Here is a 67,272-nt window from a genome sequence, read left to right as displayed (position 1 = left end):
ACTACCTTATACACAAGTGTAAGGGGATAAAGAATATGTACAAAAAGATATATGAATGAGTGATGGTACAGAGCGGCATAGGCAAGATACAGTAGATGGTATCGAGTACAGTATATACATATGAGATAAGTATGCAAACAAAGTGGCATAGTTAAAGTGGCTAGTGATACATGTGTTACATAAAGATGCAGTAGATGATATAGAGTACAGTATATACGTATACATATGAGATGAATAATGTAGGGTATGTAAACATTATATTAGGTAGCATTGTTTCAAGTGGCTAGTGGTATATTTTACATCATTTCCCATCAATTCCCATTATTAAAGTGGCTGGAGTTGGGTCAGTGTCAATGACAGTGTGTTGGCAGCAGCCACTCAATGTTAGTGGTGGCTGTTTAACAGTCTGATGGCCTTGAGATAGAAGCTGTTTTTCAGTCTCTCGGTCCCAGCTTTGATGCACCTGTACTGACCTCGCCTTCTGGATGATAGCGGGGTGAACAGGCAGTGGCTCGGGTGGTTGTTGTCCTTGATGATCTTTATGGCCTTCCTGTGACATCGGGTGGTGTAGGTGTCCTGGAGGGCAGGTAGTTTGCCCCCGGTGATGCGTTGTGCAAACCTCACTACCCTCTGGAGAGCCTTACGGTTGTGGGCGGAGCAGTTGCCGTACCAGGCGATGATACAGCCCGCCAGGATGCTCTCGATTGTGCATCTGTAGAAGTTAGTGAGTGCTTTTGGTGACAAGCCGAATTTCTTAAGCCTCCTGAGGTTGAAGAGGCGCTGCTGCGCCTTCTTCACGATGCTGTCTGTGTGGGTGGACCAATTCAGTTTGTCTGTGATGTGTATGCCGAGGAACTTAAAACTTACTACCCTCTCCACTACTGTTCCATCGATGTGGATAGGGGGGTGTTCCCTCTGCTGTTTCCTGAAGTCCACAATCATCTCCTTAGTTTTGTTGACGTTGAGTGTGAGGTTATTTTCCTGACACCACACTCCGAGGGCCCTCACCTCCTCCCTGTAGGCCGTCTCGTCGTTGTTGGTAATCAAGCCTACCACTGTTGTGTCTTCTGCAAACTTGATGATTGAGTTGGAGGCGTGCATGGCCACGCAGTCGTGGGTGAACAGGGAGTACAGGAGAGGGCTCAGAACGCACCCTTGTGGGGCCCCAGTGTTGAGGATCAGCGGGGAGGAGATGTTGTTGCCTACCCTCACCACCTGGGGCTAGCCCGTCAGGAAGTCCAGTACCCAGTTGCACAGGGCAGGGTCGAGACCCAGGGTCAGAACACTGAGCTGTAGTCGATGAACAGCATTCTCACATAGGTATTCCTCTTGTCCAGATGGGTTAGGGCAGTGTGCTGTGTGGTTGAGATTGCATCGTCTGTGGACCTATTTGGGCGGTAAGCAAATTGGAGTGGGTCTAGGATGTCAGGTAGGGTGGAGGTGATATGGTCCTTGACTAGTCTCTTAAAGCACTTCATGATGACGGAAGTGAGTGCTACGGGGCGGTAGTCGTTTAGCTCAGTTACCTTAGCTTTCTTGGGAACAGGAACAATGGTGGCCCTCTTGAAGCATGTGGGAACAGCAGACTGGGATAGGGATTGATTGAATATGTCCGTAAACACACCAGCCAGCTGGTCTGCGCATGCTCTGAGGGCGCGGCTGTGGATGCCGTCTGGGCCTGCAGCCTTGCGAGGGTTAACACGTTTAAATGTTTTCCTCATGTCAGCTGCAGTGAAGGAGAGTCCGCATGTTTTGGTTGCAGGCCATGTCAGTGGCACTGTATTGTCCTCAAAGTGGGCAAAAAAGTTATTTAGTCTGCCTGGGAGCAAGACATCCTGGTCCATGACGGTACTGGTTTTCTTTTTGTAATCCGTGATTGACTGTAGACCCTGCCACATACCTCTTGTGTCTGAGCCGTTGAATTGCGATTCTACTTTGTCTCTATACTGACGCTTAGCTTGATTGATCACTGTTTGTATTCGGTCATGTTTCCGGTCACCTTGCCCTGATTAAAAGCAGTGGTTCGTGCTTTCAGTTTCACGCGAATGCTGCCATCAATCCACGGTTTCTGGTTTGGGAATGTTTAAATCGTTGCTATGGGAACGACATCTTCAACGCACGTTCTAATGAACTCGCTCACCGAATCAACGTATTCGTCAATATTGTTGTTTGACGCAATACGAAACATATCCTAGTCCACGTGATGGAAGCAGTCTTGGAGTGTGGAATCAGATTCGTCGGACCAGCGTTGAACAGACCTCAGCGCGGGAATAGTGGTGGTCGACCGAGAAGTCACGACAGAGTGAATAATTATAACAATTGGAATGCTAATCCTTTACACATGAACGCTCAGTCATTTGGGAACAATTGCAATCAATATGACATTTTCTGGATTTTTTTTTCTCATTTTGTCTGTCATAGTTGAAGTGTATATATGATGAAAATTACAGACCTCTCTCATCTTTTTAAGTGAGAGAACTTGCACAATTGGTGGCTGACTAAATACTTTTTTGCCCCACTGTATATCGAGGCCAATTAGGTCCGATTGCATTTGGTCTCTTATTAATACTTTTAAAAACTTTTGATGATAGCAAGAACAAGTCTAGGAAGTAATCAAGACGGCTAGCTTGATTAAATCTCCATGTATATCTATCTCACTAGGTCAGGGGTTTTCAACCTCCATATATCCACTAGTTCTAAATTATCCATGATCTTTGTAATCTCCTTAACGTCTTCGGGCTAGGGGGCAGTATTTAGAAGTTTGGATGAATGAGGTGCCCAAAGTAAACTATGTGTTACTCAGGCCCAGAAGCTAGGATATGCATATAATATTGGATAGAAAACACTAAAGTTTCCAAAACGGTTAAAATAATGTCTGTAAGAATAACAGAACTGAGTTGGCAGATTAAAACCCGAGGACAATTCATCCAGAAAAAAAAATTCAGCCCACCTCTGATTACAATGGCTGGGAATGAGAATATAAAAGGAAGTCCTCCCAGATTGCAGTTCCTGGGGCTTTGAATAGATGTCAACAGTTTAGAAAGAGTTTCAGGCTTGTTTTTTTTAAAATTAGCTAGAATTTTTGTTTTTCTAGTGGCTCCCATTTTGGCTGTAGTGTTTGTAGCGCGTTCCGGTGAGTGCACGTACTTCGTTATTTATCTCCGGTAATGGTCTCCAGTATTCTCTGTCTTAAATTGTATACTTTATTTACATAATAGGTTACCTGCGGATTGATTAGGAACGTTGTTTGACTTGTTTGGAAGAAGTTTATTGGTAATTGTGACGTGTAAATGAGTGAAGAGGTGTGGAGTCAGGCGCAGAGAGCAAAGGATGTGGGAAAAACAACACGCTTTAATGTCCTGGAAACATAACATGTACAAAAGTGGAAACACAAATGAACAGAAATATAAACGGACAGCGTGAAACCCAAATGCAAACAAAATACACTCAAACAAAGAAACAGGAGAACAAGCCCGCACGAAACAGAAGCGGGCTGAACAGACTATATATAACCCTATCCTAACAACCAAACAAGAAACAGGTGATACCAATTAGACAGAACTAAACGAACACAGAACAACGGATCAGCGATAGCTAGTAGACCGGCGACGACGACCGCCGAGCGCCAACCGAACAAGAAGGGGAGTCACCTTCGGTAATATTCGTGACAGTACCCCCCTCCTGACGCGCAGCTCCCGCAGCGCGCCGACGCCGGCCTCGGGGACGACCCGGGGGCCGAGGCGCTGGGCGATCCGGACGGAGGCGATGGAATTCACTCAACATAGATGGGTCTAGAATATCCCTCACCGGGACCCAGCACCTCTCCTCCGGACCGTACCCCTCCCAGTCAACGAGGTACTGCAAGCCCCTCACCCAGCGTCTCGAGTCCAGAATAGCTCGTATCTTGTACGCCGGGGACCCCTCGATGTCCAGAGGGGGCGGAGGAACCTCCGGAACCTCATCTTCCTGCATAGGACCAGCTACCACCGGCCTGAGAAGAGACACATGAAATGAGGGGTTAATACGATAATACGAAGGAAGTAATAATCGATAACAAACCTCATTTATTCTCCTCAGGACTTTAAATGGCCCTATACACTGCGGACCCAGCTTCCGCAGTCTGTAGGGCGGTAGGGAGACCGGGCAATGGGATAAGACGGCAGGACTTAGAGAACCGATCCACAACGACCAGGATTGTAGTGTTACCCTGAGAGGGGGGAGGTCAGTAAGAAAATCTACCGAAAGATGGGTCCACGGCCGTTGTGGAACGGGAAGAGGTTGTAATTTACCTCTTGGCAGGTGTCTAGGAGCCTTACTCTGGGCGCACACCGAACAGGAGGAAACATAGAATCGCACATCCCTCCTCAAAGTGGGCCACCAGTACTTCCTCTCAAGACCTCGCACTATCCTATAAATACCTGGGTGACCCGCCGAGGGTAGACAATGAGCCCATCGAATCAATTGATCACGGACAGCCAGCGGCACGTACCTATGACCCTCCGGACACTGTGGAGGCGCAGGTTCCCCCCTATGCGCCCGCTCGATGTCTGCGTCCACATCCCATACTACTGGTGCCACCAGCTTAGCTGCCGGAATGATGGGAGTAGGATCGATGGACCTGTCCTCAGTGTCATAGAGTCTTGACAGCGCGTCAGCCTTAGTGTTGAGGGAACCTGGTCTATATGAGATAGTGAAACGAAATCTGGTGAAAAACATGGCCCACCTTGCCTGACGAGGATTCATTCTCCTAGCTGATCGGATATACTCCAGGTTGCGATGGTCAGTCCAGATAAGGAAAGGGTGCTTAGCCCCCTCAAGCCAGTGTCTCCACACCTTCAGGGCCTCAACCATAGCCAACAACTCCCTATCCCCCACATCATAATTCCGCTCCGCTGGCCCGAGTTTCTTTGAAAAAAAGGCACAGGGGCGGAGTTTCGGAGGCACACCCGAACGCTGTGAGAGCACCGCTCCAACCCCAGCCTCGGATGCGTCCACCTCTACTATAAACGCCAAAGAAGGGTCCGGATGTGCCAACACCGGCGCCTCAGTAAACATCGCCTTCAACTTATGAAAAGCTCCGTTCGCCTCTGCTGACCACTGCAAACGCGCCGGCCCCCCCTTCAGCAGTGAGGTAATAGGGGCAGCTACCTGACCAAAACCCCGGATAAACCTCCGGTAGTAATTGGCAAATCCCAAAAACCGCTGCACCTCCTTTACCGTGGTCGGAGTCGGCCAATTACGCACGGCCTTTATGCGGTCACCCTCCATTACCAAACCAGAGCTGGGAATGCGATAACCCAGGAAGGAAACTGATTGTTTGGAAAACTCACATTTCTCCGCCTTCACATACAGGTCATTCTCCAACAGTCGTCTAAGAACCTTGCGCACAAGAGATACATGCTCAGTGCGTGTAGCGGAGTAGATCAAAATATTGTCAATATACACCACTACACCCTGTCCGTGCAGGTCTCTGTGTATTTCATCCACAAAGGATTGAAATATAGCTGGAGCATTCTTTAAACCGTATGGCATGACGAGGTACTCATAATGGCCCCGACGTAGTGCTAAATGCAGTTTTCCACTCATCTCCCTCCCGAATACGCACCAAATTATAAGCACTCCTGAGATCCAGTTTAGTGAAGAACTGCGCTCCGTGAAATGATTCCACTGCTGTAGCAATGAGAGGTAGTGGGTAACTAAAACCCACTGTGATGGAATTTAGACCTCTATAATCAATACACGGACGTAACCCACCATCTTTTTTCTTCACAAAAAAGAAACTCGAAGAGACAGGTGACATGGAGGGCTGAATGTACCCCTGTCCCAGAGCCTCGGTGATATAAGTTTCCATAGCCACCTTCTCCTCCTGGGACAAAGGATACACATGACTCCTGGGGAGTGCAGCGTTACCCTGGAGATTTATCACGCAATCCCCCTGCCTATGGGGCGGTAATTGGGTCGCTTTCTTTTTACTGAAAACGATAGCCAAATCGTCATACTCAGCTGGAATGCGCACGGTGGAAACCTGGTCTGGACTCTCCACCGTTGTCGCACCGATGGAAACCCCTACACACCTGCCTGAACACTCATCTGACCACCCCTGTAGAGTTCCCTGTTTCCACGAAATCGTAGGATTATGAATAGCTAGCCAGGGAATCCCCAGAACAACTGGAAATGCAGGTGAATCGATAAGGAACAAACTAATTCGCTCCTTGTGATTCCCCTGCGTAATCATCTCCAATGAAATTGTGGCTTTCTTTACCAGCCCTGACCCTAATGGTCGACTATCTAAAGAGTGCACGGGAAAAGGGGGGTCTACTTTTACTAACGGAATCCTCTGAGCGAGTCCGCGATCTATAAAGGTTCCAGCTGCGCCTGAATCTATCAGTGCCTTATGCTGGAGAGAAGGAGAATAATTAAGGAAACAAATTAATAGGAACATGTGACCAACAGGAAACTCTGGGAGAGTGTGGTGCTTACTCACCTGGGGTGACCGATGAGTGTTCTGCCTGCCCTCACGATTCCCAGATGAATTCCTCCAGCACCGACCAGACGTGTGCCCTCTCCGGCCACAACTGGTACAGGAGGAGCTTCCTCCTCCGATCTCCCTTGACGCAGTCCCTCCTAGCTCCATCGGGATAGGGGCAGGATGATCAGGAGGTAGAACTGACAGGACCCTTTCGGAACGTCCACGAGCAGCTAGCAGATGGTCCAACCGGATCGACAGGTCTATCAGTCCATCCAGGCTAAGCGTAGTATCCCGACAGGCCAGCTCCCTACGGACGTCCTCTCTCAGGCTACACCTGTAATGGTCTATCAGGGCCCTGTCGTTCCAGCCTGCTCCCGCAGCCAAGGTCCGAAACTCCAGCGCGAAGTCCTGCGCGCTCTTCGTCCCCTGTCTAAGATGGAACAATCTCTCACCCGCCGCTCGACCTTCTGGAGGGTGATCGAACACGGCCCTGAAACGGCGGATGAACTCTGGGTAGTTGTCCTTCGCTGAGTCGGGCCCGTTCCAGACCGCATTTGCCCACTCCAGGGCTCTACCGGTCAGGCAGGTGATGAGGACCCCTACTCCCTCCTCCTCCGAGGGGGCCGGCCGAACGGTGGCCAGGTAGAGGTCTAATTGCAGCAGGAATCCCTGGCACCCCGTCGCTGCTCCATCGTAATTCCTCGGAGCGTCATGTGCAGAGCGCTGGAACCGGATCAGATGGGGAGATGGTAGAGTTGCTGGTAGGAGGGTCGGTGGGGTAGTAGTAGGGAAACCATTCCTCTCCCAACGATCCATCCTCTCCATCATCTGATCCATCGCTGATCCTAGGCGATGGAGGATGGACGTGTGATGTTGAACTCGCTCTTCCATAGTGGGAAGAGGAGTGGTCGCTGCTCCTGCTGACTCCATAGAAGGTGCGGGCTTCTGTGACGTGTAAATGAGTGAAGAGGTGTGGAGTCAGGCGCAGAGAGCAAAGGATGTGGGAAAAACAACACGCTTTAATGTCCTGGAAACATAACATGTACAAAAGTGGAAACACAAATGAACAGAAATATAAACGGACAGCGTGAAACCCAAATGCAAACAAAATACACTCAAACAAAGAAACAGGAGAACAAGCCCGCACGAAACAGAAGCGGGCTGAACAGACTATATATAACCCTATCCTAACAACCAAACAAGAAACAGGTGATACCAATTAGACAGAACTAAACGAACACAGAACAACGGATCAGCGATAGCTAGTAGACCGGCGACGACGACCGCCGAGCGCCAACCGAACAAGAAGGGGAGTCACCTTCGGTAATATTCGTGACAGTAATAAACAAAAAAATTCACAGGATTTATTTTGTATGTATTTTGAACGAGGGAAACCGGTGGATTACTGAGTCAAGCGCGCCATTGAAACGTACTTTTGTGGGATGTAAAGAAGGACGTTATCGAACAAAAGGACCATTTGTTATGTAGCTGGGACCCTTGGGATTGCAAAAAGATGAAGATCTTCAAAGGTAAGTGATATATTTTATCGCTATTTCTGACTTTCGTGATGCATCTGCTTGGTTGGAAAATGTTTGTGGCAAGCTCTGGTGAGGGTGCGCATTTGGTTATTTATCTCCGGTATTGAATATACTATTCTCTGTCTTAAATTCTATCGTTTATTTACATATTAGGGCACCTGAGGATTGATTAGTAATGTTGTTTGACATGTTTGGTCCAAGTTTATTGGTAACGTTTGGGATTCATTTTGTATGCATTTTGAACGAGGGGAAACAGGTGGATTATTGAATGAAGAGCGCCAAATAAACATACTTTTTTGGGATATAAAGGACTTTGTCGGACAAAATTACCATTTGTTATGTAACTGGGACCCTTGTGATTGCAACCAGATGAAGATCTTCAAAGGTAAGGGATTTATTTTATTGCTATTTCTGACTTTCTGCTTTGTTGGAATGCATCTGCTTTGTTGGAAAGTGTTTTTAATGCTTTTGTATGCGGGGAGCTGTCCTCAGATAATCGCATGGTGTGCTGTCCTGAGAATTTTGCTATCTCAATGGTTGAACTCGACTATCACTCAAGCTTTGACCAATTCCCAGAGGTTGTAAGGCTTTGGTTAATAAATAATTAGACCAAGTCCCAGTCTGCAATAGATCAGTCCTTTATTCAGAGAGCTCTAAAAATCATACAATGCACATAGCCTTTTATACTTCACTTTTGGTTATAACATACACTTTCATTTTGTAGTGGATTAGCATAGCTTCGTTCGGACGGGGCCTTCCCTCTGCTCTGCCTCTAAAATGGTGAGCTCTTTGAAAATCAATTGTTTCCACCCCAGCTAGCAATGAGGAATCGGCCCAGAAGCGGACCTCTTCCTGGGGGCCGGAACTGATTGGATCAGCCCGGAATCGGGTGTCGGACACGGCCCGGAATCAAAATGAATGACTGCCAAGAATCAGCCCAAGTACATCAGGCTGTTTCTGTCTACCTGAAATTCAGCCGACTTTGCTAACATCCTAATCCCTGTCACATGACGTCGGCTGAGTCTGACTCTTAGCCGAGTGCCCCGCCTCTCAGCCGGAATTGGCCTAGACCCACTGTACTAGCTGGGACCTGTTAGTTTCCTCCGTTGACTGATAGTTTTCATTTTCATCCTCCTTTATTCCCATAATAACAATATTATTTCTCATACTTCTGCACTTTATATCAAGTAATGCGGCTTTCATTGTTTTATTATAATACCGTAGCCTCTCTGTGGTGTCTTTTATGGAGTCCACGGTAGTTTTCAATGTCTTATTTTCCGCTCGTATTTCTTCTATTATTTTATTTTAAGGCCTCAACCACCCCCAGTAGGCAAATTTTTAACTGCTCGCTCATGCTTGTAAGCAATGCTCTATCTTCTGGAGACATAGTTATGAAAATGTTCCCCTCCAATGTTATGTTTGGAATTTTAGACGGCGGCTTTCCTCCTGTTTCGCTCGCAGAACTCGAGGAAAGGTCTTCTCTTGTTCGCTTCAATGTATTCGTTTCTTTTTGGGCATATCAAAATGATGATCAATAAATAGTTCCAGATTATCTATATTATCCAGAATGTTTGTTTTGAAGTTATCAGCGAATCCTCATTTTTTGTGATTAATTCATGGGCCAAGCTGTGCCTACCACACTGCCACCTGCCACTTCATCCACCCGGAGTATGGGCTTTTAAGGTGAGCACTTATGCCGCCCTTTGATAAGCAGTGCCCACTTTGTCAAAGGCAGGGGCGCAAAATAATTTGCTTGTCCATTCCCTGTGCGCATCTCCAGGGTGCTGTTGGAGAGACACATCTCTGCTGCGCACCACCAACATTCCTTAAAAAAAATGTAAACAAAATATCATGTACCAGGTACAAGATATGGTAGAAATAGTATGCAGCCTTTTTCTGTAGCCTACGGGCTGGAGATAAAATGTATGACAATTTAATGAGACGGACACTTTTTACATCATGCAGGTTTCTCCGATCAAATAGCCTGACCTAAATGGCGCTCAATCAAATAAAAAATGATCTGTCATGTTAACAAGCAACATATGACAGGACAGGTCAAAATAAAATGGACAATATGGAATGAACAATCACAACTGTTGTCCAGGAGTTTCACCCCATTGTCATGATCAGTGGTTTCACGTTTGTATCCATACATTTTTGACAAGCTGATCATAGCAAAAAAATAAATACTTCTGCATTTCCTGCTGTGTAAACACATTGCAAATAGGCTCATAATAACTCCTGATAAAGTTGGGTAAGTGATATTCAGAGCTTAAATAGCCAAATTGATAAGTCACAGGAATCAGGACTAATACAGTCAATGCAATGGCCTGTTTTACAAATGGTGGGCCTACCACATGGATGGACATTCATAAAATTCCATTGTGGGCTGACATGATAGGCTACACCCCTGTAAGCACGAACCAATTACTTTTTTTGGTCCTGTCCGGACGTCGTTTGTTTATGTTTTATTAACGGTAGGCTTAAAACATAGATGGACATTCATAAATTCAATTTCAGACAACACCGTAGGCTACACCTCAGTAAGTATGGACTGATTCCAACACCTTTTGGACATCTTTTTTTGGTGCAGTTCCGGACCGTCTTCCGGACGTATCTGTGTTGTTTGTAACTATTTCTTTGTACTAATTTTGTACATAATGTTGCCTCTACTGTCTCTTATTACGGAAATAACTTCTAGACATCAGGACTGCGATTACTCACCACGGACTAGCAGAATCCTTTTTTTCTTTAACGACTCTGACGAGCCCGAGGTGGAGGATATACAGCTCCCTCGGGAACAGGCCCCGACCCCCATGATCTGCGTGAAGAAGCGGAGAAAGAGAGCCCGGAGAGCGGGCTGCCTTCTGAGAATTCGAAGGCGATCAAATAAATCCCCACTTCCCTCGATTCTGCTAGCAAATGTGCAATCTTAGGACAATAAAATCAACGAGTTACGGGGAAGATTAAACTACCAAAACTGTAACATTTTATGCTTCACGAAGTCGTGGCTGAACGATGACAATATCAACATACAGCAGGCCGGTTATACGATGTACCTGCAGGATAGAACAGCGGAGTCTGGTAAGACAAGGGGCAGTGGACTATGTATTTTTGCAAATAACAGCTGGTATCAATGGAAGTCTCGAGCTATTGCTCGCCTGAGGTTGAGTATATCATGATAAGCTAAAGACCACACTACCTATCGAGAGAGTTCTCATCTGCATTCTTCACAGCTGTTTGCATACCACCTCAGTCAGAGGTTGGCACTAAATTAGCATTGAATGAGCTGTATTCCACCATAAGCAAACAAGAAAACGCTCACCCAGAGGCGGCACTCCTAGTAGCCAGGGACTTTACCACAGTGGAACTTAAATCAGTTTTACCAAATTTCTACCAGCATGTTAAGTGTGCAACCAGAGGGAAAAGACCTCTGGGCCACCTATAGTCCACACACAGATACACTTACAAAGCTCCCCCTCGCCCTCCATTTGGCAAATCTGACCATAATTCCATCCTCCTGATTCCTGCTTACAAGCAAAAATAACAGCAGGAAGCACCAATGACTAGATCAATTAAAAAATGGGCAGATGAAGCAGATGCTAAGCTACAGGACTGTTGACTTGAATATGTTCTGGGATTCTTCCATTGGCATTGAGGAGTACACCACATCTGTCATTGGCTTCATCAATGAGTGCATTGATGACATCTTCCTCACAGTGACCGTATGTACATATCCCAACCAGAAGCCATGGATTACAGGTAACATCCACACAGAGCCAAAGGTTAGAGCTGCCTCTTTCAAGGAGCAGATGTCTAACCCGGAAGCTTATAATAAATCCCGCTATGCCCTCCGACTAACAAGCAATGCGTCAATACAGGATAAAGATAGAGTCGTACTACACCGGCTCTGAAGGTCGTCGGATGTGCCAGGGCTTGCAAACCATTACAGACTACAAAGGGAAGCACAGCCGAGAGCTGCCCAGTGACACAAGCCTACCAGATGAGCTAAACGATCTTTATGCTCGCTTTGAGGCAGATAACACTGAAACATGCATGAGAAAACCAGCTGTACCGGAAGACTGGGTGATCACGCTCTCCGCAGCCGATGTAAGACCTTTAGTCAGGTCAACGTTCACAAGACCGGATTACCAGGACATGTACTGTGAGCATGCGCTGACCAACTAGCTAGTTTCTTCACTTACATTTTCAACCTCTCCCTGTCCGAGTCTCTAATACCAACATGTTTTAAGCAGACCACCATAGTGCCTGTACCCAAGAACACATAGATAACCTGCCTAAATTACTACTTACCTGTAGCACTCACATCTGTAGTCATAAAGTGTTTTGAAAGGCTGGTCTTGGCTCACATCAACACCATCATCCCAGAAACCCTAGACCCACTCCAATTTGCATACACCCCAACAGACCCACAGATGATGCAATCTCTATTGCACCCCACACTGCCCTTTCCCAACTGGACAAAAGGAACACGTCTGTAAGAGAATACTATTCACTAACTACAGCTCAGCATTCAACACCATAGTGCCCTCAAAGCTCATCAATTAGCTATGGATCCTGGACTTCCTGATGGGCTGCCCTCAGGTGGTAAGGCTACGTAACAACACACCCGCCACGCTGATCCTCAACACGGGGGCCCCTCAGGGGTGTGTGCTCAGTCCCCTCCTGTACTCCCTGTTCACTCCTGACTGCACGGCCAGGCACGACTCCAACACAATCGTTAAATTCGCAAATGACACAACAGTGGTAGGCCTGATCACTGACAACAACGATAGGGAGGAGATCGGAGACCTGGCTGTGTGGTGCCAGGACAACAACCTCTCCCTCAACATGATCAACAAAGGAGATGTTTGTGGACTACAGGAAAAAGAGGGCCGAGCACTCTCCCATTCTCATCGACAGGGCTGCAGTGGAGCAGGTTGAGAGCTTCAAGTTCCTTGGTGTCCACATAACCAACAAACTAGAATGATCCAAGCACTCCAAGACAGTCGTGAAGTGGGCACGATAAAACCTATCCCCCCCTCAGGAGACTGATAATATTTGGCATGGGTCATCAGATCCTCAAAAGATTCTACAGCTACACCATCAAGAGCATCCTGACTGGCTCCATCACTGCCTGATATGGTAACTGCTCGGCCTCCGACAGCAAGGCACTACAGAGGGTAGTGCGAACGGCCCAGTACATGACTGGGGCCAAGCTTCCTGCCATCCAGGACCTCTATACCAGGTGGTGTCAAAGGAAGGACCTAGAAATGGTCAAAGGCTCCAGCCACCCTAGTCATAGACTGTCATAGACTCTCTGCTACTGCACGGCAAGCGGTACTGGAGTGCCAAGTCTAGGTCCAAAAGGCTTCTAAACAGCTTCTACCCCCAAGCCATAAGACTCCTAAACATCTAGTCAAATGGCTGCCCGGACTATTTGCATTGCCCCCCACCCCCTACACACCACTGCCACTCTCTGTTGTCATCTATGCATCTATGCATAGTCACTTTAATAACTCTACCTACATGTACATACTACCTCCACTAACCGGTGCCCCCGCACATTGACTCTGTACTGGCACCCCCCGTATAGGTTGTTATTTTTTTACTGCTGCTCTTTAATTACTTGTTACTTTTGTCTCTTATTCTTATCCGTATCTGTTTTAAACTGCGCTGTTGGTTTGGTGCTTGTAAGTAAGCAATTCACTGTAAGGTCTACACCTGCTGTATTCGGCACATGTGACTAATAAAATTTGATTTGATTTGAAGACTAAGTATCAGGTCACCCAGAGGAGTAATTGCTAGTGCACAGCTCAGCGCTTTCTCCTTTACCTGCTCTGCTGACAGATATTGAAAAACAGTCTCCCTGTTGTTGTTGTTCTGCAGACCAGAAGAAAATGGATCTAAACAATCACAAATATGCTGGTGAAAGCAGTTTTTTTACTCATAAGATACAATGTAAACTCCTTATTAATAATGCTTTTGGTAACATAAAAGCCCTCCAGATATTGTCTCTCATGACATGAGGCAACAGTGTGTCAGTGTATCTCTCATGCCATTAATTGAGATATCCACACACAATTGTGTGTATCATAAACCAGGTCACTAGGACAAAGGCCATTACGAGTAATGATTGATGAAAAAAATGCTTTCGTCAGCAAGTTTTCAAACCAGGTCACAAGATGGAGAACATGGTGCCAGTGGCTGCCTCTCATGCTCACAAACACACTCAAATAGCACATATGGACACAAACACACATGACATGCACACATGTGCTGCTTGTGATTCAGGGCATGTATTCAGGGCAGTAACCCTACCCTGGTCCCTATCCCCCTGTGGGTGGGATATGTCACATGACCCTACCTTCAAGAGGCTCAGCTGTTTGTTACTCTAATTCTGGCCGTGGCAGCTGAGCACTGCCTGGGACACTATTCTAGATCCACTGGATGGAGAGGGGTTAAATTGAGCCCCCGTGGTGCAGTAGGAGAGCTAATAGGGGGACCCGAGGAGAGGATGGGTAGAGGGGGATGGGGGATAATCTGAAGTAGCAATTCAAGGATATGTCCCACTATGGGTTGAAGAACCACAGGCTCTCTATACTCTGATTAGAGTCAGCAAGATTATGTATGTGTGTGTGCGTACGTGCGTACATGCGTTTGCTCGTGCATGCATCTCTTTGTGTCAATATGAGGGACAGAAAGATAAAGAACCAAAGTAAAGTGTGTGTAAGATCTCAATCCTTTCAACTGACTCGGATGCTGAATTTCACTGACAGAGAGAGAAAGCAACCAAAACAGAGACAGGAAAGCTTCGGACACAGAACAGGAAAAGTGTTTGTTGAGCTGGGCATTGTCTCTCAGAAACGCTGTCAGCACTCTTACACTTACTCATCAGGGAACGTGCACACACACACACACGTGCACACACACGCGCGCACACACACATGAACATACACACTTGTGTCCTTTCCTTCCTCAAGTACAGATCAACAATTAGCTGGCCAGAGTGTATGACGGTATCCCACAACCCTCCAGCAGAGAACATGACAGTCCAGCAGCCTGCCTCTCCACTGCTAATACAGTCTAGTCACGGCTCAAAACATTATAGTCACGGCTCGATTCACCTCCCTGTTTGTCGTCCTCAGTTCCATTTAAATTCAGAAAATGAATTTACATTCCAATGGAATTTTGAGTAGTGCCATATATTAGCAATAACGGATTTAGGAATTGGCTGAATTAAAATGCAACTGAGCTGATCCCTGTTTCCTCTTCCTGTTGACCCTCTATGGGGTTCTAAGAGAAAGACCAGTGTTGATGGGGTTTCCTGAAAGAGCCAGATAAGATGACTGTCCTGATCATAAAAGCAAGGTTTGGAGAATGAACAAGAGAAGAATGGAGGTATGTGTCAGATCAGGATGTTGTGTTCCTCCCCCCATCCCACACACATACACACACAACCTCGGGGCTAGGTGTTTGAGTGGCTCATTGTTTCCTGTTTAGGAGAACACAATATCCAGAGCCTGATAATGGAAGTTAGATGAATTGCTGACAAATCTGTATTCAGCAGCTCCCTTTCTCTTCATCTGAAAGATTTATGACAGAGATGGATGGAGGGAAGGGCCGGGCCTGAGAGCTGCCTCTGTTAGGGAGAAAGGGAAACAATGGTCTACTGACTGACTGAGAGAGAGAGTCGTAAAACACCAAATAATGCATGCAGAGCAGAATTAGGCCGATGCCTGCTAATGATCAAAATCCAGAAAAGAGCCGTTAAATTCTACAACCACCTTACAGGAAGCGATTCCCAAATCTTCCAATAGAAAGCCATCACCTACAGAGAAATGATCTCTGTTCACAAACAGACCCCACAGAGCCCAAGGACAGCAACACAACTAGACCAAATCATATGAGAGAGAGAGATCCATAGAATTGAACCACTTCTGGGAAAATTGGGAAACTCTAAACAAACAACAACACAAAGAGTTATCTATCCAAAATGGAGATGTATGGATAAACCACTTCTCCATCTTTTTGGTTTTATAACAATGAACAAACAGCAAAAACATATACATGATCAAATACAATGGATTCTCCTATTACATTGAAAGAACAAAAATTACACAATACAAACCCTCCAAGCCAAAAAGGCCAGTGGGGTTGATGGTATCCTAAATAAAATGATAAAATATACAGACCCCAAATTTCATTTGGCTATACTTAAACTGTTTAACATTAGTGCCAAGAATTCACTTTTTCCAGGCGTTGCTTCGGGGTCCCTGAATGAGCTATTGGACAGACACTTTAGTGTCCGTCTCTATGGGTCGAGGCGGTTTCAATGCACCCAGTCTGGTGATTCTGGGACTTTTCTAAATGTCGTCATTTTCGCAATGATCAAAATTAATTGAAGTAGTTGCAAATGGGCGAGGCTGTTTCTCGGCCTGAGAACCTTCTAGAGCCATATAACTCACCGTGCACAACCAACTTATGCTCTAGAACATGTAAATAGGGTTTCAAAGCTCTAGGTCTGACAGTTCTTTGATAGTTCGAACACAGGTAACTATTGCAAGCCCTGTGTGTCTGTGAGCCTCACACTGTCACTCCCCATTGACTGTGATTACAGAAAATCACGTAAAGCTCCGAAACCCACCTTAAAACTCCTTTGGGATAGGGGGCAGCATTTCCACTTTTGGATGAATAGCGTGCCCAGAGTAAACTGGCTCCTACTCAGTCCCAGATGCTAATATATGCATATTATTAGTATTGGATAGAAAACACTCTGTTTCAGTTTCTAAAACTGTTTGAATGATGTATGTGAGTATAACAGAACTCATATGGCAGGCAAAAATCTGAGAAAAAATCCAAACAGGAAGTGGGAAATCTGAGGTTTGTGGTTTTTGAACTCAGCCCCTATCGAATTCACAGTGGGATATGGGTTATGTTGCACTTCCTAAAGCTTCCACTAGATGTCAACCGTCCTTAGAACATTGTTTCAGGCTTCTCTTGTGAAGGGGGGCCAGATGGGAACTGTTTGATTAAGGGGTCTGCCAGCAGCCTCGTTCTCAGTCATGCGCATTTCACATGAGAGGTAACTCTCATTCCATTGCTTTTCTACAGACAATGGAATTCTCCGGTTGGAACATTATTGAACATTTATGATAAAAACATCCTAATGATTGATTCTATACTTAGTTTGACAAGTTTCCTCGGCCTGTAATATAACGTTTTGAACTTTTTGTCCAACTGGACCTGAACGTGCTTTTGGATTTGTTTACCAAACGCCCTAACAAAAGAAGCTATTTGGACATAAATGATGGACATTGTCGAACAAAACAAACATTTATTGTGGAACTGCGATTCATGGGAGTGCATTCTGATGAAGATCATGAAAGGTAAGTTAATATTTATAATGCTCAATATGACGAATGTTGACTGCGCAACATGGCGGATATTTCTTTTGGCTGGTTTAGCTCTGAGCACCGTACTCAGATTATGCTTTTTCCGTCAAGTTTTTTTGAAATCTGACAGCGGTTGCATTAAGGGGAAGTGTATCTAAAGTTCCATGCATGACACTTGCATTTTCATCAACATTTATAATGAGTATTTCTGTGAATTCATGTGGCTCTCTGAAATATCACTGCATATTTTGGAACTACTGAACATAACACGCCAATGTAAAATAAGATTTTTGGATATAAATATGAACTTTACCGAACAAAATATACATGTATTGTGTAACATGAAGTCCTATGAGTGTCATCTGATGAAGATCATTAAAGGTCACTGATTCATTTAATCTATATTTGTGCTTTTTGTGACTCCTCTCTTTGGCTGGAAAAATGGTTGGGTTTTTCTGTGAGTTGGTGGTGACCTAACATAATCGTTTGTGGAGACTTTGTTCTAAAGCATTTTTTAAATCAGACACTGTGGCTGGATTAACGAGAATTGTATCTTTAAAATGGTGCCTAATACTTGTATGTTTGAGAAATTTGATTTGTGAGATTTCTGTTGATTTCTATTTGGCGCATTGCAATTTCATTGGCTGTTGGTGAGGGGTTCCGCTTGCTGAACGGGGTTCTGCTAGCGGAACCCCAGTCCCAGATAGGTTAACGGATTTGTTTGAACACGCTGCAAACTGGATCTATAACTTTTTTGAGGAGAAAAAAACAAATTACTTTAACCATCACTGAACGGACAGAATTATTTCTCGTAAATTGCGATATATAAATGGCTGGTTCTTTTTTTCCTTACACCGTAGGTTCTTGTACTTTGACGTGAAGAGGTCAAATTAGCGCTTTATTATAGTTTTTGACCTTTACTCCCAGAAAATGGGCCTTAACTCAAAAAGCGTTGAGGTCTCGATCTTGTTTCTGGGCTAAAAGCCCATTTGGCCAAACCTGTGCTCACTGAGTTTCGTCTTCGAAGTCTTATACGTTTAGGAGAAATGGCCATGTAACTTTGGTGATGTTTTGTAAGAAGCAGCCAGTCTCCTTCTGGTGAAATTTTCCGGAACAGTGGAAACATGACCAAAAATGTAACATTTTATAAAACGGAAACCAAATGTCCGAGAGACTTTATTTGATGACGTCCCGGAAGATCCGGCCCTGGGGCGTGACCTGGGTCCATCGGCCTATTTTAAAAACACTTGTGGACTTCTAGTAATGGACCGTGCATTTACAATATGGAGCTCCTCATCAACCATACGGGTAATGCCATCGGCGTCCCTTATGTAGAAAAACATGTATTACTGTGCTCTATTTAAGTGATAATGCCAGAGAAGCCGGTGTTTGGAGGATATATTGGCACGGGTGTTGTTTGTCGAGGGCCAGGAAACCGGGCCAATATATCTTCCAAACATCGACTTCGAGGTCATTATCACTTTTAGTCAACAGGTTACCAACATATTCAAATAATGATTGACATGCTTTTTACAGTGGAAATCAAGTTTATAAATTGTATCTGCATGCTATATATGGATCTGCTCAATTCTAGTTTCACAAATGATTTTAGTTAAGACATAATAATGTTCTAATATCTCTATATATTCTGAACCTGATTCAAATTGCATAAGATACAGTATATACTTTATGTTCTGCTCTACCATTGATCCCCTGCCCCCTGTTCTATAGTGTACACAGCCACACCCTGCCTTGACAATAACTACTGGGGCTCTATGATTGGGTAGCTGGTAGCCACCAGCTGTTTGTAATCAACCATGGGATTGAGAGAATAATTTGCCATTTTAAAGTTAATTTACCCGCAGTTCTACACATTTTGCAAAGAGATAGCCTGAACACTTTTCAGTTTTATAGCTAATTTCCTGCAATTCTACACATTTTCCCATGACTAAGGCCACGTTCATGTGATATCTGATTGAGAGTGAATAACAAAATCAATGGGGGTCCCCTAGGCACATGCCTTACATACCGGTCAGTAATTCGGCCATGATTAACACAATGTTTAGATAGCCGGCTAGATTAATTTATCTGGCAATGTATAAAATGTTAGCTGACATGGGTTAATTGAGTGACTGTCAGTGATTGACATGACAAGAGGAAAAACCTAATTTTGAAATTGCACATTGTGTATTCTATTATCCCAAGTAACAGTAAGTTGAGAACCCGACTGACTTCCTATATATATATCTAGAACAAAGCACTTTGGGTATTCAGCACCACTGGCTCAGTTGCAAAGGGGGTTGAACCCAAAACCTTTTCATGTAAATCTTGCCATAGCTGCCTCTAGAGGAGGCAAGATCTTTTTTCTGTTTCTACCTAGTTGCAAGATAATGTTCAACTGTCAGCTGAAACATCAAAAGGGTTATTATAGAATAAATGAGTTGGATGCAGCCCATGTTTGGTCTTGTCACTATCTTCTCTTTCACATTTATAGCAGTCTCACATGAGACTATCAAAAATTGCCAAGGATGACTATATTTCAAGTCATCCCAAGCGGGGTATTGGGTTAAGTTTTCAACCAGCAATAATCACGCCTCAGATGGACTTCATAGGCTACGATATCGCCTCTGCGAAAGAATGGCATATTACAGCTACTCAAAACTGTTTACAGTGTCTTGCACAGCTTCTCCTTTAACGGTAATATTGTGTTTTAACATTGCAATGTCTAGCAGTTCGCCCCCTACCTACCACTTTGGTGGATTCTTGATTACATGTCATTCATGGCAAGGTGGGGTACTTATTCAATAGATGTGACCTTTTTCCAGTAGTAAAAAAACAATATCGAGAGCAAAGCATGTTGGGTAAGCTGCACCACTGGTTCAGCTGCAATGGGTCGCAAACCCAAAACCTTTTCAACTCAACCTTGCCACCGCTGCCTCTAGTGGAAGTGTATAACGTGGCTAAGGGTACCTTACTTCTTGCAAGAATTAGAGGCAGTGTGGGGGCAATACTGGAATTGTGGACCAATACCCCTGTTGCTGAACCTATTCTCCCCAAGACTACTTCTGACTATATTTCATGTCGGTCCAATGTAGAGTTTTGGGTTAAGTTGTCACCCAACAATAACCACTCCTCGGATGGACCTCATAGGCTATGATAATGCCACTGCGATAGAATTTCAGAATTCAGCTATTCAAACTGTTTGCAGTATCTCGCACAGCTTCTCCGCAAACTGTATTATTTGTTGTTACATTGGTATGTCTAGCAGTTCGCCCCCTACCTAACACTGGTGGATTCTCGATTCCATGTAATTAATGGCAAGGTGGGGTACTTGTTCAATAGATGTTCCCTTTTTCCTGGGCAAAACCAATATCGAGAGCAAATCACTTTGGGTAATCAGCACCACTGGCTCAGCTGCAATGGGGTCGAACCCAAAACCTTTTCATGTAAATCTTGCCATAGCTGCCTCTAGAGGAGGCAAGACAAAGTGGGTAAAGTGGCTTTGGGTAACGTACTACTTGGAACAATTCGAGGCAGTGTGGGGGCAAAGCTGAAATTGTGGGCCCAAACCCGCGGTTGCTGAGTTCATTCTCCCGAACACTACTTCTGACACAGCATATAGTACTGACACCTTTTTTCTGTTTCTACCTAGTTGCAAGATAATGTTGAACTGTCAGCTGAAACATCAAAAGGGTTATAGAATAAATGAGTTGGATGCAGCCCATGTTTGGTCTTGTCACTATCTTCTCTTTCACATTTATAGCAGTCTCACATGAGACTATCAAAAATTGCCAAGGCTGACTATATTTCAAGTCATCCCAAGCGGGGTATTGGGTTAAGTTTTCAACCAGCAATAATCACGCCTCAGATGGACTTCATAGGCTACGATATCGCCTCTGCGAAAGAATGGCATATTACAGCTACTCAAAACTGTTTACAGTGTCTTGCACAGCTTCTCCTTTAACGGTAATATTGTGTTTTAACATTGCAATGTCTAGCAGTTCGCCCCCTACCTACCACTTTGGTGGATTCTTGATTACATGTCATTCATGGCAAGGTGGGGTACTTATTCAATAGATGTGACCTTTTTCCAGTAGTAAAAAAACAATATCGAGAGCAAAGCATGTTGGGTAAGCTGCACCACTGGTTCAGCTGCAATGGGTCGCAAACCCAAAACCTTTTCAACTCAACCTTGCCACCGCTGCCTCTAGTGGAAGTGTATAACGTGGCTAAGGGTACCTTACTTCTTGCAAGAATTAGAGGCAGTGTGGGGGCAATACTGGAATTGTGGACCAATACCCCCTGTTGCTGAACCTATTCTCCCCAAGACTACTTCTGACTATATTTCATGTCGGTCCAATGTAGAGTTTTGGGTTAAGTTGTCACCCAACAATAACCACTCCTCGGATGGACCTCATAGGCTATGATAATGCCACTGCGATAGAATTTCAGAATTCAGCTATTCAAACTGTTTGCAGTATCTCGCACAGCTTCTCCGCAAACTGTATTATTTGTTGTTACATTGGTATGTCTAGCAGTTCGCCCCCTACCTAACACTGGTGGATTCTCGATTCCATGTAATTAATGGCAAGGTGGGGTACTTGTTCAATAGATGTTCCCTTTTTTCCTGGGCAAAACCAATATCGAGAGCAAATCACTTTGGGTAATCAGCACCACTGGCTCAGCTGCAATGGGGGTCGAACCCAAAACCTTTTCATGTAAATCTTGCCATAGCTGCCTCTAGAGGAGGCAAGACAAAGTGGGTAAAGTGGCTTTGGGTAACGTACTACTTGGAACAATTCGAGGCAGTGTGGGGCAAAGCTGAAATTGTGGGCCCAAACCCGCGGTTGCTGAGTTCATTCTCCCGAACACTACTTCTGACACAGCATATAGTACTGACACCTTTTTTCTGTTTCTACCTAGTTGCAAGATAATGTTCAACTGTCAGCTGAAACATCAAAAGGGTTATAGAATAAATGAGTTGGATGCAGCCCATGTTTGGTCTTGTCACTATCTTCTCTTTCACATTTATAGCAGTCTCACATGAGACTATCAAAATTGCCAAGGCTGACTATATTTCAAGTCATCCCAAGCGGGGTATTGGGTTAAGTTTTCAACCAGCAATAATCACGCCTCAGATGGACTTCATAGGCTACGATATCGCCTCTGCGAAAGAATGGCATATTACAGCTACTCAAAACTGTTTACAGTGTCTTGCACAGCTTCTCCTTTAACGGTAATATTGTGTTTTAACATTGCAATGTCTAGCAGTTCGCCCCCTACCTACCACTTTGGTGGATTCTTGATTACATGTCATTCATGGCAAGGTGGGGTACTTATTCAATAGATGTGACCTTTTTCCAGTAGTAAAAAAACAATATCGAGAGCAAAGCATGTTGGGTAAGCTGCACCACTGGTTCAGCTGCAATGGGTCGCAAACCCAAAACCTTTTCAACTCAACCTTGCCACCGCTGCCTCTAGTGGAAGTGTATAACGTGGCTAAGGGTACCTTACTTCTTGCAAGAATTAGAGGCAGTGTGGGGGCAATACTGGAATTGTGGACCAATACCCCCTGTTGCTGAACCTATTCTCCCCAAGACTACTTCTGACTATATTTCATGTCGGTCCAATGTAGAGTTTTGGGTTAAGTTGTCACCCAACAATAACCACTCCTCGGATGGACCTCATAGGCTATGATAATGCCACTGCGATAGAATTTCAGAATTCAGCTATTCAAACTGTTTGCAGTATCTCGCACAGCTTCTCCGCAAACTGTATTATTTGTTGTTACATTGGTATGTCTAGCAGTTCGCCCCCTACCTAACACTGGTGGATTCTCGATTCCATGTAATTAATGGCAAGGTGGGGTACTTGTTCAATAGATGTTCCCTTTTTTCCTGGGCAAAACCAATATCGAGAGCAAATCACTTTGGGTAATCAGCACCACTGGCTCAGCTGCAATGGGGGTCGAACCCAAAACCTTTTCATGTAAATCTTGCCATAGCTGCCTCTAGAGGAGGCAAGACAAAGTGGGTAAAGTGGCTTTGGGTAACGTACCACTTGGAACAATTCGAGGCAGTGTGGGGGCAAAGCTGAAATTGTGGGCCCAAACCCGCCGTTGCTGAGTTCATTCTCCCGAACACTACTTCTGACACAGCATATAGTACTGACACCTTTTTTCTGTTTCTACCTAGTTGCAAGATAATGTTCAACTGTCAGCTGAAACATCAAAAGGGTTATAGAATAAATGAGTTGGATGCAGCCCATGTTTGGTCTTGTCACTATCTTCTCTTTCACATTTATAGCAGTCTCACATGAGACTATCAAAAATTGCCAAGGCTGACTATATTTCAAGTCATCCCAAGCGGGGTATTGGGTTAAGTTTTCAACCAGCAATAATCACGCCTCAGATGGACTTCATAGGCTACGATATCGCCTCTGCGAAAGAATGGCATATTACAGCTACTCAAAACTGTTTACAGTGTCTTGCACAGCTTCTCCTTTAACGGTAATATTGTGTTTTAACATTGCAATGTCTAGCAGTTCGCCCCCTACCTACCACTTTGGTGGATTCTTGATTACATGTCATTCATGGCAAGGTGGGGTACTTATTCAATAGATGTGACCTTTTTCCAGTAGTAAAAAAACAATATCGAGAGCAAAGCATGTTGGGTAAGCTGCACCACTGGTTCAGCTGCAATGGGTCGCAAACCCAAAACCTTTTCAACTCAACCTTGCCACCGCTGCCTCTAGTGGAAGTGTATAACGTGGCTAAGGGTACCTTACTTCTTGCAAGAATTAGAGGCAGTGTGGGGGCAATACTGGAATTGTGGACCAATACCCCTGTTGCTGAACCTATTCTCCCCAAGACTACTTCTGACTATATTTCATGTCGGTCCAATGTAGAGTTTTGGGTTAAGTTGTCACCCAACAATAACCACTCCTCGGATGGACCTCATAGGCTATGATAATGCCACTGCGATAGAATTTCAGAATTCAGCTATTCAAACTGTTTGCAGTATCTCGCACAGCTTCTCCGCAAACTGTATTATTTGTTGTTACATTGGTATGTCTAGCAGTTCGCCCCCTACCTAACACTGGTGGATTCTCGATTCCATGTAATTAATGGCAAGGTGGGGTACTTGTTCAATAGATGTTCCCTTTTTCCTGGGCAAAACCAATATCGAGAGCAAATCACTTTGGGTAATCAGCACCACTGGCTCAGCTGCAATGGGGTCGAACCCAAAACCTTTTCATGTAAATCTTGCCATAGCTGCCTCTAGAGGAGGCAAGACAAAGTGGGTAAAGTGGCTTTGGGTAACGTACCACTTGGAACAATTCGAGGCAGTGTGGGGGCAAAGCTGAAATTGTGGGCCCAAACCCGCCGTTGCTGAGTTCATTCTCCCGAACACTACTTCTGACACAGCATATAGTACTGACACCTTTTTTCTGTTTCTACCTAGTTGCAAGATAATGTTCAACTGTCAGCTGAAACATCAAAAGGGTTATAGAATAAATGAGTTGGATGCAGCCCATGTTTGGTCTTGTCACTATCTTCTCTTTCACATTTATAGCAGTCTCACATGAGACTATCAAAAATTGCCAAGGCTGACTATATTTCAAGTCATCCCAAGCGGGGTATTGGGTTAAGTTTTCAACCAGCAATAATCACGCCTCAGATGGACTTCATAGGCTACGATATCGCCTCTGCGAAAGAATGGCATATTACAGCTACTCAAAACTGTTTACAGTGTCTTGCACAGCTTCTCCTTTAACGGTAATATTGTGTTTTAACATTGCAATGTCTAGCAGTTCGCCCCCTACCTACCACTTTGGTGGATTCTTGATTACATGTCATTCATGGCAAGGTGGGGTACTTATTCAATAGATGTGACCTTTTTCCAGTAGTAAAAAAACAATATCGAGAGCAAAGCATGTTGGGTAAGCTGCACCACTGGTTCAGCTGCAATGGGTCGCAAACCCAAAACCTTTTCAACTCAACCTTGCCACCGCTGCCTCTAGTGGAAGTGTATAACGTGGCTAAGGGTACCTTACTTCTTGCAAGAATTAGAGGCAGTGTGGGGGCAATACTGGAATTGTGGACCAATACCCCTGTTGCTGAACCTATTCTCCCCAAGACTACTTCTGACTATATTTCATGTCGGTCCAATGTAGAGTTTTGGGTTAAGTTGTCACCCAACAATAACCACTCCTCGGATGGACCTCATAGGCTATGATAATGCCACTGCGATAGAATTTCAGAATTCAGCTATTCAAACTGTTTGCAGTATCTCGCACAGCTTCTCCGCAAACTGTATTATTTGTTGTTACATTGGTATGTCTAGCAGTTCGCCCCCTACCTAACACTGGTGGATTCTCGATTCCATGTAATTAATGGCAAGGTGGGGTACTTGTTCAATAGATGTTCCCTTTTTTCCTGGGCAAAACCAATATCGAGAGCAAATCACTTTGGGTAATCAGCACCACTGGCTCAGCTGCAATGGGGTCGAACCCAAAACCTTTTCATGTAAATCTTGCCATAGCTGCCTCTAGAGGAGGCAAGACAAAGTGGGTAAAGTGGCTTTGGGTAACGTACTACTTGGAACAATTCGAGGCAGTGTGGGGGCAAAGCTGAAATTGTGGGCCCAAACCCGCCGTTGCTGAGTTCATTCTCCCGAACACTACTTCTGACACAGCATATAGTACTGACACCTTTTTCTGTTTCTACCTAGTTGCAAGATAATGTTCAACTGTCAGCTGAAACATCAAAAGGGTTATAGAATAAATGAGTTGGATGCAGCCCATGTTTGGTCTTGTCACTATCTTCTCTTTCACATTTATAGCAGTCTCACATGAGACTATCAAAAATTGCCAAGGCTGACTATATTTCAAGTCATCCCAAGCGGGGTATTGGGTTAAGTTTTCAACCAGCAATAATCACGCCTCAGATGGACTTCATAGGCTACGATATCGCCTCTGCGAAAGAATGGCATATTACAGCTACTCAAAACTGTTTACAGTGTCTTGCACAGCTTCTCCTTTAACGGTAATATTGTGTTTTAACATTGCAATGTCTAGCAGTTCGCCCCCTACCTACCACTTTGGTGGATTCTTGATTACATGTCATTCATGGCAAGGTGGGGTACTTATTCAATAGATGTGACCTTTTTCCAGTAGTAAAAAACAATATCGAGAGCAAAGCATGTTGGGTAAGCTGCACCACTGGTTCAGCTGCAATGGGTCGCAAACCCAAAACCTTTTCAACTCAACCTTGCCACCGCTGCCTCTAGTGGAAGTGTATAACGTGGCTAAGGGTACCTTACTTCTTGCAAGAATTAGAGGCAGTGTGGGGCAATACTGGAATTGTGGACCAATACCCCCTGTTGCTGAACCTATTCTCCCCAAGACTACTTCTGACTATATTTCATGTCGGTCCAATGTAGAGTTTTGGGTTAAGTTGTCACCCAACAATAACCACTCCTCGGATGGACCTCATAGGCTATGATAATGCCACTGCGATAGAATTTCAGAATTCAGCTATTCAAACTGTTTGCAGTATCTCGCACAGCTTCTCCGCAAACTGTATTATTTGTTGTTACATTGGTATGTCTAGCAGTTCGCCCCCTACCTAACACTGGTGGATTCTCGATTCCATGTAATTAATGGCAAGGTGGGGTACTTGTTCAATAGATGTTCCCTTTTTTCCTGGGCAAAACCAATATCGAGAGCAAATCACTTTGGGTAATCAGCACCACTGGCTCAGCTGCAATGGGGGTCGAACCCAAAACCTTTTCATGTAAATCTTGCCATAGCTGCCTCTAGAGGAGGCAAGACAAAGTGGGTAAAGTGGCTTTGGGTAACGTACTACTTGGAACAATTCGAGGCAGTGTGGGGGCAAAGCTGAAATTGTGGGCCCAAACCCGCGGTTGCTGAGTTCATTCTCCCGAACACTACTTCTGACACAGCATATAGTACTGACACCTTTTTTCTGTTTCTACCTAGTTGCAAGATAATGTTCAACTGTCAGCTGAAACATCAAAAGGGTTATAGAATAAATGAGTTGGATGCAGCCCATGTTTGGTCTTGTCACTATCTTCTCTTTCACATTTATAGCAGTCTCACATGAGACTATCAAAAATTGCCAAGGCTGACTATATTTCAAGTCATCCCAAGCGGGTATTGGGTTAAGTTTTCAACCAGCAATAATCACGCCTCAGATGGACTTCATAGGCTACGATATCGCCTCTGCGAAAGAATGGCATATTACAGCTACTCAAAACTGTTTACAGTGTCTTGCACAGCTTCTCCTTTAACGGTAATATTGTGTTTTAACATTGCAATGTCTAGCAGTTCGCCCCCTACCTACCACTTTGGTGGATTCTTGATTACATGTCATTCATGGCAAGGTGGGGTACTTATTCAATAGATGTGACCTTTTTCCAGTAGTAAAAAAACAATATCGAGAGCAAAGCATGTTGGGTAAGCTGCACCACTGGTTCAGCTGCAATGGGTCGCAAACCCAAAACCTTTTCAACTCAACCTTGCCACCGCTGCCTCTAGTGGAAGTGTATAACGTGGCTAAGGGTACCTTACTTCTTGCAAGAATTAGAGGCAGTGTGGGGGCAATACTGGAATTGTGGACCAATACCCCTGTTGCTGAACCTATTCTCCCCAAGACTACTTCTGACTATATTTCATGTCGGTCCAATGTAGAGTTTTGGGTTAAGTTGTCACCCAACAATAACCACTCCTCGGATGGACCTCATAGGCTATGATAATGCCACTGCGATAGAATTTCAGAATTCAGCTATTCAAACTGTTTGCAGTATCTCGCACAGCTTCTCCGCAAACTGTATTATTTGTTGTTACATTGGTATGTCTAGCAGTTCGCCCCCTACCTAACACTGGTGGATTCTCGATTCCATGTAATTAATGGCAAGGTGGGGTACTTGTTCAATAGATGTTCCCTTTTTTCCTGGGCAAAACCAATATCGAGAGCAAATCACTTTGGGTAATCAGCACCACTGGCTCAGCTGCAATGGGGTCGAACCCAAAACCTTTTCATGTAAATCTTGCCATAGCTGCCTCTAGAGGAGGCAAGACAAAGTGGGTAAAGTGGCTTTGGGTAACGTACTACTTGGAACAATTCGAGGCAGTGTGGGGGCAAAGCTGAAATTGTGGGCCCAAACCCGCCGTTGCTGAGTTCATTCTCCCGAACACTACTTCTGACACAGCATATAGTACTGACACCTTTTTCTGTTTCTACCTAGTTGCAAGATAATGTTCAACTGTCAGCTGAAACATCAAAAGGGTTATAGAATAAATGAGTTGGATGCAGCCCATGTTTGGTCTTGTCACTATCTTCTCTTTCACATTTATAGCAGTCTCACATGAGACTATCAAAAATTGCCAAGGCTGACTATATTTCAAGTCATCCCAAGCGGGGTATTGGGTTAAGTTTTCAACCAGCAATAATCACGCCTCAGATGGACTTCATAGGCTACGATATCGCCTCTGCGAAAGAATGGCATATTACAGCTACTCAAAACTGTTTACAGTGTCTTGCACAGCTTCTCCTTTAACGGTAATATTGTGTTTTAACATTGCAATGTCTAGCAGTTCGCCCCCTACCTACCACTTTGGTGGATTCTTGATTACATGTCATTCATGGCAAGGTGGGGTACTTATTCAATAGATGTGACCTTTTTCCAGTAGTAAAAAAACAATATCGAGAGCAAAGCATGTTGGGTAAGCTGCACCACTGGTTCAGCTGCAATGGGTCGCAAACCCAAAACCTTTTCAACTCAACCTTGCCACCGCTGCCTCTAGTGGAAGTGTATAACGTGGCTAAGGGTACCTTACTTCTTGCAAGAATTAGAGGCAGTGTGGGGGCAATACTGGAATTGTGGACCAATACCCCTGTTGCTGAACCTATTCTCCCCAAGACTACTTCTGACTATATTTCATGTCGGTCCAATGTAGAGTTTTGGGTTAAGTTGTCACCCAACAATAACCACTCCTCGGATGGACCTCATAGGCTATGATAATGCCACTGCGATAGAATTTCAGAATTCAGCTATTCAAACTGTTTGCAGTATCTCGCACAGCTTCTCCGCAAACTGTATTATTTGTTGTTACATTGGTATGTCTAGCAGTTCGCCCCCTACCTAACACTGGTGGATTCTCGATTCCATGTAATTAATGGCAAGGTGGGGTACTTGTTCAATAGATGTTCCCTTTTTCCTGGGCAAAACCAATATCGAGAGCAAATCACTTTGGGTAATCAGCACCACTGGCTCAGCTGCAATGGGGGTCGAACCCAAAACCTTTTCATGTAAATCTTGCCATAGCTGCCTCTAGAGGAGGCAAGACAAAGTGGGTAAAGTGGCTTTGGGTAACGTACTACTTGGAACAATTCGAGGCAGTGTGGGGCAAAGCTGAAATTGTGGGCCCAAACCCGCCGTTGCTGAGTTCATTCTCCCGAACACTACTTCTGACACAGCATATAGTACTGACACCTTTTTTCTGTTTCTACCTAGTTGCAAGATAATGTTCAACTGTCAGCTGAAACATCAAAAGGGTTATAGAATAAATGAGTTGGATGCAGCCCATGTTTGGTCTTGTCACTATCTTCTCTTTCACATTTATAGCAGTCTCACATGAGACTATCAAAAATTGCCAAGGCTGACTATATTTCAAGTCATCCCAAGCGGGGTATTGGGTTAAGTTTTCAACCAGCAATAATCACGCCTCAGATGGACTTCATAGGCTACGATATCGCCTCTGCGAAAGAATGGCATATTACAGCTACTCAAAACTGTTTACAGTGTCTTGCACAGCTTCTCCTTTAACGGTAATATTGTGTTTTAACATTGCAATGTCTAGCAGTTCGCCCCCTACCTACCACTTTGGTGGATTCTTGATTACATGTCATTCATGGCAAGGTGGGGTACTTATTCAATAGATGTGACCTTTTTCCAGTAGTAAAAAAACAATATCGAGAGCAAAGCATGTTGGGTAAGCTGCACCACTGGTTCAGCTGCAATGGGTCGCAAACCCAAAACCTTTTCAACTCAACCTTGCCACCGCTGCCTCTAGTGGAAGTGTATAACGTGGCTAAGGGTACCTTACTTCTTGCAAGAATTAGAGGCAGTGTGGGGGCAATACTGGAATTGTGGACCAATACCCCCTGTTGCTGAACCTATTCTCCCCAAGACTACTTCTGACTATATTTCATGTCGGTCCAATGTAGAGTTTTGGGTTAAGTTGTCACCCAACAATAACCACTCCTCGGATGGACCTCATAGGCTATGATAATGCCACTGCGATAGAATTTCAGAATTCAGCTATTCAAACTGTTTGCAGTATCTCGCACAGCTTCTCCGCAAACTGTATTATTTGTTGTTACATTGGTATGTCTAGCAGTTCGCCCCCTACCTAACACTGGTGGATTCTCGATTCCATGTAATTAATGGCAAGGTGGGGTACTTGTTCAATAGATGTTCCCTTTTTCCTGGGCAAAACCAATATCGAGAGCAAATCACTTTGGGTAATCAGCACCACTGGCTCAGCTGCAATGGGGGTCGAACCCAAAACCTTTTCATGTAAATCTTGCCATAGCTGCCTCTAGAGGAGGCAAGACAAAGTGGGTAAAGTGGCTTTGGGTAACGTACCACTTGGAACAATTCGAGGCAGTGTGGGGGCAAAGCTGAAATTGTGGGCCCAAACCCGCCGTTGCTGAGTTCATTCTCCCGAACACTACTTCTGACACAGCATATAGTACTGACACCTTTTTCTGTTTCTACCTAGTTGCAAGATAATGTTCAACTGTCAGCTGAAACATCAAAAGGGTTATAGAATAAATGAGTTGGATGCAGCCCATGTTTGGTCTTGTCACTATCTTCTCTTTCACATTTATAGCAGTCTCACATGAGACTATCAAAAATTGCCAAGGCTGACTATATTTCAAGTCATCCCAAGCGGGGTATTGGGTTAAGTTTTCAACCAGCAATAATCACGCCTCAGATGGACTTCATAGGCTACGATATCGCCTCTGCGAAAGAATGGCATATTACAGCTACTCAAAACTGTTTACAGTGTCTTGCACAGCTTCTCCTTTAACGGTAATATTGTGTTTTAACATTGCAATGTCTAGCAGTTCGCCCCCCTACCACTTTGGTGGATTCTTGATTACATGTCATTCATGGCAAGGTGGGGTACTTATTCAATAGATGTGACCTTTTTCCAGTAGTAAAAAAACAATATCGAGAGCAAAGCATGTTGGGTAAGCTGCACCACTGGTTCAGCTGCAATGGGTCGCAAACCCAAAACCTTTTCAACTCAACCTTGCCACCGCTGCCTCTAGTGGAAGTGTATAACGTGGCTAAGGGTACCTTACTTCTTGCAAGAATTAGAGGCAGTGTGGGGGCAATACTGGAATTGTGGACCAATACCCCTGTTGCTGAACCTATTCTCCCCAAGACTACTTCTGACTATATTTCATGTCGGTCCAATGTAGAGTTTTGGGTTAAGTTGTCACCCAACAATAACCACTCCTCGGATGGACCTCATAGGCTATGATAATGCCACTGCGATAGAATTTCAGAATTCAGCTATTCAAACTGTTTGCAGTATCTCGCACAGCTTCTCCGCAAACTGTATTATTTGTTGTTACATTGGTATGTCTAGCAGTTCGCCCCCTACCTAACACTGGTGGATTCTCGATTCCATGTAATTAATGGCAAGGTGGGGTACTTGTTCAATAGATGTTCCCTTTTTCCTGGGCAAAACCAATATCGAGAGCAAATCACTTTGGGTAATCAGCACCACTGGCTCAGCTGCAATGGGGGTCGAACCCAAAACCTTTTCATGTAAATCTTGCCATAGCTGCCTCTAGAGGAGGCAAGACAAAGTGGGTAAAGTGGCTTTGGGTAACGTACTACTTGGAACAATTCGAGGCAGTGTGGGGCAAAGCTGAAATTGTGGGCCCAAACCCGCGTTGCTGAGTTCATTCTCCCGAACACTACTTCTGACACAGCATATAGTACTGACACCTTTTTTCTGTTTCTACCTAGTTGCAAGATAATGTTCAACTGTCAGCTGAAACATCAAAAGGGTTATAGAATAAATGAGTTGGATGCAGCCCATGTTTGGTCTTGTCACTATCTTCTCTTTCACATTTATAGCAGTCTCACATGAGACTATCAAAAATTGCCAAGGCTGACTATATTTCAAGTCATCCCAAGCGGGGTATTGGGTTAAGTTTTCAACCAGCAATAATCACGCCTCAGATGGACTTCATAGGCTACGATATCGCCTCTGCGAAAGAATGGCATATTACAGCTACTCAAAACTGTTTACAGTGTCTTGCACAGCTTCTCCTTTAACGGTAATATTGTGTTTTAACATTGCAATGTCTAGCAGTTCGCCCCCTACCTACCACTTTGGTGGATTCTTGATTACATGTCATTCATGGCAAGGTGGGGTACTTATTCAATAGATGTGACCTTTTTCCAGTAGTAAAAAAACAATATCGAGAGCAAAGCATGTTGGGTAAGCTGCACCACTGGTTCAGCTGCAATGGGTCGCAAACCCAAAACCTTTTCAACTCAACCTTGCCACCGCTGCCTCTAGTGGAAGTGTATAACGTGGCTAAGGGTACCTTACTTCTTGCAAGAATTAGAGGCAGTGTGGGGGCAATACTGGAATTGTGGACCAATACCCCTGTTGCTGAACCTATTCTCCCCAAGACTACTTCTGACTATATTTCATGTCGGTCCAATGTAGAGTTTTGGGTTAAGTTGTCACCCAACAATAACCACTCCTCGGATGGACCTCATAGGCTATGATAATGCCACTGCGATAGAATTTCAGAATTCAGCTATTCAAACTGTTTGCAGTATCTCGCACAGCTTCTCCGCAAACTGTATTATTTGTTGTTACATTGGTATGTCTAGCAGTTCGCCCCCTACCTAACACTGGTGGATTCTCGATTCCATGTAATTAATGGCAAGGTGGGGTACTTGTTCAATAGATGTTCCCTTTTTCCTGGGCAAAACCAATATCGAGAGCAAATCACTTTGGGTAATCAGCACCACTGGCTCAGCTGCAATGGGGTCGAACCCAAAACCTTTTCATGTAAATCTTGCCATAGCTGCCTCTAGAGGAGGCAAGACAAAGTGGGTAAAGTGGCTTTGGGTAACGTACCACTTGGAACAATTCGAGGCAGTGTGGGGCAAAGCTGAAATTGTGGGCCCAAACCCGCCGTTGCTGAGTTCATTCTCCCGAACACTACTTCTGACACAGCATATAGTACTGACACCTTTTTTCTGTTTCTACCTAGTTGCAAGATAATGTTCAACTGTCAGCTGAAACATCAAAAGGGTTATAGAATAAATGAGTTGGATGCAGCCCATGTTTGGTCTTGTCACTATCTTCTCTTTCACATTTATAGCAGTCTCACATGAGACTATCAAAAATTGCCAAGGCTGACTATATTTCAAGTCATCCCAAGCGGGGTATTGGGTTAAGTTTTCAACCAGCAATAATCACGCCTCAGATGGACTTCATAGGCTACGATATCGCCTCTGCGAAAGAATGGCATATTACAGCTACTCAAAACTGTTTACAGTGTCTTGCACAGCTTCTCCTTTAACGGTAATATTGTGTTTTAACATTGCAATGTCTAGCAGTTCGCCCCCTACCTACCACTTTGGTGGATTCTTGATTACATGTCATTCATGGCAAGGTGGGGTACTTATTCAATAGATGTGACCTTTTTCCAGTAGTAAAAAAACAATATCGAGAGCAAAGCATGTTGGGTAAGCTGCACCACTGGTTCAGCTGCAATGGGTCAAAACCCAAAACCTTTTCAACTCAACCTTGCCACCGCTGCCTCTAGTGGAAGTGTATAACGTGGCTAAGGGTACCTTACTTCTTGCAAGAATTAGAGGCAGTGTGGGGGCAATACTGGAATTGTGGACCAATACCCCTGTTGCTGAACCTATTCTCCCAAGACTACTTCTGACTATATTTCATGTCGGTCCAATGTAGAGTTTTGGGTTAAGTTGTCACCCAACAATAACCATCCTCGGATGGACCTCATAGGCTATGATAATGCCACTGCGATAGAATTTCAGAATTCAGCTATTCAAACTGTTTGCAGTATCTCGAGCTTCTCCGCAAACTGTATTATTTGTTGTTACATTGGTATGTCTAGCAGTTTTTACCTAACACTGGTGGATTCTCGATTCCATGTAATTAATGGCAAGGTGGGGTACTTGTTCAATAGATGTTCCCTTTTTCCTGGGCAAAACCAATATCGAGAGCAAATCACTTTGGGTAATCAGCACCACTGGCTCAGCTGCAATGGGGGTCGAACCCAAAACCTTTTCATGTAAATCTTGCCATAGCTGCCTCTAGAGGAGGCAAGACAAAGTGGGTAAAGTGGCTTTGGGTAACGTACCACTTGGAACAATTCGAGGCAGTGTGGGGGCAAAGCTGAAATTGTGGGCCCAAACCCGCCGTTGCTGAGTTCATTCTCCCGAACACTACTTCTGACACAGCATATAGTACTGACACCTTTTTTCTGTTTCTACCTAGTTGCAAGATAATGTTCAACTGTCAGCTGAAACATCAAAAGGGTTATAGAATAAATGAGTTGGATGCAGCCCATGTTTGGTCTTGTCACTATCTTCTCTTTCACATTTATAGCAGTCTCACATGAGACTATCAAAAATTGCCAAGGCTGACTATATTTCAAGTCATCCCAAGCGGGGTATTGGGTTAAGTTTTCAACCAGCAATAATCACGCCTCAGATGGACTTCATAGGCTACGATATCGCCTCTGCGAAAGAATGGCATATTACAGCTACTCAAAACTGTTTACAGTGTCTTGCACAGCTTCTCCTTTAACGGTAATATTGTGTTTTAACATTGCAATGTCTAGCAGTTCGCCCCCTACCTACCACTTTGGTGGATTCTTGATTACATGTCATTCATGGCAAGGTGGGGTACTTATTCAATAGATGTGACCTTTTTCCAGTAGTAAAAAAACAATATCGAGAGCAAAGCATGTTGGGTAAGCTGCACCACTGGTTCAGCTGCAATGGGTCGCAAACCCAAAACCTTTTCAACTCAACCTTGCCACCGCTGCCTCTAGTGGAAGTGTATAACGTGGCTAAGGGTACCTTACTTCTTGCAAGAATTAGAGGCAGTGTGGGGGCAATACTGGAATTGTGGACCAATACCCCTGTTGCTGAACCTATTCTCCCCAAGACTACTTCTGACTATATTTCATGTCGGTCCAATGTAGAGTTTTGGGTTAAGTTGTCACCCAACAATAACCACTCCTCGGATGGACCTCATAGGCTATGATAATGCCACTGCGATAGAATTTCAGAATTCAGCTATTCAAACTGTTTGCAGTATCTCGCACAGCTTCTCCGCAAACTGTATTATTTGTTGTTACATTGGTATGTCTAGCAGTTCGCCCCTACCTAACACTGGTGGATTCTCGATTCCATGTAATTAATGGCAAGGTGGGGTACTTGTTCAATAGATGTTCCCTTTTTTCCTGGGCAAAACCAATATCGAGAGCAAATCACTTTGGGTAATCAGCACCACTGGCTCAGCTGCAATGGGGGTCGAACCCAAAACCTTTTCATGTAAATCTTGCCATAGCTGCCTCTAGAGGAGGCAAGACAAAGTGGGTAAAGTGGCTTTGGGTAACGTACCACTTGGAACAATTCGAGGCAGTGTGGGGGCAAAGCTGAAATTGTGGGCCCAAACCCGCCGTTGCTGAGTTCATTCTCCCGAACACTACTTCTGACACAGCATATAGTACTGACACCTTTTTCTGTTTCTACCTAGTTGCAAGATAATGTTCAACTGTCAGCTGAAACATCAAAAGGGTTATAGAATAAATGAGTTGGATGCAGCCCATGTTTGGTCTTGTCACTATCTTCTCTTTCACATTTATAGCAGTCTCACATGAGACTATCAAAAATTGCCAAGGCTGACTATATTTCAAGTCATCCCAAGCGGGGTATTGGGTTAAGTTTTCAACCAGCAATAATCACGCCTCAGATGGACTTCATAGGCTACGATATCGCCTCTGCGAAAGAATGGCATATTACAGCTACTCAAAACTGTTTACAGTGTCTTGCACAGCTTCTCCTTTAACGGTAATATTGTGTTTTAACATTGCAATGTCTAGCAGTTCGCCCCCTACCTACCACTTTGGTGGATTCTTGATTACATGTCATTCATGGCAAGGTGGGGTACTTATTCAATAGATGTGACCTTTTTCCAGTAGTAAAAAAACAATATCGAGAGCAAAGCATGTTGGGTAAGCTGCACCACTGGTTCAGCTGCAATGGGTCGCAAACCCAAAACCTTTTCAACTCAACCTTGCCACCGCTGCCTCTAGTGGAAGTGTATAACGTGGCTAAGGGTACCTTACTTCTTGCAAGAATTAGAGGCAGTGTGGGGGCAATACTGGAATTGTGGACCAATACCCCCTGTTGCTGAACCTATTCTCCCCAAGACTACTTCTGACTATATTTCATGTCGGTCCAATGTAGAGTTTTGGGTTAAGTTGTCACCCAACAATAACCACTCCTCGGATGGACCTCATAGGCTATGATAATGCCACTGCGATAGAATTTCAGAATTCAGCTATTCAAACTGTTTGCAGTATCTCGCACAGCTTCTCCGCAAACTGTATTATTTGTTGTTACATTGGTATGTCTAGCAGTTCGCCCCCTACCTAACACTGGTGGATTCTCGATTCCATGTAATTAATGGCAAGGTGGGGTACTTGTTCAATAGATGTTCCCTTTTTCCTGGGCAAAACCAATATCGAGAGCAAATCACTTTGGGTAATCAGCACCACTGGCTCAGCTGCAATGGGGGTCGAACCCAAAACCTTTTCATGTAAATCTTGCCATAGCTGCCTCTAGAGGAGGCAAGACAAAGTGGGTAAAGTGGCTTTGGGTAACGTACCACTTGGAACAATTCGAGGCAGTGTGGGGGCAAAGCTGAAATTGTGGGCCCAAACCCGCCGTTGCTGAGTTCATTCTCCCGAACACTACTTCTGACACAGCATATAGTACTGACACCTTTTTTCTGTTTCTACCTAGTTGCAAGATAATGTTCAACTGTCAGCTGAAACATCAAAAGGGTTATAGAATAAATGAGTTGGATGCAGCCCATGTTTGGTCTTGTCACTATCTTCTCTTTCACATTTATAGCAGTCTCACATGAGACTATCAAAAATTGCCAAGGCTGACTATATTTCAAGTCATCCCAAGCGGGGTATTGGGTTAAGTTTTCAACCAGCAATAATCACGCCTCAGATGGACTTCATAGGCTACGATATCGCCTCTGCGAAAGAATGGCATATTACAGCTACTCAAAACTGTTTACAGTGTCTTGCACAGCTTCTCCTTTAACGGTAATATTGTGTTTTAACATTGCAATGTCTAGCAGTTCGCCCCCTACCTACCACTTTGGTGGATTCTTGATTACATGTCATTCATGGCAAGGTGGGGTACTTATTCAATAGATGTGACCTTTTTCCAGTAGTAAAAAAACAATATCGAGAGCAAAGCATGTTGGGTAAGCTGCACCACTGGTTCAGCTGCAATGGGTCGCAAACCCAAAACCTTTTCAACTCAACCTTGCCACCGCTGCCTCTAGTGGAAGTGTATAACGTGGCTAAGGGTACCTTACTTCTTGCAAGAATTAGAGGCAGTGTGGGGGCAATACTGGAATTGTGGACCAATACCCCCTGTTGCTGAACCTATTCTCCCCAAGACTACTTCTGACTATATTTCATGTCGGTCCAATGTAGAGTTTTGGGTTAAGTTGTCACCCAACAATAACCACTCCTCGGATGGACCTCATAGGCTATGATAATGCCACTGCGATAGAATTTCAGAATTCAGCTATTCAAACTGTTTGCAGTATCTCGCACAGCTTCTCCGCAAACTGTATTATTTGTTGTTACATTGGTATGTCTAGCAGTTCGCCCCCTACCTAACACTGGTGGATTCTCGATTCCATGTAATTAATGGCAAGGTGGGGTACTTGTTCAATAGATGTTCCCTTTTTCCTGGGCAAAACCAATATCGAGAGCAAATCACTTTGGGTAATCAGCACCACTGGCTCAGCTGCAATGGGGGTCGAACCCAAAACCTTTTCATGTAAATCTTGCCATAGCTGCCTCTAGAGGAGGCAAGACAAAGTGGGTAAAGTGGCTTTGGGTAACGTACCACTTGGAACAATTCGAGGCAGTGTGGGGGCAAAGCTGAAATTGTGGGCCCAAACCCGCCGTTGCTGAGTTCATTCTCCCGAACACTACTTCTGACACAGCATATAGTACTGACACCTTTTTTCTGTTTCTACCTAGTTGCAAGATAATGTTCAACTGTCAGCTGAAACATCAAAAGGGTTATAGAATAAATGAGTTGGATGCAGCCCATGTTTGGTCTTGTCACTATCTTCTCTTTCACATTTATAGCAGTCTCACATGAGACTATCAAAAATTGCCAAGGCTGACTATATTTCAAGTCATCCCAAGCGGGGTATTGGGTTAAGTTTTCAACCAGCAATAATCACGCCTCAGATGGACTTCATAGGCTACGATATCGCCTCTGCGAAAGAATGGCATATTACAGCTACTCAAAACTGTTTACAGTGTCTTGCACAGCTTCTCCTTTAACGGTAATATTGTGTTTTAACATTGCAATGTCTAGCAGTTCGCCCCCTACCTACCACTTTGGTGGATTCTTGATTACATGTCATTCATGGCAAGGTGGGGTACTTATTCAATAGATGTGACCTTTTTCCAGTAGTAAAAAAACAATATCGAGAGCAAAGCATGTTGGGTAAGCTGCACCACTGGTTCAGCTGCAATGGGTCGCAAACCCAAAACCTTTTCAACTCAACCTTGCCACCGCTGCCTCTAGTGGAAGTGTATAACGTGGCTAAGGGTACCTTACTTCTTGCAAGAATTAGAGGCAGTGTGGGGGCAATACTGGAATTGTGGACCAATACCCCCTGTTGCTGAACCTATTCTCCCCAAGACTACTTCTGACTATATTTCATGTCGGTCCAATGTAGAGTTTTGGGTTAAGTTGTCACCCAACAATAACCACTCCTCGGATGGACCTCATAGGCTATGATAATGCCACTGCGATAGAATTTCAGAATTCAGCTATTCAAACTGTTTGCAGTATCTCGCACAGCTTCTCCGCAAACTGTATTATTTGTTGTTACATTGGTATGTCTAGCAGTTCGCCCCCTACCTAACACTGGTGGATTCTCGATTCCATGTAATTAATGGCAAGGTGGGGTACTTGTTCAATAGATGTTCCCTTTTTCCTGGGCAAAACCAATATCGAGAGCAAATCACTTTGGGTAATCAGCACCACTGGCTCAGCTGCAATGGGGGTCGAACCCAAAACCTTTTCATGTAAATCTTGCCATAGCTGCCTCTAGAGGAGGCAAGACAAAGTGGGTAAAGTGGCTTTGGGTAACGTACCACTTGGAACAATTCGAGGCAGTGTGGGGGCAAAGCTGAAATTGTGGGCCCAAACCCGCCGTTGCTGAGTTCATTCTCCCGAACACTACTTCTGACACAGCATATAGTACTGACACCTTTTTTCTGTTTCTACCTAGTTGCAAGATAATGTTCAACTGTCAGCTGAAACATCAAAAGGGTTATAGAATAAATGAGTTGGATGCAGCCCATGTTTGGTCTTGTCACTATCTTCTCTTTCACATTTATAGCAGTCTCACATGAGACTATCAAAAATTGCCAAGGCTGACTATATTTCAAGTCATCCCAAGCGGGGTATTGGGTTAAGTTTTCAACCAGCAATAATCACGCCTCAGATGGACTTCATAGGCTACGATATCGCCTCTGCGAAAGAATGGCATATTACAGCTACTCAAAACTGTTTACAGTGTCTTGCACAGCTTCTCCTTTAACGGTAATATTGTGTTTTAACATTGCAATGTCTAGCAGTTCGCCCCCTACCTACCACTTTGGTGGATTCTTGATTACATGTCATTCATGGCAAGGTGGGGTACTTATTCAATAGATGTGACCTTTTTCCAGTAGTAAAAAAACAATATCGAGAGCAAAGCATGTTGGGTAAGCTGCACCACTGGTTCAGCTGCAATGGGTCGCAAACCCAAAACCTTTTCAACTCAACCTTGCCACCGCTGCCTCTAGTGGAAGTGTATAACGTGGCTAAGGGTACCTTACTTCTTGCAAGAATTAGAGGCAGTGTGGGGGCAATACTGGAATTGTGGACCAATACCCCCTGTTGCTGAACCTATTCTCCCCAAGACTACTTCTGACTATATTTCATGTCGGTCCAATGTAGAGTTTTGGGTTAAGTTGTCACCCAACAATAACCACTCCTCGGATGGACCTCATAGGCTATGATAATGCCACTGCGATAGAATTTCAGAATTCAGCTATTCAAACTGTTTGCAGTATCTCGCACAGCTTCTCCGCAAACTGTATTATTTGTTGTTACATTGGTATGTCTAGCAGTTCGCCCCCTACCTAACACTGGTGGATTCTCGATTCCATGTAATTAATGGCAAGGTGGGGTACTTGTTCAATAGATGTTCCCTTTTTCCTGGGCAAAACCAATATCGAGAGCAAATCACTTTGGGTAATCAGCACCACTGGCTCAGCTGCAATGGGGGTCGAACCCAAAACCTTTTCATGTAAATCTTGCCATAGCTGCCTCTAGAGGAGGCAAGACAAAGTGGGTAAAGTGGCTTTGGGTAACGTACCACTTGGAACAATTCGAGGCAGTGTGGGGGCAAAGCTGAAATTGTGGGCCCAAACCCGCCGTTGCTGAGTTCATTCTCCCGAACACTACTTCTGACACAGCATATAGTACTGACACCTTTTTTCTGTTTCTACCTAGTTGCAAGATAATGTTCAACTGTCAGCTGAAACATCAAAAGGGTTATAGAATAAATGAGTTGGATGCAGCCCATGTTTGGTCTTGTCACTATCTTCTCTTTCACATTTATAGCAGTCTCACATGAGACTATCAAAAATTGCCAAGGCTGACTATATTTCAAGTCATCCCAAGCGGGGTATTGGGTTAAGTTTTCAACCAGCAATAATCACGCCTCAGATGGACTTCATAGGCTACGATATCGCCTCTGCGAAAGAATGGCATATTACAGCTACTCAAAACTGTTTACAGTGTCTTGCACAGCTTCTCCTTTAACGGTAATATTGTGTTTTAACATTGCAATGTCTAGCAGTTCGCCCCCTACCTACCACTTTGGTGGATTCTTGATTACATGTCATTCATGGCAAGGTGGGGTACTTATTCAATAGATGTGACCTTTTTCCAGTAGTAAAAAAACAATATCGAGAGCAAAGCATGTTGGGTAAGCTGCACCACTGGTTCAGCTGCAATGGGTCGCAAACCCAAAACCTTTTCAACTCAACCTTGCCACCGCTGCCTCTAGTGGAAGTGTATAACGTGGCTAAGGGTACCTTACTTCTTGCAAGAATTAGAGGCAGTGTGGGGGCAATACTGGAATTGTGGACCAATACCCCCTGTTGCTGAACCTATTCTCCCCAAGACTACTTCTGACTATATTTCATGTCGGTCCAATGTAGAGTTTTGGGTTAAGTTGTCACCCAACAATAACCACTCCTCGGATGGACCTCATAGGCTATGATAATGCCACTGCGATAGAATTTCAGAATTCAGCTATTCAAACTGTTTGCAGTATCTCGCACAGCTTCTCCGCAAACTGTATTATTTGTTGTTACATTGGTATGTCTAGCAGTTCGCCCCCTACCTAACACTGGTGGATTCTCGATTCCATGTAATTAATGGCAAGGTGGGGTACTTGTTCAATAGATGTTCCCTTTTTCCTGGGCAAAACCAATATCGAGAGCAAATCACTTTGGGTAATCAGCACCACTGGCTCAGCTGCAATGGGGTCGAACCCAAAACCTTTTCATGTAAATCTTGCCATAGCTGCCTCTAGAGGAGGCAAGACAAAGTGGGTAAAGTGGCTTTGGGTAACGTACCACTTGGAACAATTCGAGGCAGTGTGGGGGCAAAGCTGAAATTGTGGGCCCAAACCCGCCGTTGCTGAGTTCATTCTCCCGAACACTACTTCTGACACAGCATATAGTACTGACACCTTTTTTCTGTTTCTACCTAGTTGCAAGATAATGTTCAACTGTCAGCTGAAACATCAAAAGGGTTATAGAATAAATGAGTTGGATGCAGCCCATGTTTGGTCTTGTCACTATCTTCTCTTTCACATTTATAGCAGTCTCACATGAGACTATCAAAAATTGCCAAGGCTGACTATATTTCAAGTCATCCCAAGCGGGGTATTGGGTTAAGTTTTCAACCAGCAATAATCACGCCTCAGATGGACTTCATAGGCTACGATATCGCCTCTGCGAAAGAATGGCATATTACAGCTACTCAAAACTGTTTACAGTGTCTTGCACAGCTTCTCCTTTAACGGTAATATTGTGTTTTAACATTGCAATGTCTAGCAGTTCGCCCCCTACCTACCACTTTGGTGGATTCTTGATTACATGTCATTCATGGCAAGGTGGGGTACTTATTCAATAGATGTGACCTTTTTCCAGTAGTAAAAAAACAATATCGAGAGCAAAGCATGTTGGGTAAGCTGCACCACTGGTTCAGCTGCAATGGGTCGCAAACCCAAAACCTTTTCAACTCAACCTTGCCACCGCTGCCTCTAGTGGAAGTGTATAACGTGGCTAAGGGTACCTTACTTCTTGCAAGAATTAGAGGCAGTGTGGGGGCAATACTGGAATTGTGGACCAATACCCCCTGTTGCTGAACCTATTCTCCCCAAGACTACTTCTGACTATATTTCATGTCGGTCCAATGTAGAGTTTTGGGTTAAGTTGTCACCCAACAATAACCACTCCTCGGATGGACCTCATAGGCTATGATAATGCCACTGCGATAGAATTTCAGAATTCAGCTATTCAAACTGTTTGCAGTATCTCGCACAGCTTCTCCGCAAACTGTATTATTTGTTGTTACATTGGTATGTCTAGCAGTTCGCCCCCTACCTAACACTGGTGGATTCTCGATTCCATGTAATTAATGGCAAGGTGGGGTACTTGTTCAATAGATGTTCCCTTTTTCCTGGGCAAAACCAATATCGAGAGCAAATCACTTTGGGTAATCAGCACCACTGGCTCAGCTGCAATGGGGGTCGAACCCAAAACCTTTTCATGTAAATCTTGCCATAGCTGCCTCTAGAGGAGGCAAGACAAAGTGGGTAAAGTGGCTTTGGGTAACGTACCACTTGGAACAATTCGAGGCAGTGTGGGGCAAAGCTGAAATTGTGGGCCCAAACCCGCCGTTGCTGAGTTCATTCTCCCGAACACTACTTCTGACACAGCATATAGTACTGACACCTTTTTTCTGTTTCTACCTAGTTGCAAGATAATGTTCAACTGTCAGCTGAAACATCAAAAGGGTTATAGAATAAATGAGTTGGATGCAGCCCATGTTTGGTCTTGTCACTATCTTCTCTTTCACATTTATAGCAGTCTCACATGAGACTATCAAAAATTGCCAAGGCTGACTATATTTCAAGTCATCCCAAGCGGGGTATTGGGTTAAGTTTTCAACCAGCAATAATCACGCCTCAGATGGACTTCATAGGCTACGATATCGCCTCTGCGAAAGAATGGCATATTACAGCTACTCAAAACTGTTTACAGTGTCTTGCACAGCTTCTCCTTTAACGGTAATATTGTGTTTTAACATTGCAATGTCTAGCAGTTCGCCCCCTACCTACCACTTTGGTGGATTCTTGATTACATGTCATTCATGGCAAGGTGGGGTACTTATTCAATAGATGTGACCTTTTTCCAGTAGTAAAAAAACAATATCGAGAGCAAAGCATGTTGGGTAAGCTGCACCACTGGTTCAGCTGCAATGGGTCGCAAACCCAAAACCTTTTCAACTCAACCTTGCCACCGCTGCCTCTAGTGGAAGTGTATAACGTGGCTAAGGGTACCTTACTTCTTGCAAGAATTAGAGGCAGTGTGGGGGCAATACTGGAATTGTGGACCAATACCCCCTGTTGCTGAACCTATTCTCCCCAAGACTACTTCTGACTATATTTCATGTCGGTCCAATGTAGAGTTTTGGGTTAAGTTGTCACCCAACAATAACCACTCCTCGGATGGACCTCATAGGCTATGATAATGCCACTGCGATAGAATTTCAGAATTCAGCTATTCAAACTGTTTGCAGTATCTCGCACAGCTTCTCCGCAAACTGTATTATTTGTTGTTACATTGGTATGTCTAGCAGTTCGCCCCTACCTAACACTGGTGGATTCTCGATTCCATGTAATTAATGGCAAGGTGGGGTACTTGTTCAATAGATGTTCCCTTTTTCCTGGGCAAAACCAATATCGAGAGCAAATCACTTTGGGTAATCAGCACCACTGGCTCAGCTGCAATGGGGTCGAACCCAAAACCTTTTCATGTAAATCTTGCCATAGCTGCCTCTAGAGGAGGCAAGACAAAGTGGGTAAAGTGGCTTTGGGTAACGTACCACTTGGAACAATTCGAGGCAGTGTGGGGGCAAAGCTGAAATTGTGGGCCCAAACCCGCCGTTGCTGAGTTCATTCTCCCGAACACTACTTCTGACACAGCATATAGTACTGACACCTTTTTTCTGTTTCTACCTAGTTGCAAGATAATGTTCAACTGTCAGCTGAAACATCAAAAGGGTTATAGAATAAATGAGTTGGATGCAGCCCATGTTTGGTCTTGTCACTATCTTCTCTTTCACATTTATAGCAGTCTCACATGAGACTATCAAAAATTGCCAAGGCTGACTATATTTCAAGTCATCCCAAGCGGGGTATTGGGTTAAGTTTTCAACCAGCAATAATCACGCCTCAGATGGACTTCATAGGCTACGATATCGCCTCTGCGAAAGAATGGCATATTACAGCTACTCAAAACTGTTTACAGTGTCTTGCACAGCTTCTCCTTTAACGGTAATATTGTGTTTTAACATTGCAATGTCTAGCAGTTCGCCCCCTACCTACCACTTTGGTGGATTCTTGATTACATGTCATTCATGGCAAGGTGGGGTACTTATTCAATAGATGTGACCTTTTTCCAGTAGTAAAAAAACAATATCGAGAGCAAAGCATGTTGGGTAAGCTGCACCACTGGTTCAGCTGCAATGGGTCGCAAACCCAAAACCTTTTCAACTCAACCTTGCCACCGCTGCCTCTAGTGGAAGTGTATAACGTGGCTAAGGGTACCTTACTTCTTGCAAGAATTAGAGGCAGTGTGGGGGCAATACTGGAATTGTGGACCAATACCCCCTGTTGCTGAACCTATTCTCCCCAAGACTACTTCTGACTATATTTCATGTCGGTCCAATGTAGAGTTTTGGGTTAAGTTGTCACCCAACAATAACCACTCCTCGGATGGACCTCATAGGCTATGATAATGCCACTGCGATAGAATTTCAGAATTCAGCTATTCAAACTGTTTGCAGTATCTCGCACAGCTTCTCCGCAAACTGTATTATTTGTTGTTACATTGGTATGTCTAGCAGTTCGCCCCCTACCTAACACTGGTGGATTCTCGATTCCATGTAATTAATGGCAAGGTGGGGTACTTGTTCAATAGATGTTCCCTTTTTTCCTGGGCAAAACCAATATCGAGAGCAAATCACTTTGGGTAATCAGCACCACTGGCTCAGCTGCAATGGGGGTCGAACCCAAAACCTTTTCATGTAAATCTTGCCATAGCTGCCTCTAGAGGAGGCAAGACAAAGTGGGTAAAGTGGCTTTGGGTAACGTACCACTTGGAACAATTCGAGGCAGTGTGGGGGCAAAGCTGAAATTGTGGGCCCAAACCCGCCGTTGCTGAGTTCATTCTCCCGAACACTACTTCTGACACAGCATATAGTACTGACACCTTTTTCTGTTTCTACCTAGTTGCAAGATAATGTTCAACTGTCAGCTGAAACATCAAAAGGGTTATAGAATAAATGAGTTGGATGCAGCCCATGTTTGGTCTTGTCACTATCTTCTCTTTCACATTTATAGCAGTCTCACATGAGACTATCAAAAATTGCCAAGGCTGACTATATTTCAAGTCATCCCAAGCGGGGTATTGGGTTAAGTTTTCAACCAGCAATAATCACACCTCAGATGGACTTCATAGGCTACGATATCGCCTCTGCGAAAGAATGGCATATTACAGCTACTCAAAACTGTTTACAGTGTCTTGCACAGCTTCTCCTTTAACGGTAATATTGTGTTTTAACATTGCAATGTCTAGCAGTTCGCCCCCTACCTACCACTTTGGTGGATTCTTGATTACATGTCATTCATGGCAAGGTGGGGTACTTATTCAATAGATGTGACCTTTTTCCAGTAGTAAAAAAACAATATCGAGAGCAAAGCATGTTGGGTAAGCTGCACCACTGCACCAAGCTGCAATGGGTCGCAAACCCAAAACCTTTTCAACTCAACCTTGCCACCGCTGCCTCTAGTGGAAGTGTATAACGTGGCTAAGGGTACCTTACTTCTTGCAAGAATTAGAGGCAGTGTGGGGGCAATACTGGAATTGTGGACCAATACCCCCTGTTGCTGAACCTATTCTCCCCAAGACTACTTCTGACTATATTTCATGTCGGTCCAATGTAGAGTTTTGGGTTAAGTTGTCACCCAACAATAACCACTCCTCGGATGGACCTCATAAGCTATGATAATGCCACTGCGATAGAATTTCAGAATTCAGCTATTCAAACTGTTTGCAGTATCTCGCACAGCTTCTCCGCAAACTGTATTATTTGTTGTTACATTGGTATGTCTAGCAGTTCGCCCCCTACCTAACACTGGTGGATTCTCGATTCCATGTAATTAATGGCAAGGTGGGGTACTTGTTCAATAGATGTTCCCTTTTTTCCTGGACAAAACCAATATCGAGAGCAAATCACTCTGGGTAATCAGCACCCAGTGGTGCAATGGGTCGCAAACCCAAAACCTTTTCAACTCAACCTTGCCATTGCTGCCTCTAGTGGAGTCATGAAGAAGTGTGAAAGTGGCTTTGGGCACATTACTTCCTGCAACCATTATAGGCAGTGTGGGGGCAACGCTGAAACTGTCAACCCAAAACTTTTCTCCGCTAGACTACTTCTGACACAGCAAATACTACTGACACCCTTTCTGTTTCTACTAATTACAATATAATGTGCACCTGTCAGCTGAGACATCAAGAATTTGTTCTTACCTGACTTGCCTTGTTAAAATTTTTAAAAGGCATACACAGAGACAGGCCAATTTTGAGGAAAGCCCTGTCAGAATATGGTTGTACAGACTGAGGAAGAAGGGAAACAAACAAAGATGAGACAGTGAGCAAGAACAGGAAGGACGATGAGAGATTTCCCCCCTTCCTGTTTTTTTCCTTCTATTCTCTACCCAGTGCGGCCTGTGCCTGTGGCTATGGCTGTGGCTGTGGCTACGGCTATCGACCTTCCTCCTCCTCTGATAACTACCCAGTGGATGCCCTAGCTCTGCACTCCACTGCGCCTCCTCCCCCAACTCCACAGTTAACTATTGCGCATCCCCTCTCATATGAATCTCCCCTAGTAGCAGCGGTGGACAAACTGCTCTCTGGACCCTTTAATGCTGGGTGGAACGTCAACTCCAAAACCAACCAGAATGGGTGCTGCTGGAGGAGCCAGAGCAGCAGGTTAGAAGAGCAACAACCCCTTCTCACAACAACCACCCGTAGCCAGCCAGGTAGAGGATGATGGCGACAACAGTAATACGTCCTCAGAACTGAGCAGCAGCTTCCCTACTCTCTTCCCCTCCACTTAAGAGCTGTCTGCAAAGGAAGAGAGACCCGCAGACACCCTCACCATATGATCCAGCACCAGATATGTATCAATAGTACCTTCTGATGTCATGCCCAAACCCTCAGCCATGACCAGCTGCAAGCTATGCTGATTTGGCTGCCTGGCAACCAATCGTGTATATCCAGAGAACATGGAGACACAATTAAATTAAAGACATTGTTGAGGATCTACTTGACCCCAGCAAAGATGCGATAAGGTTTGCAACAGAAATTAGGGTTCTGTCAGGACAGTACCAGCCATCTGCAGCTGAGATAGCCCATATCTGTAAGAAGAAACTGGGGCATAGGTGGGCTGATGTACAAGGAGACTTTGATTTACAACCAGTTCTGGGCTGAGAATGGTCTATATCAGGACCAACTGGTGGCCGTGTTGGGAAGAATAGGATCACTGTATCCACACAAGACTGACTGGACTACCATCTGAGAATGCAGCATGGAGAAGGATGAGAGCCTGGAAGTGTATCAAAGGAGACTGGAAACCTGTTTCAGCTTGCATAGTGGCTTCAGACCAAATTAACAGGCATATGGAGATCTGTTGAAAGACAACATGGTGAGGGGCCTGACACCAGACCTGGATAAAGCGGTGAGAACCCCCTGTATCAGTTGAGAAACTGATCCTCTGGCCACTGTGGTACAACATTGCTGAGAAACAACAATGTGCTCAAAAGGAAGAAAAGAAGGAATACTCAGAAATTGCAAGCTGCCCTGTTGACATTCAACCAGGGGCAGCTGCCTGCTGGAGTGGGAGGAGGTGAAAAACCCAAACTTGGAAGTTGCTTCACCTGTGGCAAGCCCTGAAAAGATGCACTGTGCTCAATCCAGCAACTTTGTTGCCAACCAAGGAGGATGGAGAGACACATGACTGTACAGCTTTGGTGGAGCTTGTATCTAAACCAAGGTCAGATTTGACAGATTTTTTTTTTCTTTTGGAAAAGTTTTATTGACACAATTCCTTTAAAAACAGCTCATACATTTTTTACATCATTTACACACATAAAAACGGCAACAAGGCATAAAACACAGCATTTGAAAGTTACATTTAAATTTGATAAAAAGTACATGTTGTTAAAACCAATGAAAACAACCATGAATAAAAGTACTTTCCTTGTAAAAACATCAAATCTGTAGAAGCCATTTAAAATGTGTACTAATGATCTAACAAAGGTAAAACATTTTTAAGACATGAAAAACATGTGAAAAAGCCACTTTGTTAAAAAGCTGTCTTCAGTCCCTTGTACAGGAGCGGGGTGAGTCTTTATCAAGCTCACCTCATCCTGCTCTTCTGAATAGATCATCGTCCCGTCCTTCGGGGCCCAGAGGAGATCCCTCCCCTAGGCGCATCGCCCTAGGCGCCGCAGCGCTGTCAGGCCGTGGCCGCCGGGACCTAGGGTGTTGTGGGGGACCCTTCGCCTGGGGTCGAGGCCCCCTTCCTTTCGTACCACGCCAGGGCTTCCGTGGCTACCATGGTCACTGCCTGGGGGGTGGTCTCTACGTTTTTCGCTACCAGCAGGTTACGGGAGGACCACAGTGCTTCCTTCAGGCACGTGAGGGTGGGCCAGAGCTTGGTGAAGGTCTTCGATGGAATGGGCCTTCGGCCCACCCCATACAGCACGAGCTGAGGTGTTAGGTCCTCCCCTGCTGGCAGACACGAGGTAATCAGGGGGCCTGCTTCCTTCCACAGGTCCCTGGCGGCTCTGCACTCCCAGAGCATGTGCCTCACCGACTCTTCTTGGCCGCAGCCTGGTCGGGGGCACGCGGATGTCCTCGCCATGCCCCGTGAGTGCATAACGGCCCTGACCGGGAGGATCTCGTGGGCGACCATCCAGGACAGGTCCCGATACCGATTCAGGAGAGCAGGATGGGCCACGTTGCGCCAAACCGTTGTGGGCTCACCTATAGCGAGCCCGCGCACTGGACATACTGGTTCCCGATCCTGCACAAGAGAGAGAAGAGAGCGGTGTTTTGTTAAGACCGTGACTGTTTCTTTTTCCAGTTTAAAATGTCTTAAAAACTTCTGGACCTGGACGTAGGGCGGGGGTAGCAGGAAAGAGACTGGGGCTCGCAGGTAGACTGGGATCAGCCTCAGAGTCCTGAGGTAAGATCCCAGCCAGAACCGTGCGAGGGCCTGAGTCTTGTTGTTGACCGGGGAGGTGGCAAGAGTCAGATGTAACGCTGTGTAGCGGCTGCCCAGGAACAAGTAGAGGTCAGGCAAGCCTTTACCCCCCTTGGACCAGGGCCTCTTGACCACCTCCCTCCTCAGCCTCTCCCACTTGCCTCCCCACAGGAAGTAAAAAAGCATTCGCTCCAGGTCTAAAATACTCCTTCAAGGGGGGATAAAAACAGAACTGATTAATAAAAGCACAGGTAAAATCACAGCTTTAATGATTAAAACCTTGCCCTCAAAAGTCAGCTGTCGTAGTCCCCAAAAACCCAGTCTCTGTCTTACAGTCCCCAGGATTCCACTCCAGTTACCGCTCCCTCCTCCCCCCCGGTCAAACTTTACCCCCAGTACCCTTATGTCCGTCAGTTTAACTGTCAGAGGTAGTCTGGTCAAGTCTGGGTCTGCCCATGGTCCGAAGAATTGGGCCTCGTCTTGTCTCTGTTCAGTCTCGCCCCGGAGGCTCGTCCGTACCAGTCAGTCCTGTCCAGAGTCCTGTCGACGGATAAAAGGTCGGTACATAAAATGTTGACGTCGTCCATGTAAAAGACGCACTTGGCGGTCATCCCCCCACTCCCCGGGATACCCACCCCACTGATCCCTTGGTCCCTTCTCAAGACCTGTGCCAGTGGTTCAATACAGGCCACGAACAGAAGAGGAGATAACGGACAGCCCTGACGGACGCCGCAGTGTACTCCCACTGCTTTTGACAGATGCCCATTTACAAGGATTTTGCTGGTGATGTCCCCGTACAGCAGTCCCACCCAAGCTAAGAACCTGTCCGGGAAACCCATTTTTTGCAGTACCTTAAAGAGGTACTGGTGCGAGACCCGATCAAAGGCTTTTTCAAAATCTAAATTTAGGACTACAAGCCGCATGTTTCTGTCTCTCGCATAACAGATGGCATCTCGGATCAGTATCAGGCTGTCCGTGATCTTCCTTCCGGGCACGGCACAGGTTTGATCCGGGTGGATCACCTCCCCTAAAACAGAAGACATTCTGAGTGTTAAAACCTTGGTAAAAACTTTACAGTCAAAGTTTAAAAGGGTAATCGGTCTCCAGTTTTTCAGGTCCGTCCTGTCGTTTTTCTTGTATAAAAGAGTCACGATCCCCACTCTAAAACTGTTGGGTAGTCTGTCAAGGTGTTCGAAGTCAGTAAAAACAGAAGTTCGTCGGCTAAAACATCCCAAAAGGTCAAATAAAACTCCAAAGGGAGGCCGTCCTCCCCCGGTGATTTACCCCTCTTAAAATGTTTCAGTCCTTGTTCGATTTCGGTCCTCGTCAGGTCTTTTGTCAGTTCGTCTGTATTGGGTAGGGTCTTGTCGATGTATGTTAAAAGGTCCCCCATTGTTTCTTCGCACACATCTTTTACCCCAAACAGTTCCCCATAAAAATCCTCAACTACTTCTTTTATTCCATCTGTATCTGTTTTTAAAACCCCATCTTTATTTTTTAAAAGAGTCATTAACCTACCCTTACTAACTATTTTCTTAAAAAAGTACCTTGTGCACTTCTCCCCCTCTTCTAATTCCCTTTCCTTGCTTCTTAAAATAACCCCCTTGCTTCTCTGTTCTGCTAAAAGTGCCATTTCCTTTTTTACTTCTTTAATTTCTTGGTTAAAATCATGGCATAGGTTAAAATACCTTTCCAGTCGCTTTTGCAGTCCCACCATGCGTCTATCTTTTCCTTTGCTTTTTTCCTTTCCTATCTCTCTAAAGAAGGTCCTCGTCCTTCCCTTCACCATTTCCCACCACTGTGCTCGTGTGTCAAAGAAGTCCTGTAGCGTCTGCCACTGGCTGAACTGCTCTCTGTACTGGCTAACTACTCTATCCTCTTCTAAAAGGGAGCAGTTCAATTTCCAGGGCCCTCTTCCCACAGTCACACCCGAAGTTAGTGAAAGGGTGCACGTCAGCATTACGTGATCTGGGAAGAAAGCAGGGGTTATTCTAGCATCAGTTGGGGGACAGTCCCGGGTAAACAGATAATCAATGCGAGAGGCTCTGGTGCCATCACCACTGGTCCAGGTGAAGCCCTCCTCTCTTGGATGCAGGGTTTTAAAACAGTCAGTCAGTTTAAAATCCCTGCACAGCCCTTGCAATAAAACACTTGACCTGTCTACCTTAAAATCCCCTCCTGCCCCTCTCCTGTCTGCTCTATTTAAAACACAATTAAAATCCCCACCCACCACTAGAGGATCCCTCCCTAGCATGTGGGACTGCAGGTCCTCTAAAAGTGTGCACCGGTCATGTTTGTCGTTAAAACCATACACATTTAGCAAGTTAAAATCCCTCCCCATAAAAGTACAATTGGCTAAAAGAGCACGCCCGCCTACCACCACCGTGCTCCCCTTCACCACCACCTGTGGGGTCTTGTTAAAATTGGAACCACTCCAAATGGAGGGCCCGTGCTGCCACTTATCCTCCCATTTCCTGTAAGAGGATAAAAAGGGTAGACCACACTCCTGTAGTAAAAACACATCAGAGTTAAACCTTTCTAAAAAGGATAAAACCGACTGTGCTCTTGTTGCTGTTTTTACACTCCTCACATTTATAGTGGTGATTTTAAAAGCCATAAAAGGGGTGAGTAAAAACAGTGCTAAAAGAAAAGGCATTGAACAGTTAAAAGGGGGTTAGTTCTCAGGGACTTTCTCTCTCTCCCTCTGGGATAAAGGGGTTTGGAAGGGAGAGGAGGTTAAAATAGGGCTTAAAAAGGAGACTTGATTGGGGGAGTTGGAGGGGAAGGTTCTGGGTTCTTCCTCCCCCTGGGAGCTCTCCCACTCCACCTTTCCCTTTTTCTCCTCACCCTGTTCGGGGTCAGAGAGCTCCTCAACATTTATTTTACGTGGGGGGAGGTGAACCTCCAGAATCTCCCCCTCCTCCCCCGTACCTTCTGACACCGTCTCCATGGTGCTTTCCGACACCGACCCTATAATATCTGACCCACTTTGGGAGCTTTCGCTGAACATCTCTCCGGAGCCGTCTTTCTCGGCACTTTCTCCTTCAGGGGTCATATTAGTCTGGGGCAGGGGGGTTGGGGTGGGGAGGGTTTTGTCCTCTCCTCCCGCTTCTTCCACCACTACACCTTCCGCGCCCTCCACTACAGCCACCACCACAACTGTCTCCTCCACCACCACTACCGGCTCCACTACTGCCTCCTCCTCCACTACCACCTCGGCAACTACCGTTCCAGCCCTCTGGCGCTCGAAAGCACGGTCCGCGGCCGCCCACTCCCTCCTTCCCGCCTTGGCCCTGTTGGCCCAGGAGGAGGGGCAGTCGCGGATGAGGTGGGACCGCTCGCCACAGAGGTTGCACGACCTTCCGTTTGTGCACTCCTCGTAGCGGTGGCCCACCTCCCGGCACTTCATGCAGACGACCTTCTGACAGGCGTCTGCAAGGTGGCCATGTTCACCACACTTACGGCACAGCTTGGGCTGGTCCTGGTAGTGAACATGGCCCCTGTTCTCTCCGAGGACTATGGTGGATGGGATGGCTTTCAACCCACCATAGCCCCCAGGGTCCTCCATTTGCTGGACAGTGACCCTCCAGGCCCCTGTCCAGATTCCATCAAGGTCTTTTACCTGGATCAGGGGACCCTTCACGTTGCAGTACCTGTCCAGCCATACTGCAACGTCCTCCGGCTGTACGGTTTCATTGTACATACGGATAATAATGGTTTTAATGCTATTATCCGTCAGCTTGGTCACCTCAAACATTGCTGTGAGGGACCCCTGGGTGTTCAGGGCGTTCTGGAGTTTCCCCCAGAACTCCCTCAGGAAGCTGGCGTTGGCAAAACTGACATCGAAGCCCTTCCTATAGGGGAGGGCTAAGATGCAGTTTACCTGCGCGGGATGAAAGCCGAGCTCTTTCTGGAGGAATTTTCTGGAGAAATCCAATCGGGATAACTCCATTATTTTTCCTCCCCTCTCCTTTAGAAGGAGGCGCACTGCATGGTGCCTCCTCATGCCAGCCTGTGCTGCTGACATGATGGAGGCCCACTCCCTTTACAGCCCAACACCAGTGAGAGGGGAGGGGAGGGGGAGGGGAAGGGAAGGGGAAAGGGAGAGGGGGGAACTGGCAGGCTCAGCCAGGCTGTGCTGAACAGGGCCTACCAGTACCACGGGACACACAACAAACTATCTAGCACAGCACCAAACTAATCTTATCAACAATGGGAAGGGACACAAGGAGTTTTTTTTTGTGTGTCATTTTTTTAAATACATTTTTCCCCGGGGAAAGACACAAAGGGGAAAGACAAAAATAAACACAAAAAAATTTAGGTAAGGGGAATTACGGGGAAAACAAAAAGGAACACTGACCCAACACAACACCTGCCAAACTTGGGGGCCGAGAGCTGGCAAGCCTCACCAGCAGACCAGGCCAAGCCAACCAGCTAGCAAGCCTCACCAGCAGACCAGGCTAAGCCAACCAGCTAGCGAGCCTCGCCAGCAGACCAGGCCGAGCTAACCAGCTAGCAAGCCGGTCAGCAAAGGTCCCCCAGTTGACAACATAAAACAAGAAACAGAGACAAAAGGCAATTTTAGGGGGTGAACTAACAAGTACAAGGTGGATGGGGACAAGGAGAATACAGTCAGACAAACACGCAACAATGCAATGCCTGCCACGCCTAAAGGGCCAGGAGGCTAGCGTTCCAACAAGCCAGAAAGCCCCTCCGGCTAGCCGGCAACACAAAACTCAAAACAGTAGGAATAATTGAAGGGGGGGAGGGTAGGATACAAAGGGGAGGAGAGGTACAAAACAGGACAAACAAGGGGAAAACTGAAATTTAAATAAAATAAGAAAGAAAAAGGACCAGAGGGCCTTTAAACTCACCCTACAGGTGCTGGTGCACCTGTAGTCCACCACCAGAACCACCACCTAACCCAGGACAAAAACAATAGTGAAACAATACAACAATAATGATTTTAAACCAAAATAAATAGCACAACTCCCGGGCGCCCTCCGATCGCTTCTCTGATCAAGTGCACTGCACGTGATCTTAGCCAAAAGGAAGAGAAGCCAGATTTGACTGAAGTCCCTTTGCAGAATGCTGATTTGGAAATCTTCGTAGACTGTTCTGCTCAGAGGTCTGAGAAAGGAGAACCAGAGTAGTCCTGTAGTAGCAGACCGATACAGACGTCCGTGGTGCGGCCCTGTATCTGCATCGCCGCCCCTGTGTGTACAGGAGGCCTGTAGGAGTGTGTAACCCAAGGCTTGTATGTGAGTGAGATGGACAGAGGAAGGGAGATGGCGGACTGAACGTAGTTAGGTAGAGCACCTCAAGATAAAAACAGAATATTCAATATCAGTAAGTTAGACTAAATATTAGCACTACACAATCTGGTGGGCAATAACCTTCAATCTGGATAACAACACAAAACAAATCTTAAGACTAGGGAAATGTATCGACAAATATTACGAAAACAAGCAACACCCAAATATGATGGAGAGTAAGACAGGGGAACCGATTTCAAAACGAAAATGTGACTCTTCTACAGACACAGACAATTTAATATTTTCACCACCGGGAATGGTAAAAGTCAAAACCGATCTGTTAAAATCCATAAATGACAAACTGGGTATACTTGAACTAGTCAGTAAGGATATGAAAAAGTTGAAGGCAAGCCTCGAGATGATTGATGAAAAAGCAGCGACACTGGAGAAACACACAAACAAGCTAAAAGGAACAGTCAATAAGATTGAAACCGAAGTTAATGAACTTAAAAAGGAGAACACTGTTCTGAGAGAAGCCTTATTTGACATACAGACTAGATCCATGATAGAGAATCTCGTACTTACAGGTATCCAAGAGAAAGAAGGAAAAGTTCCTGAATCTGTAGATAGAGAGTTCCTCCTTTACACCCCTTCAGATTCCACACAAAGCTTTCAACAAAATCCAACTCAAACATGTACACCGCAGAGGTATGAACACTCAATCGTTGCCAAATTTGCTTTCTTTAAAGATAAAATAATGGTTAAAAGCCTGGGTAAAATACTTGCTGGCACAAAATTTGGCATGAATTACCAGTTCCCGAAGGAAATTGTAGAATGGCGTAAAGTTCTGTATACAATTTAAGGAAAATAGATTAAAAGGGAACCCGAGTAGCTCTCGTCATAAATAAAATATATATTGATAACCAGTTGTTCAGAGACACAAGTATTTTAAAAATACTTAAACACACAATTCTAGCCCGGTTATGAATTGTAATAATAGAACACAAAACATAAATTTTCTACATATCTTCAAATATAACTAATTGGAAGACAAAAACACTAATTCCACATGGTGGAGATAAAAACTCAGTAAACAGAAGGCACAGTATGTGTGGATGGTGTGGTGTGTGTTTTTTGGTGTTTGGGAGAGTGGGGCATTGAGTGAGAAAGGAAATGGTTGAATAGAACCGAAGTATTGCTGTGAGCAGGGGTTGTGAGAGAGCTTTCAATGTTGTTGAGATGATGGATATACTTTTTATAATTAATTATACATCTTCTTTATTGATTTATTTATTGTCATATCATGGGGAACTACATTTCTTTTAAAATTATTCATCTAATTGATGTATTTATGATCCTATATTGATGGAAGGGTCCACAACCCTTTTTATTTATTATTATTTATTTTTTATTTCACCTTTTTTCACCTAGCCAGGTAGGCTAGTTGAGAACAAGTTCTCATTTACAACTGCGACCTGGCCAAGATAAAGCATAGCAGTGTGAACAGATAACAACACAGAGTTACACATGGAGTAAACAATAAACAAGTCAATATCACAGTAGAAAAATACATTGTGTGCAAAAGGCATGAGGAGGTAGGCGAATAATTACAATTAAGCAGATTAACACTGGTGTGATAAATGATCAGATGGTCATGTGCAGGTAGAGATACTGGTGTGCAAAAGAGCAGAAAAGTAAATAAATAAAAACAGTATGGGGATGAGCCAAATGAATTGGGTGGACTATTTACCGATGGACTATGTACAGCTGCAGCGATCGGTTAGCTGCTCAGATAGCAGATGTTTAAAGTTGGTGAGGGAGATAAGTCTCTATACCCTAGACACCCACCTGAATGACCCAGAGACTCAGGAGAAGTCCCTAACTGTTTTATGGGCCTGCTGTAAGCGGTCTGTATACAGCCAAAACGCAGTCAGAGACCAAGAGCAGCACTGCCCCCTCAAGATTCTGAGCCTGCTTGGCAGGGTTGGTCCTGCAAAGCCAACGCCCCGTGAAGGGAGAGCATAATATACATGGAAATTCTCAAAGCTGCTAATGAGAACCTTGAGACCTTGTACCTAAGCTGTGGGGATTCCAGTGGGGTGACCCCACCCAGGCAGCGGCAGTGCTGGCAAAACTAACTGCAGTAACCCATGGGGAGGGGGTCACACTCTGACATTCAGAGAGGGGGTATACTATTGTGGCACTGGTGGCACAAAATCAAAAGTCTGACTGCATGGAGATGCTTGGGAATATGGTCAATATGGGGGACTGTGTTGTGGGTGTTTCAGGTGTCGTGTCTTTGGCTATGCCGGATTAAGTGATATGACATGCTATTCTATAAAATAATTTGTCTGTAATTAATATTACCTGATTAAGCTGATCAGGTAAATGTAATTAACTAGAAAGTCGGGGCACCACGAAAGAACATTTATAGAGCTGTTATCTTCCGAATAAACTCTCAAAGATCTGGTAATCTTCCACCTCAATAGCAGTCAATATTTAATCGTGACCTTTATTTAGTCTCATCTGAAAGTTGAATCAGAAATACAAAATTTGGATTAATGATTTATTTACTAAATACCTAAATAATCACACAGAATTACATATACACAGAATGTATTACACATTGATTACAAATTATGTCATAAAGGAAAAAGTCCCTAGCGGACAGAACAGATATGACAGCTGGTTACACAAAGAAAGGGGGCTGGTTTTGAATGAAAGAGTGGGAAGACTGAGGAACAAAGGGAGAAACTATGTCTCTATCGGGCCGTAGGCAGCTACTCTATCGTAAATACAGAATCTTGTGCATTCTAAATAACCGCCCATTTGGAAAAGGATAATATTTACTCTGAGCTGCGCTTCGATCGGTTGGTCGTAGATGGGAGGCCCAGGTTGTCCTTTGAAGAATGTCTAGTGGTATAATGGGTACTTGGTAGTACCGTTGTTGAGTGGTATAATAGATACTCTGTCCGTCCTTTCCTAGCCCATGTATACAGTTTCTGCGCTAACGCAACGGCTAGGAGATATCACTTCTTTAGTGAATAAGATTTCAAAGTTCTGGCTGGTATAGTTGAAATTCATCCTTCCGGCATGTAGGTTGTCACTTTCACATTGAAATTCGATGCTAATTTTGTTAGGTTCTTGCTAAGTTTGGCTTAGTTCTGTAGGTGGTCTTTGTCCTTTCAACATTGGGATGGTAAGTCCTCATGTCCTTGGAACAGGAAGTTACATTTTCGTAAAGGAGCTTATATAGGGTTGGGAGAGAGGGCCGTGTTTCATAGTTTACAACCACTGTCTGTTCACATGGGCGGGGCCACTGAGTTGGCAAAGTTTACTCTATGACAAACCGTTCTCTCATTAAGAAGCTAAAATTACATTTCATCTTTTCACAAATAGTTTCATATTTAAACATTTAAATTGCACAACAATTCCATGTGAATCTAATAACTATAATGTGTAGACTTTCCAAGATACAGTTTATGTCATCCTATCATTAGTAATAATGTCTAAGATGACAACTGATCTGACACCAATATTCTTTAAGTACCAACGCATATTTTCAGCCGGTTGGATTACCGAAATATGGTTCCTTTCCCCACCCTTATGATGTTATAAGACTCTCTCTATGTTAACAAAGGACTTTCCAAGAGTCTGTAGAGTAGGGAGAGAGAAAGGGGGAAATTTATTTATGGGGGTCATAAACCTCCCCAACAGGCCACGTCATGACACCGGGGAAAGGGGTACATTTGCCCTCCATCATCTAGGACGTGACAATGGTTAATAAAATCTCTGTCACATCTGCTCCTACTACGCCCCCTGGTGTTCATCCGGTATCTCCTTGACCTGCAGTTCTCCCCCTGTACTCTCTTGCTCTCTCCCCCTCGGTGTGATTGTGTGGTTGGAGACAGGTGTGCTGGAGTCAGAGCAGATCCCTGCCAACCTCAAATCGTTCCATAAATTAAGAATTCTACAAATACTCATTCCTGAAACTTCCACTCTGCCAGATCGTAATCTCTACTCAGTCAATTGTTATCCTAGCCTTTTGTTAGTTCTTAATATCCTGTTGCTCTGCTGCGCTTGTTTCCCTGCCTTACACTGATTTGTCCTCTCATTGCAGTTACCGCTCTGTCTCTGGCTCCTGTATCACATCTCACCACCCAACCACCTTGCTCTGGATTTCACTCACCACCACTACCTTGGATTCCCCTCAGGACCTGTTTACCCTGTTCAACTCAGTCAACTCAAACCTCACTCTACACTTCTGTTTTTTCTGCAACTCATCTGAGCTACCCCAGTTCTGCACTCCATATGTCTCTGTGTACAATACACATTTTGGTTCATTCATCCCTGATTCTGCCAGGCATTGGGATGAGGAGCGCTTTTAGCGGGTGAAATAGTAGGGACCAATTGGAGATTTAGTAGCAATGCAAATATCATGGTACAGCTATACAGACACTCAATCATCATGTTACTTTTTAATGGTATGTTTACAAACATATATTCTGATAAATAGAATTGAAAGTTGTGTTTCATTATGGTAAGTGGTGAAACAAGTATAGCCAGTTATAATCGTAATGCCTTAGGAGATAATAAGAAAAGACTATCAGTATTTACCCAAGGGTCCCAAGAGTCCGTAAAGAAAGACTCATGTAAAGGCCAAATTACAGAGGAGGAACATCTTGATGCAATTAAAAGCCGTTAAGGCTGGGAAAACTCCAGGGTTGGATGGCTTACCAGTGGAAGTATACCAAACCTTTTTTGATATACTCAGAGGACCATTTTTATCATGTTTTAACCACTCCTATATAAATGGTAGATTATCGGACACGCAACAAGAAGGTCTGAAATCATTATTACTGAAACAGGAGCCAAGTGGTATATTTAAAAATGTGAAGGCCTCTTACACTTCAGTATTGTGATGCAAAAATCCTAGCTAAATGCTTGGCGCGTAGAATTAAAAAAGTATTGTCAGATATTATTAATCCTAATCAGACAGGTTTTTTACATGGACGATACATTGGAGATAATATAAGACAAGTACTGGAAACAATAGAATACTATGAAATATCGGGGACTACAGGCCTGGTTTTCATAGCTGATTTTGAAAAGGCTTTTGATAAAGTATGACTGGAGTTTATATATGAATGCCTGGAATATTTATATTTTGGGGAATCTCATAAAATGGGTTAAAGTTATGTATAGTAACCCTCAGTGTAAAATAGTAAATAATGGCTACATCTCAGAAAGTTTTAAACTATCTAGAGGAGTAAAACAAGGTTGTCCACTATCGGTATATCAATTTATTATTGCCATCGAAATGTTAGCTTTTAAAATTAGATCAACAACAATAATATTAAAGGATTAGAAATCTGTGGCTTAAAAACTAAGGTGTCATTGTACGCTGATGACTCATGTTTTTTTTAACCACAATTAGAATCCCTTCACGGCCTCATAGAGAATCTAGATACTTTTGCTAACCTCTGGATTAAAACCAAATTATGATAAGTGTACTATATTATGTATTGGATCACTAAAAATGGCTAATTTGACATTACCTTGTAGTTTACCAATAAAATGGTCTGATGGGGCTGTGGACACACTCGGTATACAAATCCCAAGAGAAAGAAATGATTTCACTCCAATACATTTTTATAGAAAGTTAGCAAAAATAGATAAGATCTTGCTATCATGGAAAGGATCATGTCATTTTGTGTAAAAATCACCCTGACTAACTTGTTGAATCTAGGGGTCCTTTTTTTTATTTTTAAATAACGTTCCCAAAGTAAACGGGCAATTTTTCAGGACCAGAAAATAGAATATGCATATAATTGACAGCTTAGGATAGAAAACACTAAAGTTTCCAAAACTGTAAAGATATTGTCTGTGAGTATAACCGAACTGATATTGCAGGCAAAATAATGAGAAAAATCCAATCAGGAACGCAGCTGTTTCTAAATAAGAGTCCCTTCCTATGCTTCCCTATTGAGCAGTGAATGGGATATCAACGAGATTCCTTTTTCTATGGTTTGCTTAATGTGTCTAGTATCACAAGACATAGTTTCAGGCTTTTATTTTGAAAAATGAGCCTGAGCAACAACATTGCGTCAGTGTCCACCTGATGGCTCTTTGTGTATTTCTCGCGCAAAAGACAGAGGTAGCCATTTTTCCACCCGGTCTTACTGAAAAAAAGCTCTAAATCGAATAGATATTTGAAAAACACCTTGAGGATTGATTAAAAACAACATTTGCCATGTTTCTGTCGATATTATGGAGCTAATTTGGATTTTATATATTTTTCGGCGTTGTTGTGACCGCAATTTCCGGTTGTTTTCTCAGCCAAACGTGAAGAACTAACGGAGCAATTTTTTGGCAACAAAAATAATTTTTCTGGAAAAAAGGAACATTTGCTATCTAACTGGGAGTCTCGTGAGTGAAAACATCCGAAGCTCATCAAAGGTAAACGATTTAATTTGATTGGTTTTCTGATTTTCGTGGCCAAATTGCCTGCTGCTAGCTAGGCATAATGCTATGCTAGGCTATCGATAAACTTACACAAATGCTTGTCTTGCTTTGGCTGTAAAGCATATTTTCAAAATCTGAGATGACAGGGTGATTAACAAAAGGCTAAGCTGTGTTTGAATATATTTCACTTGTGATTTCATGAATATGAATATTTTCTAGTAAGATTTTTTGTCCGTTGCGTTATGCTACTTAGTGTCAGTTGATGACAATTCTCCCGGATCCGGGATGGGTAGTTACACTCTAGTCATATCACAGTTTACCTATTTGCTTATGGTTTTGCCTACCCCTAGTGACCTGCTTTTTAAATTATATGAACAAAAAATATTCCATTTTATTTGGAATGGCAAGCCAGACAAAATGAAAAGGGCCTATTTATATAACGAATATTAATTCGGAGGGCAGAAATGATCACACTAAAGGCATCAGTCATACAAAAGTTATACTTAAATCCAAACTGGTTCTCTAGTAAATTGGTAAGAATGTCTCACCCCATGTTCACGAATGGCCTTTTCCCTTTTTTCAGATTACACCTGCTCACTGTCAGTTGTTTGAAAAGAAAATCATCTCCAAAATATTGTTATTTTTTAAACAAGCCTTAGAACGTTGGTTGCAATTTCAGTTTAATCCACCTGAAAAGACAGAACAAATAAAACAACAAATATTGTGGTTAAACTCAAATATACTAATTGATTAAAAAAAACTCGTTTTTTGATGAAATGTTTAAAAAAAGGTATAATTTTAGTGAATGATCTCATAAATAGGACTGGTGGAGTTATGTCACACATGCAGCTAACACAGACATATAGAAATGTCTGCTCTACCCTAAATTCCAACCAACTAATTGCAGCATTACCACAAAAATGGAAGAGTATGTATGTCGGCCCTGCATTAAAGATCATAAATGGTTCAAGTGTGATAAATAAAAACATATACCAATTTCATTTAAGGACCAAACAATTGACAGCTATGCCATATAAATTGCAAAATAGTTGGGAAGAGATTTTCGATGTACCCATTCCATGGCACATGGTTTATGAATTGACACACAAAACAACGCCGAATTCAAAACTTCACATTTTTCATTTTAAATTTCTATACAAAATTATTGCAACCAATAGAATGTTATATATATGGGGGATACAATCTTCAAGCTCTGCAAATTTTGCTGTGAGGACCCAGAGTCATTAGATCATTTATTTTGGTATTGTCTATATGTAGCTCGTTTTTGGTCACAGGTCCAGAAATGACTGAAGAATTGCAACATTTGCCTAGAACTAATGCTACAGATAGTAATACTGGGTGATTTAAAAAGCCATAGTCGATCAAACAATAATATAATAATTATTTTACCAAAAATGTTTATCTTTAATTTACAATCTGTAGAAGCTATGAGAATAGAAAGGTTCAGTACTTTTGTGAAGCATCACAGCACAGTTGAAAAATATATGACATATAGAAATCCAAAATGGATGGTGTTAAGAAATAGATGGTAGAGGTTGAATGGAGCTGAAGGGTGGGACTAATACCAAGATAACCAATGTAAAACATACGGGGTCTGTAAAATGTATATAGGTTCAGAAATTTTGTGAAATAGCAGATTTACAAATAGAAATCAAACTGGATGGACATGGGTTGGATTTTCTTTTCTCATTTTGTCTGTCATAGTTGAAGTGTACCTATGATGAAAATTACAGGCCTCTCATCTTTTTTAAGTGGGAGAACTTGCACAATTGGTGGCTGACTAAATACTTTTTTGCCCCACTGTATATATGTATGAATGTTTATGTATGCATATGTACATGTATGGGTATGTACGTGTATGTATATGGATATTGGAAATGGGACTGGGAATGGGAATGGGAATGATGCAGACAATTACATTGATCGAAGCAACAATCTTTCCGCAATATTAAGCTGATCCACCCCTAAAAAAAAGAGGAAAAAAAGAAAGGAGAACCAACTGTTGCCTATGCTGTAATAACAGCGGCAACAACACTTAAGAGTGCTAAATTACCACCACACCTCTCAGCTCAGGTTGCAGAACTGTTTGCATAGAGCTTGTATATTGGCTAAAGGCCAGTCAGTCACCATTTTACACAGACAGCAGATATACATTTGGTGTGGTACATGATTTTGGAACTCTGTGGAAACAACGTAGCTTCCACCGGCAAGACTATTGCTCAAACTTGTTGATAACCTGTTGAAAGCAATTCTTCCCTCTGAAATTGCTGTTTGCAAGTGTTTGGCACATACTGACTCCTCTGATCCTGTCTCTATAGGAAATACAATGGCTGATTTGGCAACCAAAGCTGTGGCTTTGTCTTTTGACTCACCTGTGTTACAGATGGTTTCACTTCCTGTTCAGAACCTTTTCTCTCCCACTGACATTTCTGATTTGCAGTCTTCTGTAGGTCCTGTTCGAGCTGATGAAATGGAAGAGGCTGTGTACTTATGACCAGGTGCAGAAACTGTGGTTGGGCCCGGCTGGGCTACCAACTTTACCACGTTCTTATTTCCCCTATCTTGCTATGTTGGCCATGTGTCAAGGGGGAGTGGTTAATTTTGTAAATAATTTTTGGTTTGCACCTGGATTTTCTGTGTTTGCTGAACAATATTGTGCAAAATGTGTGATTTGTATGAATAACAATACAGGAAGGGGAATTCCCATGCCCGTGTCTGCTTACCCAACCCCAGAAGCGCCTTTTGAGCATGTGATGATGGATTTCATTGAGTTGTCACCCTGTCTGGGTTACAAATATTGTGGATGCCTTCTCTATGTGGGTGGAGACATTTCCATACAAGCATGCCACAGCAATGGCTGTTGCAAAGAACCTACTGAGGGAAATCATTCCTAGGTGGGGTCTGCCATCCAAATTATCATCTGACAATGGTTCACATTTTTTGTAAATTCGGTAATACAGAACATGTCAGAAAGTCTGCAAATTGACCTTAGAACTCATTGTAGTTATAGGCCACAGGCCGGGGGGACTCGTGGAGAGAGCTAATCAGACCCTGAAAATGAAGATGGTTAAACTTATGGCAGAGACTGGTCTTCCCTGGGTCACTGTGATGCTTTTGGCACTGATGTACATGAGCGGGTGAGCCACTGGGTTGGCCCCTCATGAGATACTGACTGGTAGACCTATGAGGATGTTAAATACCCCTTTCCCACAAAACAAGCTGACTCTGATGGGCTGCGATGACGACATGGTAAATTACTGTACCGCTCTAAACAATGTTCTGAAGGCAATTTTTTCAAGTGTGAAAGCAGCTTTGCCTCAGCCCCTGGTGGGAATCCTACATAAATTTCAACCTGGTGACTGGGTTGTGGTCAAGGACCTGAGGAGGAAGCATTGGACCTAGCAGAGGTGGACTGGCCCATTCCAGGTGTTGCTGATAACCCCCACCGCTGTTCGAGTGGATGAGAGATCGACGTGGGTACACTCCAGCCACTGCAGGAAGGTGCCATATGATCCTGTTCCAGAGGTACTGGAGGATGGGCATCCGCCTGCCATGACCTAGTTGGCCATGGGAGAATCAGGATGAAGTCAGAAGAATGCTGGTCGTTGCATTCTTTGCCAGCGAGAGGGGGAAAAGGGCCAAATTCCACTGCAGTCCCAAAGGTGCGACCTAAATAACAGCCACTCCCGCTCAAGCCAATGGCAGGCTCCGAATAGGAGTCCAGTAAACAATAGCCACCCTGAGACCAGAAGAAGCAGGAAGCAGGCGCATCCACTGGATGAGCATCACAGCCAGAATCACGAGGGAAACACTTGGCGGTCACTGGTTAATTATACTGTAAAAACTGAACTGATGGTATAAAATACCTCTTGTTATGTATGTAGTCTTTTACCACACTCAGCGATCTCGCCATTCTTACAGTATTCAGTAGAGGCCAGCATTAATGACACTATGTGCACTGGAAGTGCTCTTATCAAATTAAACTTCATGGGGTAAACCTTCACAGGGTAAAACCATGAAGGAAAAATGCATTAATGGTGATTTGTAAGTTACAAAAGATATAAGAGTCGGATTTGATTGTAAACATTGGTGTACTAAAATTATTTAAAAACCTAGACACAGTGTACCAGAACCTATTCTAATCCAACCCCGTCAAACCCCATTCCCGAACTTGCCATTGTCACAACCCGAGTAATATCTCCATACCATGATCTAATGAATCCTATTTGGGATTGTCAACATTTGTTAATTATAGAGTCTTCCCACTAGGATGTACCTGGATAAATGGAACATGTGATTCTAACTGCCCCGTTAAAATGAATGTGGGGCAAACCACTATTCAGGTAGAAACAGACGAGCGCTCTCCACAACAATATTGCTCAGCTACGTTTAGTGATGATTATAGGATCTGTGGTGATAAGGCATACCTTTATTTACCAACATATTGGACAAACTGAATATATCCTTTGTTGTAATGCATAAAACAAACTTCTCTATTCCAAGCAGATGAAAACAGGTTAGAAGGAACATTTCACAATTGAATGAGGTTCCAATTGAGTCACAATGATCCTCGAAACTTGAGAAGTTTCGGAAAATGCCCATGAGTTAGACCGATTGGGATATCATTTAGAATCTTAGGTAAATCTAACCACTTCAGGATGTTCAATAATGAGCCGCTCGCCTCACGGCTATACAGAATAGAGTAGCACTTGGCATGTTACTAGCACGCGAAAGGGGAGTGTGCCAAATGATAGGTGAACATTGCTGTACATTCATACCCCAGGGTGAGGGTAACTTGACTATTGTAGTGGAACATCTGAAAGAGCTCAGCGGTGATCTCGCAAAAGAACACCACCAGAAAACGATTGGAATCCGTTTGGATGGGTTCAATCATTATTTGGTGTTATGGGAGCAACAGTTTTTCATTGTCCCATTTATGGCCTAGTAATCTTTTTTTGCTGTACTATTTCTTATTTGTCTGTGTTAAAAAGCTTTGTTGTAAAGTGCTGGATACTGCCCTTACTATGCCATTGCTTGTTGATCATGCTGACTTTG

The 67,272-nt window shown here is 44.1% G+C and overlaps 1 protein-coding gene and 42 non-coding genes across 43 annotated transcripts; all 43 read right to left on the bottom strand.

Moving 5' to 3' along the window:
• Positions 1–19,899: 19,899 nt before the first annotated feature.
• Positions 19,900–20,041, bottom strand: LOC135560604 (U4 spliceosomal RNA). The gene has a single exon (XR_010459103.1). It is a non-coding gene; the product is annotated as a U4 spliceosomal RNA (small nuclear RNA).
• Positions 20,042–20,442: 401 nt separating this feature from the next.
• LOC135560649 (U4 spliceosomal RNA) lies at positions 20,443–20,579 on the bottom strand. Its single transcript, XR_010459148.1, has one exon. It is a non-coding gene; the product is annotated as a U4 spliceosomal RNA (small nuclear RNA).
• A 589-nt stretch (positions 20,580–21,168) lies between these two features.
• On the bottom strand, positions 21,169–21,310 carry LOC135560625 (U4 spliceosomal RNA). Its single transcript, XR_010459124.1, has one exon. It is a non-coding gene; the product is annotated as a U4 spliceosomal RNA (small nuclear RNA).
• A 402-nt stretch (positions 21,311–21,712) lies between these two features.
• LOC135560648 (U4 spliceosomal RNA) lies at positions 21,713–21,849 on the bottom strand. Its single transcript, XR_010459147.1, has one exon. It is a non-coding gene; the product is annotated as a U4 spliceosomal RNA (small nuclear RNA).
• Positions 21,850–22,439: 590 nt separating this feature from the next.
• LOC135560627 (U4 spliceosomal RNA) lies at positions 22,440–22,580 on the bottom strand. Its single transcript, XR_010459126.1, has one exon. It is a non-coding gene; the product is annotated as a U4 spliceosomal RNA (small nuclear RNA).
• A 402-nt stretch (positions 22,581–22,982) lies between these two features.
• On the bottom strand, positions 22,983–23,119 carry LOC135560647 (U4 spliceosomal RNA). The gene has a single exon (XR_010459146.1). It is a non-coding gene; the product is annotated as a U4 spliceosomal RNA (small nuclear RNA).
• Positions 23,120–23,710: 591 nt separating this feature from the next.
• On the bottom strand, positions 23,711–23,852 carry LOC135560624 (U4 spliceosomal RNA). Its single transcript, XR_010459123.1, has one exon. It is a non-coding gene; the product is annotated as a U4 spliceosomal RNA (small nuclear RNA).
• A 401-nt stretch (positions 23,853–24,253) lies between these two features.
• LOC135560646 (U4 spliceosomal RNA) lies at positions 24,254–24,390 on the bottom strand. Its single transcript, XR_010459145.1, has one exon. It is a non-coding gene; the product is annotated as a U4 spliceosomal RNA (small nuclear RNA).
• Positions 24,391–24,979: 589 nt separating this feature from the next.
• Positions 24,980–25,121, bottom strand: LOC135560622 (U4 spliceosomal RNA). Its single transcript, XR_010459121.1, has one exon. It is a non-coding gene; the product is annotated as a U4 spliceosomal RNA (small nuclear RNA).
• Positions 25,122–25,522: 401 nt separating this feature from the next.
• LOC135560644 (U4 spliceosomal RNA) lies at positions 25,523–25,659 on the bottom strand. Its single transcript, XR_010459143.1, has one exon. It is a non-coding gene; the product is annotated as a U4 spliceosomal RNA (small nuclear RNA).
• A 589-nt stretch (positions 25,660–26,248) lies between these two features.
• LOC135560621 (U4 spliceosomal RNA) lies at positions 26,249–26,390 on the bottom strand. The gene has a single exon (XR_010459120.1). It is a non-coding gene; the product is annotated as a U4 spliceosomal RNA (small nuclear RNA).
• A 400-nt stretch (positions 26,391–26,790) lies between these two features.
• Positions 26,791–26,927, bottom strand: LOC135560643 (U4 spliceosomal RNA). Its single transcript, XR_010459142.1, has one exon. It is a non-coding gene; the product is annotated as a U4 spliceosomal RNA (small nuclear RNA).
• Positions 26,928–27,518: 591 nt separating this feature from the next.
• LOC135560605 (U4 spliceosomal RNA) lies at positions 27,519–27,659 on the bottom strand. The gene has a single exon (XR_010459104.1). It is a non-coding gene; the product is annotated as a U4 spliceosomal RNA (small nuclear RNA).
• A 401-nt stretch (positions 27,660–28,060) lies between these two features.
• On the bottom strand, positions 28,061–28,197 carry LOC135560642 (U4 spliceosomal RNA). The gene has a single exon (XR_010459141.1). It is a non-coding gene; the product is annotated as a U4 spliceosomal RNA (small nuclear RNA).
• A 589-nt stretch (positions 28,198–28,786) lies between these two features.
• Positions 28,787–28,928, bottom strand: LOC135560620 (U4 spliceosomal RNA). Its single transcript, XR_010459119.1, has one exon. It is a non-coding gene; the product is annotated as a U4 spliceosomal RNA (small nuclear RNA).
• Positions 28,929–29,329: 401 nt separating this feature from the next.
• Positions 29,330–29,466, bottom strand: LOC135560641 (U4 spliceosomal RNA). The gene has a single exon (XR_010459140.1). It is a non-coding gene; the product is annotated as a U4 spliceosomal RNA (small nuclear RNA).
• A 589-nt stretch (positions 29,467–30,055) lies between these two features.
• LOC135560619 (U4 spliceosomal RNA) lies at positions 30,056–30,197 on the bottom strand. The gene has a single exon (XR_010459118.1). It is a non-coding gene; the product is annotated as a U4 spliceosomal RNA (small nuclear RNA).
• A 402-nt stretch (positions 30,198–30,599) lies between these two features.
• Positions 30,600–30,736, bottom strand: LOC135560640 (U4 spliceosomal RNA). Its single transcript, XR_010459139.1, has one exon. It is a non-coding gene; the product is annotated as a U4 spliceosomal RNA (small nuclear RNA).
• Positions 30,737–31,325: 589 nt separating this feature from the next.
• Positions 31,326–31,467, bottom strand: LOC135560618 (U4 spliceosomal RNA). Its single transcript, XR_010459117.1, has one exon. It is a non-coding gene; the product is annotated as a U4 spliceosomal RNA (small nuclear RNA).
• Positions 31,468–31,865: 398 nt separating this feature from the next.
• Positions 31,866–32,002, bottom strand: LOC135560639 (U4 spliceosomal RNA). Its single transcript, XR_010459138.1, has one exon. It is a non-coding gene; the product is annotated as a U4 spliceosomal RNA (small nuclear RNA).
• Positions 32,003–32,590: 588 nt separating this feature from the next.
• Positions 32,591–32,732, bottom strand: LOC135560617 (U4 spliceosomal RNA). Its single transcript, XR_010459116.1, has one exon. It is a non-coding gene; the product is annotated as a U4 spliceosomal RNA (small nuclear RNA).
• Positions 32,733–33,133: 401 nt separating this feature from the next.
• Positions 33,134–33,270, bottom strand: LOC135560638 (U4 spliceosomal RNA). Its single transcript, XR_010459137.1, has one exon. It is a non-coding gene; the product is annotated as a U4 spliceosomal RNA (small nuclear RNA).
• Positions 33,271–33,858: 588 nt separating this feature from the next.
• Positions 33,859–34,000, bottom strand: LOC135560616 (U4 spliceosomal RNA). The gene has a single exon (XR_010459115.1). It is a non-coding gene; the product is annotated as a U4 spliceosomal RNA (small nuclear RNA).
• Positions 34,001–35,117: 1,117 nt separating this feature from the next.
• LOC135560615 (U4 spliceosomal RNA) lies at positions 35,118–35,259 on the bottom strand. The gene has a single exon (XR_010459114.1). It is a non-coding gene; the product is annotated as a U4 spliceosomal RNA (small nuclear RNA).
• A 401-nt stretch (positions 35,260–35,660) lies between these two features.
• On the bottom strand, positions 35,661–35,797 carry LOC135560637 (U4 spliceosomal RNA). Its single transcript, XR_010459136.1, has one exon. It is a non-coding gene; the product is annotated as a U4 spliceosomal RNA (small nuclear RNA).
• Positions 35,798–36,386: 589 nt separating this feature from the next.
• LOC135560614 (U4 spliceosomal RNA) lies at positions 36,387–36,528 on the bottom strand. The gene has a single exon (XR_010459113.1). It is a non-coding gene; the product is annotated as a U4 spliceosomal RNA (small nuclear RNA).
• A 402-nt stretch (positions 36,529–36,930) lies between these two features.
• LOC135560636 (U4 spliceosomal RNA) lies at positions 36,931–37,067 on the bottom strand. Its single transcript, XR_010459135.1, has one exon. It is a non-coding gene; the product is annotated as a U4 spliceosomal RNA (small nuclear RNA).
• A 590-nt stretch (positions 37,068–37,657) lies between these two features.
• LOC135560613 (U4 spliceosomal RNA) lies at positions 37,658–37,799 on the bottom strand. The gene has a single exon (XR_010459112.1). It is a non-coding gene; the product is annotated as a U4 spliceosomal RNA (small nuclear RNA).
• Positions 37,800–38,201: 402 nt separating this feature from the next.
• LOC135560635 (U4 spliceosomal RNA) lies at positions 38,202–38,338 on the bottom strand. Its single transcript, XR_010459134.1, has one exon. It is a non-coding gene; the product is annotated as a U4 spliceosomal RNA (small nuclear RNA).
• Positions 38,339–38,928: 590 nt separating this feature from the next.
• Positions 38,929–39,070, bottom strand: LOC135560611 (U4 spliceosomal RNA). Its single transcript, XR_010459110.1, has one exon. It is a non-coding gene; the product is annotated as a U4 spliceosomal RNA (small nuclear RNA).
• Positions 39,071–39,472: 402 nt separating this feature from the next.
• Positions 39,473–39,609, bottom strand: LOC135560633 (U4 spliceosomal RNA). Its single transcript, XR_010459132.1, has one exon. It is a non-coding gene; the product is annotated as a U4 spliceosomal RNA (small nuclear RNA).
• Positions 39,610–40,199: 590 nt separating this feature from the next.
• Positions 40,200–40,341, bottom strand: LOC135560610 (U4 spliceosomal RNA). The gene has a single exon (XR_010459109.1). It is a non-coding gene; the product is annotated as a U4 spliceosomal RNA (small nuclear RNA).
• A 402-nt stretch (positions 40,342–40,743) lies between these two features.
• Positions 40,744–40,880, bottom strand: LOC135560632 (U4 spliceosomal RNA). The gene has a single exon (XR_010459131.1). It is a non-coding gene; the product is annotated as a U4 spliceosomal RNA (small nuclear RNA).
• Positions 40,881–41,470: 590 nt separating this feature from the next.
• On the bottom strand, positions 41,471–41,612 carry LOC135560609 (U4 spliceosomal RNA). Its single transcript, XR_010459108.1, has one exon. It is a non-coding gene; the product is annotated as a U4 spliceosomal RNA (small nuclear RNA).
• Positions 41,613–42,014: 402 nt separating this feature from the next.
• On the bottom strand, positions 42,015–42,151 carry LOC135560631 (U4 spliceosomal RNA). Its single transcript, XR_010459130.1, has one exon. It is a non-coding gene; the product is annotated as a U4 spliceosomal RNA (small nuclear RNA).
• A 589-nt stretch (positions 42,152–42,740) lies between these two features.
• LOC135560608 (U4 spliceosomal RNA) lies at positions 42,741–42,882 on the bottom strand. Its single transcript, XR_010459107.1, has one exon. It is a non-coding gene; the product is annotated as a U4 spliceosomal RNA (small nuclear RNA).
• Positions 42,883–43,284: 402 nt separating this feature from the next.
• LOC135560630 (U4 spliceosomal RNA) lies at positions 43,285–43,421 on the bottom strand. Its single transcript, XR_010459129.1, has one exon. It is a non-coding gene; the product is annotated as a U4 spliceosomal RNA (small nuclear RNA).
• A 589-nt stretch (positions 43,422–44,010) lies between these two features.
• On the bottom strand, positions 44,011–44,152 carry LOC135560607 (U4 spliceosomal RNA). The gene has a single exon (XR_010459106.1). It is a non-coding gene; the product is annotated as a U4 spliceosomal RNA (small nuclear RNA).
• Positions 44,153–44,554: 402 nt separating this feature from the next.
• Positions 44,555–44,691, bottom strand: LOC135560629 (U4 spliceosomal RNA). The gene has a single exon (XR_010459128.1). It is a non-coding gene; the product is annotated as a U4 spliceosomal RNA (small nuclear RNA).
• Positions 44,692–45,279: 588 nt separating this feature from the next.
• LOC135560606 (U4 spliceosomal RNA) lies at positions 45,280–45,421 on the bottom strand. Its single transcript, XR_010459105.1, has one exon. It is a non-coding gene; the product is annotated as a U4 spliceosomal RNA (small nuclear RNA).
• Positions 45,422–45,823: 402 nt separating this feature from the next.
• LOC135560628 (U4 spliceosomal RNA) lies at positions 45,824–45,960 on the bottom strand. The gene has a single exon (XR_010459127.1). It is a non-coding gene; the product is annotated as a U4 spliceosomal RNA (small nuclear RNA).
• Positions 45,961–46,550: 590 nt separating this feature from the next.
• On the bottom strand, positions 46,551–46,692 carry LOC135560626 (U4 spliceosomal RNA). Its single transcript, XR_010459125.1, has one exon. It is a non-coding gene; the product is annotated as a U4 spliceosomal RNA (small nuclear RNA).
• A 2,648-nt stretch (positions 46,693–49,340) lies between these two features.
• LOC135560231 (uncharacterized) lies at positions 49,341–52,669 on the bottom strand. The gene has a single exon (XM_065001796.1). The coding sequence runs from the start codon at positions 50,660–50,662 to the stop codon at positions 49,748–49,750; it is 915 nt and encodes a 304-aa protein (XP_064857868.1). The 5' UTR covers positions 50,663–52,669; the 3' UTR covers positions 49,341–49,747.
• Between the last annotated feature and the right edge of the window lie 14,603 nt (positions 52,670–67,272).

Source organism: Oncorhynchus nerka, linkage group LG15, assembly GCF_034236695.1.
Source record: "Oncorhynchus nerka isolate Pitt River linkage group LG15, Oner_Uvic_2.0, whole genome shotgun sequence".
Classification (NCBI taxonomy): Eukaryota; Metazoa; Chordata; class Actinopteri; order Salmoniformes; family Salmonidae; genus Oncorhynchus; species Oncorhynchus nerka.
This window is presented reverse-complemented; position numbering and strand designations above follow the sequence as displayed.

What these genes read in the sequence shown, in the direction of transcription:
- LOC135560231 (XM_065001796.1), bottom strand. Translation starts at nt 50,662, where the DNA reads ATGCTTTTTTACTTCCTGTGGGGAGGCAAGTGGGAGAGGCTGAGGAGG.